This window comes from Vulpes vulpes, chromosome 8 (genome assembly GCF_048418805.1).
Source record: "Vulpes vulpes isolate BD-2025 chromosome 8, VulVul3, whole genome shotgun sequence".
Lineage (NCBI taxonomy): Eukaryota > Metazoa > Chordata > Mammalia > Carnivora > Canidae > Vulpes > Vulpes vulpes.
In genome coordinates this window covers 432,816-504,904 of record NC_132787.1, presented here as the reverse complement: position 1 = coordinate 504,904, position 72,089 = coordinate 432,816, and the positions used below count along the sequence as shown (strand labels likewise).

Genomic DNA, 72,089 nt, shown 5'->3' with positions numbered 1-72,089 from the left:
AGACCCCAGGAATCCAGGAGCCCCATAAAGAAGCCTATAGATGAGCTAGACTTACTAGTGGTGGTTTGAGCAGCAGTGGTCGTGGAGGCAGGAGGAGCTGCAGTGGTGGCAGGAGCTGCAGTGCTGGCAGGAGCTGCAGTGCTGGCAGGAGCTGCAGTGGTGGCATCAGGGGCAGCTGAAATTAGGAGGAAGAGATCCAGCTGAGACACTTGACTCTACCCCCAGCAACCAAATTTGTCCCACACAAGCGTGGAGGCACAGTCCTCCTTCTCAATTCGTCTCTGCAGATGTCAACAACTCGGTCATACCCTTAGCCTGCCTACCCATCCTCCTTTGGACTCATCCTTCCTAGCCCTGCCCATGGTGCGACAGAAAGAATTCCAGGCTTCTCCACAAGGTCTGTGACCCTAAGAGAGGAGACAAGCAGACACTTTCTCCCAGGGGCGAGCACCAAAGACCAAACCCACATGTGCTCCTATTTGCAAGAACCCCGGCTCAGGGCCAACAGGACAGTCCCTAGTGGGCTGTCTCTCTGGTGCCCTCCCATGGGCTAACTTGAGCCCTTTGGTTTCCTCTGCAGCGTGCATGAGTGTGAGTAGTGGAATAACCTGTACAGGAGAAGAGAAGAAACAACAAGTTCATGTGTCTCAGATTCGAGCAATAGAACCTCCTTTCTTTGAAAGAAGCACAATCTCTTCCTCCAGGTTCTGGCCTGAAACAGGATTATATTTGTCCTGCCTGTTCCTCGACTTGGACTCCATCTCTTACAGATGCATCTAGGAGAACCGCATTAGGTGTAACAGGGGACATAATACTCTTGTGGCAATGATACGAGTGAGCAAATGCCCCATCGATCATCCCATGTTCAAAGGATGTGTGGCAAGATTGGTAGCAATTATCACTCTCTATGCCTTACACCAGAGCTCCTGACAGGCAGCCACAGGCAGACCCTACATCTGTGAGGTGCATCTGCCTCAACAAGTGGACAGCTCACTCTCCATGCCCACCCTGGAGCCATGCCGTGTCAGTCCTCCTCCAGAAGACGGGGTGTTTTTTGAATTGTCCCCCATGGAGGTAGGACATATGGTTCAGTGTGTGAGGTCTGATGCAGTCACTGCCCTTACGACCAAAGGTCATAGGTCCCCAACCGTGGAGGACAAAAGGAGAAAGCATCCTCATGTCTGCTTGAGCACAACACATATGGCATTGGACATATAGGATGCTGCGGGAGAAGCCCAAGAAATACTAAGGCTTTGGTCCACAACATTGGTTTCAGGCAAAAATAAATAAATAAATAAATAAATAAATAAATAAATAAATAAATAAATAAATAAAATAACCACACACAGAGAAGCCTGGGAATAAGGCATATATACTGTTAAAAAGAGCAAAGCCTAGGGCCTTCCTTCTACTTCACCTCTACTCTCCACAATCCATATTCCACGCTCCCATGTGCCCCTAATGCCCACATCTCTACATGACCTTCAGTATCTACATTCTCTTCTGTCAAACTGAGACTTATTCAGCCCTCTTTTCACACCGGCCATATATTTGGCGCTTTAAATTTTGGTAACCAAAAGACTTTTCATGCATCTCCCCAGATCACAAATTCAGGCTACAGTCCCTAGCATTTCTGCTGAAGGACAATGAATACTTATTCTACAATTTATATAAACGCATGCTAAAGACTTTGTATCCTCTATTAATAGATAAGAAATCAGAGATTTTCTATGTCCACAATGAACTTTAGAAACAGGGATGTGCTGCCCCCAGGCTTTTGCTTTGGAGTCTCTGTACTCTGTCCCCCATGACTGCCTTGACACGAGGCTGGGGTGGAAGACGGTCGTGACAGGAAGGTGCAAGTAAGACTTACCAGTAGAGCTATCAGATGGAGCACTTGTTGTATCCTCTGAAAGAGAAAAAGAAAAAAATAGAGGTAAGCTGAACAACAGTTTCTGGTGTAGACAAAAGCGACATTATGGACTTACTGGGGTCTTTCACAGCTGAAGAACCCAGGGCTACCTTGCTACACATGTTGAGGACAAAGAGAGGCAAAGATATGAAACTCACAAAAAGGTACCAAAAAACATAATATGTCTATTATTGCTTTCCTGAAATCAACCTCTGATGACCCTCCTAAACAATGTTAAACTAACACTGAAGTTGTGTTCCAAGGTTAAAACTGAGCAAAGACCAGACTGAATTGTCAAAGCTGAGAGCCAGAGTCTACTCTATTTTGAGTGGTCAGTTGAATGGGGTTGGAACAGGATAGTGAAGTGGAGGACACAGGTCAAGCATTCAAGCCCCTCGGAACCACAATCCACAGAGACCTTGTATCATGATGTCCTCTCACTCCAGACCTTATGTTCAGGTAAGCATCATTACTTACGGCCTGAGACCAGGAAGGTGGAGACTGCCACCAGGACCATCAACGCCAGGACCTTCATGCTGGTGAATGGATCAGCAGGGAGCACAGAGAGGAAAGCGTCAGAGCTCAGGAGAAGGTAGGACTCTGACCCCAGCGTTGCACATCCTGACCTTATATAGGCAGAGGGCGCCAATCAGGAGGTGCCAGATCAGAATCCGGGCTAGATGATGTCAGGAAACCTTGGTACTTGGAGAAACCACTGGAGAGTCAACAGCACAGCCAGAGGCCCTTTGGAAAGATCACAATCTCAGTCTCTTGATTATGTCACAGTTTTCAAGTCAAGAGTTTCCTAAATTAAACATTTTCTGGAAAATAAACTTTGCTTCCAGGCTTTCTCTAACCTTGTAGGATAGAGTAGCACCACGATAACCTGTGGTAATCCTGTGGGATTACTCAGGCCTGCGGTGCTCCTTTCGTACACATTAGAAGTTGGATGCCCACATCTTGCTTAGCTCAGGGTTTCCTTAAAACAGAATCATGGGGGTATGGCAGCGAGCTCTCAGAACCATCCACCTGGGGCAGGCTGTACCTTCCTCCCGCGGTGACTTCCCTCCTGTACGTGGAGACACTATCATCTGACACTCATACACAGCGAACCCACACCAATAGGATCTCTTTGAATTTAATACTTCTTTGGAAGAATTCAAAGGTGAAGAGAAAGTAAATAAAATATGAAATGAAAACTTGTTATTAATGCAGCCATTGAACCAATGCACTCATGCAACAAATATTTATTGACTACTCTACACATAAAAAAAACCCCAGAGATGAACAAAGCACATAAAAATTCCATGTGATACATGCAATTGTAGAGCTTCATCTCCTAAAACCTAAGCAACAAGGATGAAAGGGGTGGCAGGAAGGAGAGTAGAAGGAGGAAGGAAACGGTGTGTAGTTTGTAAAGTGGTGAGGCCTAGTAAGTAATAATACAGGAGAGACGGAAGGAGAGTATCATGGAGACAGAAAATGAGGTTCTAATCTTAGATAAGTCAGCAAAAGGGCATTACAGTAAAAGCAATTCTAGAACAAAGCCTTGAAGGTGCTGAGGAATCAATCCTGTTACATCTTGGGAACCTGTGTTCCAAGGAAAGGAAGGAGTAGGAGCAAGTCCCTTATTCCTTCAGGTCTCTCTGCAGGTGTTGAATAAGGCCTGACCCTGCACCAGGACACATCAAACCACAATCCCTTAACTAAGGCAAATCCCAGCTAGATAAATGCAACAACGAAGCAACAACTCCACATTTACATCACAACCAAGTGTGGGACCCATCCAGGTCTCCAACGAAAGGTACTGAACAAGTCTTGGAAAACGCCGGAACGATGCGAAATCACTACATTTTAAATGTCCCTTGGCAATTAAATGACTCTAATACTTCAAAAGTTGTTCTTGTTCATACACGGGATACCTTTCTGTGACAACTCAGTGGGAGAGTCTCTGTCCTATGAAGCAGCACTGAACATCGATCCCCTCTTTTCTTTCAAATATACGTGATATTTAACACTGTGTAAATTTAAGGGGCGCTACGTGTTAATATATGTTCATATACTGTATGTTTGCCATTGGAGCGTTACTTACCATGTCTGTCATGTTCCTAGTGATCATTTCTGTTTAGGAGTTGGAATAATTAAGTTCTACTCTCCTAACAGCCTGGTGATTGTAACAAAATATTTTCTATTCTGTGTCTATCACTATATCATGCATTAGGTCTCCAGGGCTTACAAATCATCAGGGAAATACGAGACAATGGATAAAGAAGCTGTGGTCTGTGTATACAGTGGGATATTCCTCAGCCATTGGAAACGACAAATACCCACCATTTACTTCGACGTGGATGGAACTGGAGGGTACAATGTTGAGTGAAATAAGTCAATCGGAGAAGGACAAACATTATATGGTCTCATTCACTTGGGGAATATAAATAATAGTGAAAAGGAATAAAGGAGAAAGGAGAAAAAATGAGTGGGAAATATCAGAAAGGGAGACAGCACATGAGAGACTCCTAACTCTGGGAAACGAACTAGGGGTGGTGGAAGGGGAGGTGGGTGGGGGGTGGGGGTGACTGGGTGACGGGCACTGAGGTGGGCACTTGACGGGATGAGCATTGGGTGTTATTCTATATGTTGGCAAATTGAACACCAATAAAAAATAAATTTATAAAAATTAAAAAAGAAAAAACAGTGAGATATCACCTCATACTTGTTAGAATCTCATCAACAAGACAAGGGTTAAGACGCGTTGGGAAGCTAGTGGAGAAAGGAGAACCTCAGTACAAAGTGGGAGGTAATGTAAATGGGCGCATCCACTAAAAAAAAATATATGAAGATTTCACAAAAAACAAAATTGATCTACAATGTGTTCCCGCAATCCCTCTTCTCGGGTTATGCCCAAAGGAAATGAAAACACGATCTTGAAGAGGGAGTGGCCTTCCCATGTTTATTCTAGCATTTACTTCGTAGCTAAGATAATAGATATAACTATGTGCCCGTCATGGGCGGAGGGATAAGGAGGATGTCCTGTGGGTGTGTATATATATACACACATATGTACGATATAGAATTTAGCCACGAGGAAGGACAGCTGCCATTGGCAAGAAAGATGGACCTTGAGCACATTATGTTGAGATAAATCAGACAGAGAAACACAAGCGTTTCAAGGTATCACTTTTATGTTGAATCTACAAAAGGCTAACTCATAAAAACAGACGTTAAGGCTGCTGTTACCGGGTTGGGGTGTGAGGGACAGGAGAGATGTGGTTTAAAAGCAGAAACTTACAATGAGGAGAAAAATCACCCCAGACACCTCTTCCTTCTTTCGTGTGAGACTCTGAGGCTCCGGAGCCACTCGGCTTACCAAGGCATGTTGGGGGAGCCTCATCGGGTAGATGGAGAGCGGCAGTGGGAATCCCTTAGAGGGTGCTCTGCTCTCTGAGGCAAGGGGATTTAACACACACACACACAATCTGAAGGGAAAGAAAAAAAAGTGGTTTTTTTTTTTTTAAATGGTGAAAAAGAAAGTCGCCAGAAAGTCAAGGGGCTCTAGGATCACCCCCGGTGTGGAATACACCCCAGCAGCCCACCACCCACTCACGGCCTCTCAACAGAAGCAGACACACCCTGAAGGCCCCCCAGCACGTGGCTCTGTATTGAGCGCCCTCTGTATGCCTCCCACCACGCTGCCAGGGCAGAGGCCAGGAGACTCACCGGGTGCAGTGAAGGGGATGATTGGTTGGCTGACGAAGGAAGACGGCAAATGTGCATCATGTAGGGTCCACTCTGGACTGAGAAACACACAGTGGGTTAACCAGGGGAAGTTAGTACAAGGGAACCTGAGTTCTGGTGCATGAGTGACTCTGTGGAACCCCGACCTGGGCCCCCAGGGCTGAGGGAGGACAACAAGGAAGGACGATGGCGGGAAGAGGCCTTCTCCCTGACACTGTGGTCAGACCGAGGCAACAAGGCTAGTCCCACCCACTGGATGGCAGAGGTGTTCCCTGATTTTTCTAGCCTGAAGCTGGGCCCCAGGGAACAACCCCGCACCCAGAGGGCAGGGAGAGGAGACAGTCAGCACCCCCTGGCCTGAATGTGCAGAGAGATGGGGCTCAGGGTGGAGGTGGGCACGTGGGGCCTGCAGGGAGACATGGGCTCGCGGGACCCCAGGCCACTAGCAGGGCCTGCTGGGGGAGTTGGGACTGTGCAGGAGAGGGGTCCTTGGGATGCAGGCGCCCTGCCGAGAGGGCGCTGGAGACTGTGGTGCCCACCCGGACCGCGTGTGCAATGCCCCCAGGACTGGCCGTGCTGGTTGTGGGGCTGGGGCCGGACTCCTCCACACGGTCCTACACCCCCCACCGACCACCGGGCTGCGGTCACAACCCCGGGAAGCCCCTTCCTCCTGCAATCTCTCTCCAGCGGCCTCTGCTGAGATGGTGGGGGCCGTGCTCACTGTCAAGGGCAGGTGAGCCCGAGTCCTCTGCCCTGTGGCGGAGCCTGTGCTGCGGGGCGGGCCTGGAGGTCGAGGGCACTGAACTGCCCACCGACACAGCAGCACAGGTACAAATGCCAATGACGGGGAGCGTCCGACTCCCAGGGTCAGTGGGAGGACCCCAAGTCCCCACCAAGGGTTCCACCAGCACAGACTGATGTTCCTCTGTTGTCCATATCAGTTTCCACAGTAAATGTACATAAAGAGTTATCAGTGTTTTTCTGACAAGATGGAAATTTCCATGACACTGCCATGCTCCTAACAGTATTCTTTAGCATTATCCTTTTAAGAAGCGTCTACAAACTGAGTTATTATATATGTGAATATTGAAAATATGCTCCCAAATACCAACAAGTTTTTTCATTAAAACAAATGGCATATATATATATACTGGGAATGCTATATCAAAATTAGACTGAGATCATTTCCACACCTTTAATTTTGTGCAATTATGTGACCTCTATTTTACTTTTAATATATTTTGGGGAAATCAAAGTTAGGTGCTCCCGGTTGGTTAAGTTGGTTAAGCATGTAACCCTTGATTTTGGCTCAGATCGGAGTTCCAGAGTCCTGTATCCGAGCCTTGTATCCAGCTCTGTGCTGAGCATGAGATCTGCTTGATGTCCTTTCTTTCCCTCTTTACTGCCCCTCCCCTGCCACTCTCACTCTTAAAAAATAGATGAATAAATAAATAAAATCTTTAAAACCAAACTTCTATGTATATGTATATATATCAGCCAATGTAGCCAATTTCCTTGTGCCTCAGAATATTTATTCTTACTAAGAAAATACAAAGATATATATGTATCTTAGGAAAGTCAAATCCATTGTGCATCCCCAAAACTTAATATTTCTCCCTCTGCCTGTGTCTCTGCCTCTCTCTCTCTATCTCTCATGAATAAATAAAATCTTAAAAATAAAAAGTATAAAAAAGGATAAGATGAAAATAAATGAAATAAAATAAAAATTCATGAATTCATATCGGTAAAAAAAAACTTAATATTTCCATTATAAAAATTAAAATAGAAGTATGTATAAGAAATAAAAGTAAAACTAGGGATCTCTGGGTGGTGCAGCGGTTTAGTGCCTGCCTTTGGCCCAGGGCGCGATCCTGGAGACCCGGGATCGAATCCCACTTCGGGCTCCCGGTGCATGGAGCCTGCTTCTCCCTCTGCCTGTGTCTCTGCCCCCCTCTCTCTCTCTCTGTGACTATCATAAATAAATAAATTTAAAAAAAAAAGAAATAAAAGTAAAACTAACCAGAATTCCTAACACAATGGAATTCCTAACCCTTTATATGAATATGTGAAAACACCCTTCTCCACCACTGGCATCCATACTATCACTGCTCCCACTGTCAAAAAGCAAATATTAAATGAGTTTGCCCACGTGCTCACTCTCATATGCAAATATGTGTCTACACAAATGTATGTCTATACCCGCTTCTGTTTTACAAAATGATATACAAAGAAAGGAAAACATGGTATACCAAAATGGCATTATGTTCTAGACCATTCTTTTTAAAAAAAATGTATATATATTTTTTTATTTTATTAGAGAGAGAGAGAATGCACACTAGGGAGGAGGAGGGGCAGAGGGAGAGGGAGAAGCAAGCTCCTTGCTGAGCTGATGAGGCTCTCTCAATTCCAATGTCCTGGGGTCAAGATCTTTTTTTTTTCTTCCTGGGGTCAAGATCTGAGCTAAAGGCAGACCTTTATACAACTATGCTACCCAGGCGCCTCAGATCATTCTTTGCTGTGCACTCAACTCCACTTAGTAGAAATCCAAGTCAGCCACTGCACGTCTGCAGCATTGTTTTCTCTGGCTTCCCTATATCAGCACTTATTCCACCTGCTGATGGGAATCCAGGTCATTTCTAGTGTTTTGCTGCTACTAATCAGGAAGCCATTGATATGCTTTGTGTTGTAACCTTATGTACAAAGGTTGCTGTATCTACCTATGCTTTAGGTCTCCAGATGGCTTTTAATGAAATCATATACATGTTTTAAATTGATTTTTAAAATTTTTTTTATTGGTGTTCAATTTGCCAACATATAGAATAACACCCAGTGCCCATCCCGTCAAGTGCCCCCCTCAGTGCCCATCACCCAGTCACCCCCACCCCCCGCCCACCTCCCCTTCCACCACCCCTAGTTCGTTTCCCAGAGTTAGGAGTCTTTATGTTCTGTCTCCCTTTCTGATATTTCCCACTCATTTTTTCTCCTTTCCCCTTTATTCCCTTTCACTATTATTTATATTCCCCAAATGAATGAGACCATATAATGTTTGTCCTTCTCCGATTGACTTATTTCACTCAGCATAATAATTGAATAGATATTTTCAAATTCTTTTCCCAGAGGACACTAAAAATTATTATTAACAGAAATGAAATAGAGGAGCATGTTTTCCCAACCCTCTCTGCCACCAGTAACACACTCAGGATTTAACTCTGCATATCTGGTAGGTCAGAAGCAGTATTTGTCATACGTACTTGCATTTCCTGATTACAACACACACGAGCATGGAGATCTATTTGCTGTCCACTCGAATTTTCACTGGATTTGCTCTGTCAGACCTGTTCCTCTATTGTGTCTTCTGTTCTTACCACTTAAGGAGTTACACCGCATGAGAAATATTAAGATTTTCATCTTTCTTAAAATCACAAAGGTCTCCAACCTAACATATATGTATATTTTATTCACAATATACTTTCATGTGTTTTTACTCAAAGACTGATATCACATTTATTATAATTTTTATATTCAAATATATGTAATGGGGTCATCTAAAATTTGTGACACTCGAGCACACACAGATCACAGCTCTCTAACCCCTGATTTTCACAATGATCACGAGGTTGGCCCTGGTCCCCAGTGCACAGTCTATTTTGGAGCATATATAAAAGGGAGATAGTAGGTGTAAAATCAGAGACAAAATCAGAAAAGCAGCCTCACCTAAAGACAGGCCATAGAGAGAAGCATCAAGGATTCAGTCCCAAACCAGACCCCTCTCCTCCCACCATACACCACCTAGAAGGTGGAGGCCTCTGTAGCCATCCTGGGCTGCCACGGGCAGGGACACACAACTGAGTCTCAAAAAAAATAGCTAACAAGATACAGACTGATGGAGGCTAAAGAGAGGTCCTAGGGCAATCGGAGGGCCAGTAGGATGGGGAGTCAGCACCAAAGGTATCATCTTGTCCCTTTCTGGCTTCAGGGAGCTGAGGCACACACAGTGCAGAGTGAATCTCCAGGCTGAGAAATCTGAATGCGCCAGGTGCCAGATACAGACGTAGCATATTTCTACTCTGTTCAGTACTCGTGACCGCTGTCCTATGTTACTGCCTTTCAGTGTCAACCTCAACATTGCCAGTTCCGAGGAATCTCTGGTGGCTTCCAAACTGAAGTACCCCTCAGCTATGGACACATAACTTGATTCTATTCCCATCATGATATTTATCACTACCTGATATTTTCTTGGTTCTTTGTTTCTTTGCTCTTGGTTTGTCTGGTTTTCTGCCTCCCCCTCAATAAATAACACCTAAGGGAACAAAAGGTTACTTCATTTAACTAAATTCATAGGACTCAGAAGGGATCCAAGGACACAGTAAGTTCCAGAGAAATGTGAGTTAGGAACACATAAATGAATGCAATATAAATTCGTGTGATAAGGATCAAACAACGAAAAAGAAGACTTTCCTTTAATGAATAGGGAGGGATATGAATAGTATTTTCATACTTTACTATGAAAAGTAAAGAGAAGTGGAAGTGGATATTTCGGAAAGCAGAAATCAGGCTATGCCTGTGAGTTATGATATACAACAGACAAAGAAGACATAGGCAGGCAGGAATCCCATAAACAAAATTAACTAAGAGTGAGTCAGGTCCAATGGTGTGTAGCTACAACAGCATTTTACTGTCTCAAATCTCTACGGTCAAAGAAATCTGGATATACGGAGAGTTACATAAAAAAGCAACATGCATGTGAGGGGAAAATGCAGGCTCCACACACACAAGGGAAGCACAATCATTACTCAACTGTACCTCAAAACCTCACAAATACTTTGTTAAAAATCCGGGGAGATTCCTTCCTTTTTTTTTTTTTTTTTTTGGAGATTCCTTCCAGACCTTTTTTGTGTCTTCATTCATTATTATCTGAAGCCAGGAAAGATCTCTCCTAAACAAAATTCTCCCCCAAACTGGCTTTTTGTAACCATCAAAAGGAACTTTCAAATCTTTCCCTAATTCTCCTTCATTTCCCAAAGAGAAGTCATCCCACTCACGGCCTCATATCAGTTCTTACCATGACCATATTCATCCCACCAACTGTGAATGACTGCTCCTTCTGGAAAACCTGAGACAACCACAAAATGCTCTCCTGCAAAGCTGAACATTCACAAGAGTGATTGTTCCCAAATTCAGCACTTTATTGTTATCTCTGTCTAGAAATACCTCATTAACATGTTCCTTATTGTTCCTTATTGTATTTTCCTTTCTTTTCTTTTTCTGGAGGTCTTCCTGTTTCTCTCTGCACCCCTCTCTTGTCCAAATGTCTTTGTCCTACTTGATTAAACTATAGCTTCCATCATCCTTTGACCACTTGCAATCTTTGCTAAATAATTACCTTTAATTATTTAAATGTTTCAGGCTGTACAACATTCTCAGGCATCCAAAATGCCCTTCCTGGAAATTTGAAAACAATGACGTTTTGAGGGTGTCCTCCTGGACATCGTAGGGAGACACCATTCTGAACACAGTTTTGGGGGCACCCTGGAACACTTACAGGAGCCTCCTTTCCCCTCCTGTTCACCTCACTGTACTCTCACTCTTATTCCATCAATCTTTAATCATCTCATTACCCTCCTGGACATCTGACAACACTCATACTTCCACAGGTTCCTTCCTGACACCTTAGGGTACTATCATTCCGAATATGGTGCCAAGCAGACCTTGAAATACAATCAAGCTTCCGTCTTCCTACTCCCCTCCTTCTAACCTGACATTTACCTTCTTAGGCTTGAATCATCACACTTGCTGGATGTTGACTTTGCACATTGGCAACTATTTGTTGAAAAACCTGTTCAAGTTTCTTGGACACACTGTGGTAATTTTTATCTGGCATTACTGTCCATCTGTTCAGCACCACTGTCCAAAATTCAACACAAAGACTCACAGCCTTTGATGAGAAGAACAGATTCTGGGGTGATATTAATTTGCACCAAAACCCCAAGAACACATGTTTCAACAGGAAATCTATACTGCATCAAGCCCTGACTCTAGAACAGTTTCATTTTGAGTATAGTCAACAGATAGACGTTAGAAATCCACACAAATTGGCTTCATATGTTTCATCATTTACCTTTCCTGAGACATAATATCCCCTTTGTAGTACTCTGGAGGGGAATGCATAACCCGAATCTACTTTGTGAAAATTTTTAAAAATTCAAAGTGTGAGATTTTTTTTTTTCAAAAATGGCCCTGGGTGTTATTCTGTATGTTGGCAAATTAAACACCAATAAAAAATAAATTTATTATTAAAAAAAACAGTTAAGGGAAATGTATTCTTCAAATTATCAATGTCAGGAAACATTTTTAAAAATTTGAATGCTATTTGCCAACATATAATATAACACCAGTGCTCATCCAGTCCAGTGCCGGCCTCAGTGCCCATCACACAGTTGCCCCAACCCCCCGCCCACCTCCCTTTCCACCACCGCTTGTTTATTTCCCAGAGTTAGGAGTCTCTCATGTTCTGTCATCTACACTATTTTTTCCACTCATTTTCTCTCCTTTCCCCTTTAATCCCTTTCACTATTTCTTATATTCCTCATATGAGTGAAGCCATATGATGATTGTCCTTCTCTGATTGACTTACTTCACTCAGCATCATACCCTACAGTTCCCTCCATGTCGAAGCCAATGGTGGGTATTCGTCTCTTCTAATGGCTGAGGAATACTCCATTGTATACATAGACCACATCTTCTCTATCCATTCAATTGCCGATGGACACCGAGGCTCCGTCCACAGCTTGGCTATTGTGAACGTTGCTGCTGTGAACATTGGGGTGCTATCTTAAAATTTTTCATCAAAGGAGTGAGAAGAATGAATTTGGCATAAAGATTTCGGGAGCTGGGCTGTCATTACACAACTGACCACTCAAGAGAGATGCTTGATAACGTTGGTGGTTGGACAGTGGCCCATAAGGGTGGATTCATTCATAATTACAGAATCCTCTGCTTTTGTCTTCCTCCACCACAGTTGAAGAGTAACCACAGCTCATTGCTAGTTACCTGTTATCAATTGTGTGGGTTAATTTTTTAACAAAATTTTCCTGGTCTCAGAAATCAAACCCTGATCCTCACTGATAGTATTTTTAGCTGACTTAATTCTTTCCACCTACACCCTGACTCTTTAACCACCTACCAGTTTGTGGTTGTGGAAGGCCAGGTAGGGCACAGCTTGTCGGCAATCACAAACACTTTGGATTTTGCTGAAAGATTTTTAAGCCATAGAGGATTGAGATCAGAGGAGCGACATGACACGATTAACATGCTCACATGATTGTTATGGCTAATTTTGTGTGGACGGAATATGCAGAGACGGTATGTGTGCAAAGAAGAGCACAGAGAGCTATTTCAGGCCACCTAGGGTGATGACCGGGTCCAGGAGAACATGGAAGTGATGAGAAGTTGTCTGTGTCTGAATGTATTTTCAGGATGGAGCTTAAGGATACCTGACAGGTTGGATATGGGTTGTGAAAGAAAAGAAGAGTCAGGCGTAGTCTAGAGGTTTGTATGGGAGCGACTGGAACAACAATGGTATCATCAATGAAGGTTGGCTGTCTTCACAGAGCCATATGTAGGTACACATACTCTAGGTGGAAGGTGGGGTAGGCAGTAGAACGGCCTCCAGGACGGCCTCAGGTCCCAATCCCCAGGACTGTCAATATGATAACACCCTGACGAATATGCTGTTCTATGGCAAAAGGGACATTCCAGTAAGGAGGGTTAGTATGGTTGACCTTCAGATAGGGAGAGTCTCCCGGATTATCCGGCTGAGCCCCATGGAATCACGTGAGCCCCTGAAAGCAAAAGAGGAAGGCAGAGGTGGACGCCAGAAATAGGTGAGGCACATGAAAGGTTCCAGTGGCCTTTGCAGCTTTGACAGTGAAGGGGAATCACCTGAGCAGGAAGTGAATTCTTCGAGCCCCTGAAGGAGGTTGCAGGTAGATTGTTCCCCAGAGTCTCCAGAAAGGAGCATAATTGCTCCTGCCTTGGTGTCTGCCGTGTTAGGCCCTAGTCAGAGAATCCACTGAGCCAAGCTGTGTCCCACGTTTGCATGCAGGGAAATTGTGAGATGCGTATTGTTTTCAAATGTTATTTTTGTGGGGGTTTGTGACAGCAGCCGTAGGAAAGGATCACGGGAGGAACAAGCGAGTCTTCCAAACAAGCCTTAGCAACGTGTCCTTCTGGGCTCTGTGGTTTTCCCCAGGCCGTCTTATTGCCTCTTTCGGGCTCTGTTTGCTTCCCACTTCCCACTTACTGCCTACACACCTGGGGAACCTGACCTATTCACAAGGAAGATTATTCTGTTCTGACCGCAGGTAAGTCGTTTTGAAGTTGGTCCAGTCAACCTGTTGGCAGCGTGTCCGTCAGCCCCTTCCCCTGAGCTGACTACTTCACTGTGCCTTCCTCGTGCTGCTCGGGGTCTCCCTTCAGGGCAGGTGACGGTCACGCTCCTGCGTAGTGCTTGATCCTCAGTGTGGTCCGTTTCAGCCTTCCTGTAGGAATCTGTTGGTCCCTTTGGAACATTATTTCTGCCAACCCCTACGATTCAGTCTTTCACCTTAATGCCTGCTCAGAACCAGCGTGTGGGGTTAGACACTGACACACTTCCCTGATCCCTGCAGTGATGTCCCTTGGCCATGTCTTCTCTCGTTGAAGTCCTGCCTTCATGGTTTCAGGCATAGGCACTGACAAAGATGAAAAAGCTCTCTTGGACTCAGTTCTTCGGCTGATGGAATTCTTCTATGGAGTTTTGAGGTGGAGCTATCCAGGCTTTGCCTGAAAACCTCCAGCGTGGCATGACAGCGAAAATGTACTTCACCTTAGGAGGCTTCCTAGTGCGGTGGGCACTTTCTAACACGAGCCCCAATGGCCCATACTCTTGTGTAATCCCGTCCCTTTGAGTGGGCGGCACGTGGGACCTGACTGTAACTAACAGCATGGGAGGGATCATGTGATGTTACTGCCTCGATTGTGCTTTGCTCTTGGATTGAAGGGAGAGATTCTCCTGCTGGCCCAGAGGAAGCAAACACTGATGTCACTTGGTGCTGACGGAGAGAACGTTGAGGCATGGAACTGTAGTTGACCCCTAGGACCTGGTGTGGCCTCCGCCAACCGTCATACAAGCTGCGCCCTCAGTCATACAAACTCAAGGAAGTGAATTCCGTCAACAAACATGTGACGTTGGAATAAGATCCAGAACCTCAGAATAAACAAACCTTGCCTGCCACCTTGTTGGCCACCTTGTGAGACCCTGCGGAGAAGACCCATTTTGTTAGTGCCGGAACCCCTCACTCTGGAACCTGTGAGACAATGAGTGTGTATTGTCTTAAGCCACACGACATTTGTGGTATTTGTTATGCAGCAATGGAGAACTAATAAGACTGATTTTAGACTCCTAGTGTGTTCAGACATAAGGTCACTTGAGTACCTGTGACTAGAGCTTTGCTAGCTTTGGAATAATATTGCCTTTTTCATCTGAGTATGATGAATGTTGCCCACTATCACATTTCTTATTGAATATTGTGCTGAACGTCTAAGCCAGTACAATAAAGCAGGAAAAGAGGAAGAAGCAGCAGCAGGTTTGGAAAGGAAGAATAAAGTTAGTATCATTTATTAAAGAACATATGGTATATAGAGAAAATTGGAGATTATTAGTTGGGATTACTAACAAAATGTAGTAAGATAACTGAGTATGAAGTCAGTGTACTAAAGCATTTTTCTTTGTTGTGTTTTTGCTTTACCAGAAGTAAAGCAATAGAAATTAATTTGAAAAAAAAAGATATTATTACAGATTCAAATGGATGAAATAGCTTGGAACATATCTAATCAAACTTTTGCAAAACTCGCCCCTAAGAAACAGTGAATATTATTGACATAAGTTAAAGAAAAACTTAAATCAGAGGAACATATCATGCCTGTGGACTCATAAATTTGAAGAAGTCAATTATTTTCAAATTGATATATGTTTTGAGAACAACTTAATAAGAAATCCCATTAGATATTTTTATAGAAATTGACAAGTTCATCTTAAAATTTACATGTATAGACAAAGAAATCCTGGAGGAATAAGAAAGTCGCAAAATTTACAAGATTTATGACCAGATATGAAGACCTATTGTCAAGTTTATCAAAAGACAAGACATAATGCTAACTGATTATGTGAAAAAAATATGGGAACCCTCTTATGGCATAAGCAAATGAAAATTGATCAGCCACCATCTAAAACTGTATAGAGTTTTCTCTAATTATTAAAAATAGTACTACCTTAATATCCAGCGAATTCACTTCTGGGTATTTATTAGAGGGGAAAAATCACTCTCTTGAAAAGAGTTTTGTACTGCCACGTTCACTAGAGCGAATAGGTGAGAAATGGAAGCAACCTAAGCGTCCATTGACAAATAAATGGATTTTCAAAAATATTTTTTAAAAGATTTTATTTATTCATGAGAGACACAGAGAGAGGCAGAGACCCAGGCAGAGGGAGAAGCAGGCTCCCTGCGGGGAGCCCGATGTGGGACTCGATCCTGGGACCCCGGGATCATTACCTGAGCCAAAGGCAGATCCTCAATCTCTGAGCCACCCAAGTGTCCCAACAAATAATTGGGTTAAGAAAATGTAATAAATATACAAATATTATTCGGTCATAAAAGAGAAGCAAATCCTGCTATTTTTGGCAACATGTATGGACCTTGACAGAATTATGCTAAATGACATGTCAGACAGAGAAAGATAAATACTGAATGATCTCACTTACATGTGTTATCATAAAAATTGAAATACTGAACCCACAGATACAGAGAATAGGTTCGTGTACACATTATTGGTGTATAGGAATGCAAGAGACCTCTGTGTGTCATTTTGTATCCTGTGAATTTGCTGAATTCCTGTATTAGTTCTAGCAACTTTTGGGAGGAGTCTTATAGGTTTTCTAGATAGAGTATCATGTTGTCTGTGAAGAGTGGAAGCTTCACTTCTTCTTTGCTTATTTGGATACTTTCTATTTTTGTTGCCTGATTGCTGAGGCTAGGACTTCTACTATTATGTTGAACAGCAGTGGTGGCCGTGGACATCCCTGTCGTGTTCCTGACCTTAGGGGTAAAGCTCTCAGATTTCTCCCCTGAGGATGACATGAGCTGTAGGTCATTTGTATGTGACCTTCATGATGTTGAGGTATGTTCCCTCTATCCTTACTTTGTTGAGTGTTTTTATCAAGAAGAGAAGTTGCCTTTTGTCAAATGCTTTTCTGCATCTATCGAGAGTGTCATATGGTTCTTATCATTTCTTTTATTAATGTGGTGTATCACTTTAATTGATTGGAAAATATTGAACCACACTTGCAGCCACACTTGAGAAAAATCCCACTTAGTCATGGTGAATAATCTTTTTAATGTACTGCTGAATCCAATTAGCCAGTGTCTTATTGAGAATTTTTGCATCCGTGTTCATCAGGCATATTGGTCTGTAATTTTCCTTTTCAGTGGTGTCTTAGTCTGGTTTGGGGATCAAAATGATGCTGATATCATAGAATGAGTTTGGAAGGTTTCCTTCTATTTCTATTATTCAGAAAAGTTTTAGGTGAACAGGTATTAGCTGTTCAAGTGTTTGGTAAAATTCCTCCAGTAAGCCATCTGGCTCGGGACTCTTTTTTTTTTTTTTGCTGTTGTTGTTGTTGTTGGAAGAGTTTTGATGACTGATTTAATTTCCTTGCTGTTATGGGTCTGTTCACATTTTCTATTTCTTCCTGTTTCAGTTTTGGGGGTTCATATGTTTCAAGGAATTTGTCCGTATCTTCAAGATTGCCTAATTTGTTGCCATTTCATTGAATATAATTCAATTAATATAATTCATATAATTCAATATAATTCAATATAATTCATTCAATATAATTCATTTCATCATAATATTCCTTTTTTAAAAAAATTTTTAATTGATTTATTAAGTTTTTATTTAAATTCCAGTTAAGATACAGTGCAAATATTAGTTTCAGGTGTAGAATTTTTTTTATTAAGCTTTCAATTTTATTTTATTTTTTTATAAATTTATTTTTTATTGGAGTTCAGTTTGCCAACATGTAGCATAACACCCAGTGCTCATCCCATCGAGTGCCCACCTCAGTGCCCATCACCCAGTCACCCCCACCCCCCGCCCATCTCCCCTTCCACCACCCTTAGTTCGTTTCCCAGAGTTAGGAGTCTCTCATGGTCTCTCTCCCTTTCTGATATTTCCCACTCATTTTTTCTCCTTTCCCCTTTATTCCCTTTCACCATTTTTTATATTCCCCAAATGAACGAGACCATATAATGTTTGTCCTTCTCCGATTGACTTACTTCTCTCAGCATAATCCCCTCCAGTTCCATCCACGTCGAAGCAAATGGTGGGTATTTGTCGCTTCTAATGGCTGAGGAATATTCCATTGGGTACATAGACCACAGCTTCTTTATCCATTCATCTGTCGCTGGACACCGAGGCTCCTTCCACAGTTTGGCTATTGTGGACATTGCTGCTATGAACATCGGGTGCAGGTGTCCCGGCATTTCATTGCATCTGAATCTTTGGGGTAAATCCCCAACAGTGCAATTACTGGGTCATAGGGCAGATCTATTTTTAACTCTTTGAGGAACCTCCACAAAGTTTTCCAGAGTGGCTGCACCCGTTCACATTCCCCACCAACAGCAGCAAAGGAAAAAGTGGTGCAATAATGCAATCCATTTAACTCATAAACATAGAACCCTAAGTAACTATGGCCAGCCATTCATCGGATCCTTGATTGGGTAGTACTGAAATCAGACATGTTCCTGTAGAAAGAATTTTAAGTGAGGCTGTCTATGCAGCTATCAAGAATAAAGAAAAGCGATTGTATCCAACAACGGCAGGGAAAATCCTTCAGCAATTCTAAACCACTTTGGCTTTTCGGCGATATATACATCTAAAGCAATAGCAGACTAGAACTGAATTCTTGTCTACACTGTAAAATAACAATTGTGCAATTACAGGAATTCTGGTGATGATATTAAAAGTGAAATAACCAAAACACACATACAGAAGGCCCCGTTTTATCAACTGGTGTGAGAAGAAATTTTAATAAGAGAGAACCTATAACTTCTTTCTGGAAATGTTTTCCCACCAAATAACGGCTTTCCCCCTATTATTTAAGGAGCCAGATGAATCAGAAGCCGTAGAAAGAGGCAGCTATAGAATTTGATCTTCCAAGTACCCCATTTACCTTTATTGAACTTAATCATAATACTGTCAAATTGCCATGATCTCACTAAAGGATTTCTATTGCTGTCAGTTACAACCCCAAATGCATTTTTATTCTTTCTACTGGGTGCATTGTCTGTTTTCTTTATAAATGCAGTACAATAAACAAATTATTTAATAACCTAAAAAAAAAGGAGTTCCCCTTTCTCCACATCCTCTCCAACATGTGTGGTTTCCTGCCTTGTTAATTTTTCCCATTCTCACTGGTGTGAGGTGGGATCTCATTGTGGTTTTGATTTGTATTTCCCTGATGGCCAGTGATGCGGAGCATGTTCTCATGTGCGTGTTGGCCATGTCTATGTCTTCCTCTGTGAGGTTTCTGTTCACGTCTTTTGCCCATTTCATGATTGGAGTGCTTGTTTCTTTGCTGTAAAAAAAAAGACAACCTACAGAATGGGAGAAGATATTTGCAAATGACGTATCAGATAAAGGGCTAGTTTCCATGATCATAATATTCCCTTAAACTTGTTTGTATTTCTTTGGTGTTTGTAATCTCTCCTCTTTCGCTCATGATTTTATTAATTTGGGTCCTTTCTCTTTTCTTTTTGATAAGGCTAGTCAGGGGCTTAGCAACCATGTTAATTCTTTCAAAGAACCAGTTCCTAAATTTGTTGATTTGTTCACTTTAAAAAAATTTTTATATTATTACTTTCTGTTCTAATCTTTTTATTTTCCTTTTCCTGCTGAATTTAGGCTTTGTTTGCATTTATTCCCAGTCTCTTTAGGTATAAAGGTGAGACTTATCTATATACCAAAGTTTTAAACTGTTGTGATTTCATTTTCATTTGCTTCCATGTATTTTTAAATTCTTCTTTAATTTCTGGTTGATCTATTCATTTTTTAGTAGGATGATATTTAACTTCCTTCCAAAGTGGTCCTTCCAAATTTTTGTGGTCCTTCCAAATTTTTCCTTATGGTTGACTTCAAGTTTCATAGCATTATGGTCTGAAAATATGCCTGGTATAATCTCAGTGTTTTTGTATCAGTTGAGACCTGATTTGTGACTCAGTATGTGATCTGTTCTGGAGAATGTTCCCTGAGCATTTGGAAAGAAGGGGTATTATGCTGCTTGAGGATGAAATGCTCTACATAAAGCTGTGAAGTCCAGCTGGTCCAGGGTGCCATTCAAAGTCCTTATTTCCTTGTTGATCTCCTGCTTAGATGATCTGTCCATTGCTGTGAGTGGGATATTAAAGTCTCCTGTTATTATTGTATTTTTTATCAATGAGTTTCTTTAACTTTTTAATTAATTGACTTATATAATTGGCTGCTCCCAAGTTAGGAGCATAAATATTTACAATTGTTAGATCTTGTTGGATAGATCCTGTTATTGTGATATAGTGTTCTTCTTCATCTCTTATTACAGTCTTTGGTTTAAAAATCTAATTTGTCTGATATAAGGATGACTACTCCAGCTTTCCTTCCCATTAGCATAATAAATGGCTCTCCACCCCTCACTTTCAATCTGGAGGTGTCTTTGGGTCTAAAATGAGTCTCTTGTAAGCAAGAGACATATTGATGGGTATTTTTTTTTATAAAAAAAGGTATCTATTCTGATACCTTATGTCTTTTGATTGAGACATATTGATGGGTATTTTTTTTTTTATAAAAAAAGGTATCTATTCTGATACCTTATGTCTTTTGATTGGGGCATTTAGTCCATTTACATTCAGAATAATTATTGAAAGATGTGAATTTAGTGCCTTTGTATTACCTGTACAGTTGCTGTTCCTGTAGATTATCTGTTCCTTTCTAGTGTTTGTTATTTTTGGTTCCTTTTTCCACAAAAAGGGTCCCCTTTAATATTTCATGCAAGGCTGGTTTAGTGCTTATGAAGGCCTTTAGTTAGTTGTTTTTTGTGTTTTTTGTTTTGTTTTTGTCTTGGAAACTCTATCTCTCCTTCTGTTTTGAATGAAAGCCTTGCTGAATAAAGTGTTGGTTGCATATTTTTCCCATTTAGCATGTTGAATATATCATGCCCATTCTTTCTGGGCTGCCAGGTCTCCGTGAACAGGTTGGTTGATAGTCTTATGTGTCTATCTTTATAGTTTAAGGACATTTTCTCTGGAGTTGCTTTCAGAATTCTCTATCTTTGTAGTTTGCAACTTTCACTATGATATGCCATGGTATTGACCTGTTCTTTTGATTTGGGGTGGGGGGGGGGCAGTTCTCTGTGCCTTTTGGACTGGAATGCCTGGTTCCCCCCCCCCCCATTAGGGAAGTTTTTACCTATAATTTTCTCAAATAGATATTACACTTTTCTCTGTTTTTCTTCTTAGGAACTTCTGATACACATATTATTTTGCTTTATGGAATCGTTGAGTTCCCTAAGTCGTTTTCTTTCCTTCTTTTTTTCAGCTTTATTATTATCCAAAATTTTATCTTCCATATCACCTATGCTCTCTTATGTTTCTTCAATTCCCCTAGTGATTATATCCAGTCTGTTTGCATCTCTGGTTTAGTATTTTTTATTTCAGCCTGACTAGCTTCTAGGTCTTTAACTCTTCAGCAACGGTTTCTCTGGTGTCTTCTATGCTTTTTTCAAGTCCAGCTAGTAATCTTATACAGTTGATCTAAAATTTTGTTCAGGTATATTTCTTATATCTGCTTTGAGCAAGTGCCTGGCTATAATATCTTCCTGACCTTTCTTCAGGGGAGCATTCCTCCATCTTGCCATTTTGGCTGAGTTTCTATCTTTTGTGTGTTATGGAAGCCTATTATGTTTCCTGCACCTCAGAGTAATACTATATTAAAAAGAGGTCATACACTGTCCAGGGCCTGGCACTTCTTGAAGAACTTGAAGAATTTCTGGTGTATTTTCTGTGCACCCCGCTATGACCTTTTGGCTGCTCTTTCCCACTGGCCTGTCTTCAGCAGAGTTCTTCCTTGCTTGCAGTAGGGGGGTGTTTGGACCTTTATCTAGATATGCTTTGATTTGTTTGTTGAAAGTAAGAGAAAGAAAAGAAGGACAAACATTATATGGTCTCATTCATTTGGGGAATATAAAAAATAGTGAAAGGGAATAAAGGAGAAAGGAGAAAAAATAAGTGGGAAATATCAGAAAGGGAGACAGAACATGAAAGACTCCTAACTCCGGGGAATGAACTAGGGGTGCATGGAAGGGGAGGTAGGCGGGGGGTGGTGGTGACTGGGTGGCAGGCACTGAGGGGGGCACTTGATGGGATGAGCACTGGGTGTTATTCTGCATGTTGGCAAATTGAGCACCAATAAAAAATAAATTTATAAAAAAAAGAAAGAAAGAAGAGAGAGAAAGAAAAAGAAAAAAAGTCTGATCCAAAAATAAGAGAAAAGGAAAGAAAACAAACAGATTAAAAAAAGACACACACACACACACACACACACACACACACAAAGAAAAACTATAAGCCTAAAAAAATTAAGAAAGAAAGAAACTATAGGCCTGACTCTAAAGAAAAAGAGAGGGAAAATAATAAACAAAAAGAAAAGACAAAAAGAAGATTGATCCAAAAAAAGAGGAAAGGAAATGGAAAAAAACAAAATAAAAATATATAATTCTGATTCAAAATAAAAAGAAAGAAAGAAAGAAAGAAAGAAAGAAAGAAAGAAAGAAAGAAGGAAGGAAGGAAAGAAGGAAGGAAGGAAGGAAGGAAGGAAGGAAGGAAGGAAGGAAGGAAGGAAAAGAAAGTATAAAAGGAAAAAACCCACAACCACCTGGTCCTATTTCCACCAGAACTGAAGGGGATGCTATGGGACACGCTGAAGGGCCAGTAAACTCGGTGAATAAAGAAGCTTGCCTGTGTTGCTCCTCTGGGGGAGAGGCCTGCTGTGCTGTCTCAGGATCCATCCTGCTGCAGTAATTAAAAAAGAAAAAGAAAGAAAGAAGAAAGAAGCAGTTACCATGCACAAAGGGCAGGGTGCCGGTGTTGCTCTCTGATGTCCAGCAGTGTTCCTAGCCTGCGTCCAATGAGATCTCACTCCCTGGGCAGGGGAATCTCCCACCTCCCCCTGTTCAGGAAGCCCTCTTGGAAGAGGCCCATCAGGGGGTCAGAGCCCGGTCTCCTGCGTTTATCTCTGGTGAGGCTGGGATTCAAAGCTCCAAATCGTAAAGGAGCTGCCACCACTTGGATGCGCTCCCTCCTCAGGATTAGAGGCTCCCTGTACTCTGACTAGTGCTCTTTGTCCCAGAAAACCAGGCCCCTGGCTGGGTAATGTGCAGATTCTATGCTCTGACAACACAAAAAGCAGTGACCCGGTGACCCCTCCTCAGCACACATCTTAGTCCCCCCCTGATGAAAGGCCTTTTTCCTGGCGCCTTCAGGGCCTTTTGTCCTTGTGGAGGATATATACCCTCTTCCAAATGTAATCCGGGAAGGGGATCTCCCAGGGCGACCCCCCGAGACCCTGCACCTCTTTGTGCCCGCTCTCCATGCAGAGCCTTCCTTCTCTCCAGGAGCAAACCATAAAGCTCCGCTTTTCCAGCAGCTCACAGTTTGAGCTACAACGTCTTCAGGAAAAAGAGGAAATAAACAGATTATATAAATAAACCTAGAATGTTAAATAGTATAATTCTGTGGAGAAAAATGATAGCAGGGAAGAGGGCATGGCTCTGGGAGCTTTACTAAGATTACGGTGCCTGCGCCCCCTGCGCCCCCTGCACCTGCCTAACCGCCAACCCGGTACGCTTCCAATCCATTTTTCCTAAAGTGGGCGCCTGCCCTGCCACCCACTCGGTCCTCGCATTCACATGGGAGAGGCGGGAATAGCAGATTGGCCTTGGGACTCTGAGCAATGGTGCTGCTGCGATGGGTCTGGAGCCCTGTCCCATCACGGGGATGCAGGGATGCGGGGATGTGGGGATGCAGGGATGCAGGATGGGGGGATGCGGGGATGTGGGGATGTGAGGATGCAGGGATGCAGGGTTGCAGTAGATGTGGGGATGCAGTGATGTGGGGATGCGGGATGCGGGGATGCAGGGATGCTGAGATGAGGGGATGCGGGGATGCGGGGATGCAGGGATGCGGGATGGGGGGATGCGGGGATGTGGGGATGCTGGGATGCAGGGATGAGGTGATGAGGTGATGCAGGATGCAGGATGTGGGATGCAGGATGAGGGGATGCAGTGATGTGGGGATGCGGGATGCGGGGATGCGGGGATGCGGGGATGCGGGGATGTGGGCTTGGCGCCTGGTACCTGGGTCGGGAGCAGGAGGACTGCAGCGCGGCAGGTGCTGGAGAGAGCCAGGCCGAGAGAGGAGCAGGGGCGCCTCTGTTCCCCAGACCAGTAATGAGTGTTCCCCAAAGGGTTCTGGTTACTGGCCAAGGTCTTGAGAACCCGCTTAGGCAGGGGCCAGCAAGCAAATGCATTATTTTCTTCCCTCCTCAGTGACGGTCCACGTGGATCCAGGAGTCACGGACCCGAGGACGTTGTCCTGCCCGTATCCTGCCCCAGGGGGCGAGCGCACCTCCAGCCACACACACTTTGCACAGGTCTTCAGTTCCCCCGTAAGGAACCTGGCAACGCTGAGCGTGGGGGCTGCCCCTTCCTGCCACGCCAACCCAACTGCTCCATGAGACGGGTTCAGATATATTGTTGCTCAGGCTCTTTCGCATGGAATAATGTCAGATTCGTGTGTTCTCTCTCATGGCCGAGACGGCCTCAACGTTCACCTCAGCTGGACCACGGTTTGCACAGGTTCCCCCCCAACCCCAGCGACGCTAGGCCCCGACCTCTGTTTTCTTACAGCATTTAATTTAAGCAGCATGTACTATAAATCCTTCTTCAGACCCTTTGAGCTACGAATCTTCTCCCAGCCTGATCCCAATTCTACAACCCGGGCAAGCGTTTCTCTGGGAACTGAGAATCATCTCCCTGAAATTTAATCAAAGAACATAGGCCTTTGTCTCCCAAGTTCAGTGGAAGGGAAGGAGCCTACCTTAAGCTGGGCCCTTAGCCCCTAGTCTTACAAAATGGCCAGAAAGTGGGGTTCCTGGGGCAGGGGGGGCTCAGGGGGTGGAGTGTCTGCCTTCAGCCCAGGTCGTGGTCATGGGGTCCTGGGATCCAGCCCTGCCTGCTGGGCTGCCTTACTTTTCCTCTAGATAAGGCCAGTCAGCAAACACGGGGGGTCTAAGGGCTCCCCAGCCCAGCTCCTAAACTCTCTAGTTCCTTGTTCTTCCCAAGCTGGACAACTAGACTTGGTCAACGCTCCAAGCTTTCTCCCCTCCGGTTGGCGATATTATTGGAATAAAATCAAGCTCTGTGCGCTCATCCTATCTGGTAGATGATTTTTTTCTTTGACACTAGTGGTTATGCTTTCCCTCAAATCCCCCTCTTCTGGTCTTTGCTATCTTGCAACTTATTAGGCAGCTGAGTAACACATTACTAGAAGTGTGTGTGCGTGTGAGACCTCTCCTAGTCTACAAAAAACTTAGAACGGGTCTAAGATGCTCTGTACACGTGCTGCCTGGTACAGTATTGTAGGTGCTCAAGGCCTGTTTGTCAACAAAATATTTTCCCTATGACCCAAACCACAACTGCTAATTATTTTAAAACACGCCAACGTTTTTTTGTTTTGTTTTGTTTTGAAGTTTATTTGTATTTTGTTTTCTGCCAGCAGAAAATACTGATTTTTTTGCAATGGCCAAGAGGAGGAACGCTGATCCCCACTCATCTTTTTTTTCTTCTATGAAGATGCAAAATTTGACATCGAGGGAGAAATTTGGGATAAGGGAGAGGCTTCCAGAAAAACAGGACTCTGGTGTTGTGGGAGACTTTCTGGAATTTAATTCGACACGCAGAGGATACGTAGAGGCTCCTGGGAGCCCCAGTGCCAGGTACACCAAGGTTTCAGAGCCTGAAGGTGGGATTTCTCCTTCTTCATTTAGCTTAAGTCCGAGAATATTCCAGTAGCAAATTGTTTCTTGTTCTCCGAAGTTGACCATCGTTAAATCCTCTAACTGCCCTACGCAGTATCAGAGCTTGGGAGAAAATCGTGTCTAGTTCACCACGGTCCATCTTGTGCATGCTAATACCCACATGGTAGGGAAACCAATGCACAGAAGAATGAAGGGACGTGCCTCGGGTCTTTCCCCGGGCATGCGGTTTGCGACAGGCTCAGGGCAGAGATTCCAGGTCTCTCCGGCCGGTCTTTCTTCCCATGCACCTGCTGCCTTTCTCCTACCGTGTTCAGGGGTTTGTGGGGCCGGGGAGCAGGAGCTGGGTCTTGGGGGCAATAGGACGTGGGCATTGGGCTCTTCTCTGAAGCCACTGCTCTCAGAGCACGTATGGTGGCGCGGAAAGCCTGTAATGGGAATAAAAAGAAACATCCATTTTCGAGACAACTCTGGGTACTGGGGTTGGTAGAGGCGTCCCTGCCCCACCTGTTGAAATGTCTCTCGCTAGTGCAAGCCACACTCAGGGGGATTAGCAGCAGCTGGAGCAGCTGGAGCAGCAGCAGGAACAACAGAAACCCGCATGTGACTGTTTCTGTTCTGCCCGCCGTGAAGTGCGGACCCTGGAAGGGTTCACTTCTTATCTTTTTATCCTTAGAAAGCAATACTTCTACCCTTATTCGTTTATGTGGATCACTGACACTGCCGGAGGAAATGATTATTTTTAAACAGATTGTATTTATTTCTTCATTTGAGAGGGAGAGGGAGAGAGGGAGCGAGCACACGCGTGAGCCAGGGAAGGAGCAGAGGGAGAGGGAGAAGCAGGCTCCACGCTGAGCAGGGCCCGACCCGAGGCCCCGAGATCATGACCTGGGCCGAAGGCAGACACTTAACCAACGGAGCCACCCAGGCGCCCCTGGAGAAAATTATTAAATCCCTACAAATCCATATTCTGTGCCTTGAGCTGAGCCCTAATATTATACATTTATTCAACTCTTAATACGCATTTCTATAATAAACATTTCTCATTATTTATTTTTCATAGTAACAACCTCAAGCCTTTACTGTTGTCTTCAAATTCCCTGTCTCGCACTGTTTAGGGGTGACCCCCTTTTTTTTAGCAAAAGAGAGAGACCGATAGGCAGAAACGTCTTTTTTTTTTTTTTTTTTAGGCAGAAATGTCTTGACTTCTCCGGGTGACCAATGTAACTGTGTTCACGCTTGTCCTTTTTCCTTTCCTCTAATCTCAGATAAAGATTTGTATGTATGCTTCACGGCTAAACCCTCCAAAAGCACTTTATGTATATATTTTTTTTCCTTTTTTTTCCTTTTTATTATAACAGCCTTATTGAGTTATAATTTACATACCATCAAATTCACCTTTAAAATCCCTTAAAAAGTGTACAATTGTTTTTAGTAGATTCATGGAATTATGCAGCCATCAACTCCAGAATATTTCTATCACCCCAAAAAGAAACCTCTTACCTATTAGGAGGGCACATGATATAATGAGCCCTGGGTATTATAGAAAACTAATGAATCAGTGACTTTATGTATATTTTTAAATTAAGTTTTTAAAAGTGATTGGATCTCAACTCATTCCAATTTTCCAATGACCTCACAGCATCATTCTCTCTTCCTTCCTGAACCATGACCTCCCCCCCCTATGGATTCCTCCCCTTCAGCAAATATATATGCTTAAACCTTTCCCATCCTAAAAAAACCAGAACACTCTTTAGAGTCTCTTGATTCCTTTATCTACTTTATTTGCATAACTTCTTAGTTTTCACGTTAATATTTTTAATCCCTGTTATATAAATAGAAATATTCTTATTGATATTTCTTTCTTTTTTTATAAATTTATTTTTTTTATTGGTGTTCAATTTGCCAACATATAGAATAACACTGAGGTGGGCACTTGACGGGATGAGCACTGGGTGTTATTCTTATTGATATTTCTAATCATTGTGTAGTTGCAAATCCAGTGATATCCGTGCATTCTCCTTCCTGCTGGATATTTTATGGCGTTTGTTACTGGAGAATATACCCTCCTTCTTGAACCGTATCTCACTTGGCTTCTATTTGAAACTTTCTTTTTCCAACCCCTATAGCTACTCTTTTGTGAACATCTTGTATTTGATTGATTTTTAAATATTGCTCTTTCTAAGGGTTCCTTTTACACTTGAACTTCCGACTCTGCATACTTTCCCTAAGTGAACTGCTATTTCTCATGTCTTCACCTGTTATAAGGAAGCCTTGAATTCCAACAAACTCTATCCTCAAGCTCGTATACCCAGCTGCCTCAGGGACTTCTCTATTTTTAGTATCTCAGAACCGCCTCCAACTCATCATATCTCAATCTTAACTCATCAGATTATTCTAGACTTGAAAATAGACAAACAAGATTACCATATTTTGGTAACTGGGAGCAGTGCGAGAGTTTCTCTTTCCAAGGCTATTTTACAACTTTGTTGGGCAGGGGTCACCTCACAAATTTACGTTGAGTAGAGATGCAAGTACTTTGTTTCTGGTGTAAACGATCATCTCAGAGACGAGAGGCGATGGTGTGGCTGCTTGGTGACTAGTTTTGTAGCTGACTCAGGTGTCTGTTTATAACTAACTTCTCAAATACTCTTTGGACCAGTTCAAATACGTTATTGGAATTCTTTTTTTTTTTTTTTAAGATTTTACTTATTTATTCACAAAAGACACACAGAGAGAGAGAGAGAGGCAGAGACACAGGCAGAGGGAGCAGCAGGCTCCATGCAGGGAGTCCGACGTGGGACTCGATCCCGGGACCCCAGGATCACGCCCTGGGCCTAAGGCAGGCTCCAAACCGCTGAGCCACCCAGGGATCCCCCATTATTGGAATTATTATTAATTGATGAGTTGAATAAAATCTTTGAATATGTTTGTCTTATATTAACACAAGTCATTATTTTGCCTTTTTGAAAATTATACTTTAAAATATTTGCCTTTAACTTGCTATTTCTACTGTATGTTGTTCTTAATAAAATGACTCAATATTCACTTAGTCATTCAAAAAGAAACTTGGAAATTTCCCCATGTTTTTTGTTTCTTTTTCTCCCTTCACCCCTCAAACATAAGTCTGATTGGTCCTCGATTTAGCCATTGGGCATATTAAATATCTCAGGGTGTCACGCTTCCTCTCCATTCCTAGTATGCTCGTCGTATTTCTGGTGGTCACATTTCTCCTTTGTCTTTTGTGGTAAGCTTTTAAATGATTTTTTTCTTTCTACACTGGTTCCTTATTCCATCCATTTCCCATATTTCCGCCAGAATGAGCTTTCTAAAAGATAAATCTAATCATATAACTTCTTTTGTACATTTCTAAGTGGCTCTTTATCTTTCTAGACTAAATCAAAACACTTAAAATAACATTGAAGACTTTTGTTTCATATCTAATTTCTTTTTTTTTAAATTTTACTCCTGTATGCCTTTTTTTATATAAATTTATCTTTTATTGGTGTTAAATTTGCCAACATATAAAATAACACCCAGTGCTCATATCTAATTTCTATTTATCTTTCCTATTCTTAATTTTTATCTCCCACATATCCGCTTTCTCCCAAATGGCACAAGGTGTAGTTTCTGAAGGTTTTATGATATTCCATTTCTCTCTGCCTTTGAACATGCTTATCTCTACCACCTTTAGTATATCAGTGTCTTATTGCTTCTTCTTCTACTTTGCCCCACCACTCGTCCCCTGTTTGACTTTTACTCATGTGTCCAGATTCTTCTGGACATGTCATACTCTGGGAAGTCCATTTTTCTATGTCCCTGTGGCATGTAAGTTCCACTAAGTACCAACAGACAGCTTTGAATTACCTGCTATTTGGGACCATTTAAGACTAGTTCCCTTCTTTATCCTATGCTCTGCACCAGCCTCCCCACATAATCCTGGCTGTCCTCCCCCTGCACTGGCACCAGCAGAGTTGTCCATAAAATCTAACTCCTACCTCTAGAGATGATCACTTTGCAAATAAGATATATGTTAGCCCGTGCCACCTCAGATCTGGCAAAAGAAACAAACAGCATCAAAAAGCAAAGAAACCAACAATCCAATCATGAAATGGGCAGAAGACATGAACAGAAATCTCACAGAGGAAGACACCGACATGGCCAACACGCACATGAGAAAATGCTCCACATCACTGGCCATCAGGGAAATACAAATCCAAACCACAGTGAGATCCCACCTCACGCCAGTGAGAATGGGGAAAATTAACAAGGCAGGAAACAGCAAATGTTGGAGAGGATGCGGAGAAAGGGGAACCCTCCTGCACTGTTGGTGGGAATGTGAACTGGTGCAGCCACTCTGGAAAACTGTGTGGAGGTTCCTCAAAGAGGTAAAAATGCCCTACGACCCAGCAACTGCATTACTGGGGATTTACCCCAAAGATTCAGATGAAATGAAACGCCGGGACACCTGCACCCCGATGTTCATAGCAGCAATGTCCACAACAGCCAAACTGTGGAAGGAGCGTCGGTGTCCATCGAAAGATGATGGATAAAGAAGATGTGGTCTATGTATACAATGGAATATTCCTCAGCCATTAGAAACAACAAATACCCCCCATTTGCTTCGACGTGGAGGGACCTGGAGGGTATTATGCTGAGTGAAATGAGTCAATCGGAGAAGGACAAACAGTGTATGGTCTCATTCATTTGGGGAATATAAATAATAGTGAAAGGGAATAGAAGGGAAGGGAGAAGAAATGGGTAGGAAATATCAGAAAGGGAGACAGAACATGAGAGACTCCTAATTCTGAGAAACGAACAAGGGGTGGTGGAAGGGGAAGACGGCAGGGGTTGGGGTGACTGGGGTGACAGGCACTAAGGGGGGCACTTGATGGGATGAGCACTGGGTGTTGTGCTGTATGTTGGCAAACTGAACTCCAAGAAAAAATAAAAAAAAAAAATAAAACCTTGGCCCTGCCTCTTATAAATTTGATAAAGGTTAAACAGCTTCCATTTCAGCAATGGGACACTGATAGAACAGGCTCTGCATTTGACATTGTTGAGTGTGGTACAAATTATGAGGAATGATGAGGATTTGGGAGGAAGATTAAGACTTCTTCTCTGGCAGAGACTAAATGAGAGGGTGGAAGGGAAGAAAACTGATATCCGGGGAGGAGATCTTCTTTTAACAGAAGGTCCCCTTGGGGTAACTACAGAAAAGCACTTACCTTATGTAAATTAGCTAGAAAGGAAAAGGAACACCCTTTTAGAAGATGAAGACCCTTGAGGTTTTGGGTGATAAGCACAGCAGAGCTGGATTTCAACTCCCTTTGTTTCTGAGTCTCTTTGTGCAATGGTGAGGACTATACAGCTGGACCCCATGGCCGGCTGGGTGCTGCTACCCCTTCCAACCCTTGCTCACACCCCTCTCATGCCTGATGACAGGTAGTAGGTGAACACTTGGGGCTTGATACACAGCTTCTGGGAGATCATTAATCCCTGGAGGTAATTACAGACCCTGGAGGAGGACTTCTCTCTCATTCGAGCTGAGGAACTGCCCCAGCTCACTCTGCCTTTGATGGTAGTGAGTGACTTTCCCCTTTTCCATATTTATCACATAGTCTTTAATCTTGGTAGTCCTCAGGTGCTTTCACAGGGATCCCCCTATTCTGTGATGTCTTAAAGGATGAAACAGGAGTGGATCAAGAGAGATAATTCATAGCTTTGCAAGAAAAGATAATTAACGAAGTGTATGGAAGATTTGGGAGCCACGGTGACCCCCTGCCTGAGTCAAAGACTGTCCATGAAGAAGAGATCTCTTAGTCTTCTGGTGAATCACAGAAGGGAAATCCGCAAAATCATTTCCTCATGAGAGTTACTATGTTTCATCCAATCTGATAAATCATCTTTTGTAAGGCTCAATTATCTTACATTTCACTAAGGAGGGGAAAAAATAGAGACATTGGGTGATATTGCCAATTGTTAGAGATATTAAAATGTGGAAAAGCGCACACCTTAGAAAAAGTGAGGTAGGGGATCCCTGGGTGGCACAACGGTTTGGCGCCTGCCTTTGGCCCAGGGCGCGATCCTGGAGACCCGGGATCGAATCCCACATCAGGCTCCCGGTGCATGGAGCCTGCTTCTCCCTCCGCCTGTGTCTCTGCCTCTCTCTCTCTCTCTGTGACTATCATAAGTGAATAAAAAATTAAAAAAAAAAAAAAAGTGAGGTACAGCATTTCTAACCGCAACGTCTTGTGCTGTAATGAGGCCTCATGACCCTGGCAGAAGGTGGAATCTAGCTCCTTGTCCGAAATGTGTAGCTCCTAGCAATACTTTCTCCCTGGAAATTCAGTTCTAATCTTTCCAGACACTGGAGGACCCAGCTTCCCTTGGGGGACATCTTGGCATTATCTTGTGCGAGGCTGACATCTGCTGGACAAATAACACTCGGGCGACGCTTTGCATTTTAGAGTAAATGAAGTTACTGGCAAAGAAACCTCACTGTGGAGCATATACTCCACATTTTCTATTTTAAATTGATAAGCCTACCAGTTAATTTCCTTTTCATATTCTTATGCCGTGGCTGAGTCTGGATGAGCTGTAGCATGAAAGTTTACCCTTAACGCATCTTTGACATATGAGGGTAAAGCCCTTTGATTGAAGCAGTTATTCTCAACCCTCATGATTCAGTGGAGTCCATGTGATGGACTGTTTATAAGACGGCAGGACAACCTTCCCACTCCACATGCCTTTTTGCAACGGGGCCTTGCCGTGCTTGTTAAAGAGTGGTCTGTTTTCCTTCCCTTGGAGCCTCGGTTGGCCTTGTGATTTGATTTAACCAGGAATGTAGTAGAGGGGACATGGTGAACCTTGCAACACACCCACAAAAAGAAGCGTTGCAATTTCAGTTTTAGCTGAACATCCACATAAGAAAGACAACCCATCAGCTAGCCTGCCAAAGAATGACTCAGCACACGACAGCGTGCCCCCTGACGGTCAACAACAAGGTCCCAGACATGTGGGGAGCCCATTTTTGATCTTTCAGTCCAGGCCAGCCAAATAGCCAAAAACCGCTGCGTAAGTGAGCCCAAGTGAGACAAGCAGAAGAACCTTCTCGTAAACCCACAAAATAGTGACAAAAAAGAAACAACTTTTTCTTTAAACCACTGCATTTTGGAGGGTTTGCTGTGCAGCAATACGAAAGTTTTAAGAGAAGAATAACAAATGATGGGGATCCCTGGGTGGCTCAGCGGTTGAGCGTCTGCCTTGGGCCCAGGGCATGACCACCTTCAGGGTGCAGTCCTGGAGTCTCGGGATCGAGTCCCACGTCAGGCTCCAGGCATGGAGCCTGCTTCTGTCTATCATAAATAAATAAATAAATAAATAAATAAATAAATAAATAAATAAATAAATCTTAAAAAAAAAAAAGCAAATAAATAAATCTTAAAAAAAAAGCAAATAAATAAATCTTAAAAAAAAAAAAAACAAAACAAAAAAACAAATGATGCCCAAGCCCAAACCCTAGAGATTTGCATTTAAATCTATAGGTTGAAGTCTAGGAAATAGCAACTAAAAAAACTTGTAGGATTGAGAATCACTGTTCTAAATGTTTTATGCCCATGATTACCTTTTCTAAAGTCAGCAGCAGCTGCGGCAACATCATTGTTACTATGATGATATGTTGTATTACTCTGACACATTCCCTGTAAGGTGTTAAACTCTACATAAATGCCTAGTCCATATATATATTATACAATTATATAATGATTATATGTATAATATAAATAACCGCTGAGCCACCCGGGCTGCCCGATTCCCATCCTAAACTTTACCAATGTATAAAAGATATTGCTGCCTTCTGATATTTAGCTTTTTTGTAAGTGACTACTGGATACATATAATTTATATACCTGGAGATGAAAGTAATGAGTAAAAGAGAAAGAAGAGGGGGGTCCCTGGGTGGCTCAGCTGTTTAGCACCAGGGTGTGACCCTGGGGTCCCGGGATCGAGTCCCACTTCGGGCTCCCCGTAGGGAGCCTGCTTCTCCCTCTGCCTGTGTCTCTGCCTCTGTGTGTGTGTGTGTGTGTGTGTCTCATGAATAAATAAATAAAATCTTTAAAAAGAACAGAAAGAAGAGTGACTAGGGCCCTAAAATCACCGAGAATGAAGATTAGAAGAGTTAGAAATGTAAAGATCTTTGAGATTCTGGAAAAGCAACACTGCAGCTTTAGAATATTCACCAAAAATAACTATCGGTCCAGGAAGTATGGTAAACTAAGACATTTGAAATTGAGGGAACTCTAAGCAAGACTCATTGACTTGATTCAAGAAGGACATCAATTTCTACTACCTTGGAAAAAGCATTCATTCATTCATTCATTCATTCAATCGTTCATTCACTCCTGATGCCATCTTCTCTGTGGTACTAGGGGATAGGTGACAAAAACTACAGGAGCTGCATTTATGCTTAGTTTAAATAATAAATCTTCAGCCAAAATATCCGAAGGTATAAGGGATACCTCTGATATAATGCACAAAAGTTGTATGGAAAGACATTTTAGCTGCAGTAACCACCTATGTGACATTCACTGTCCTTCCTTAATTAACAAGGGACGGAGAGCGAGGACATCAGACCCTCACTGCAGGAAGAAACTCAGAGCCTAAGGGAACATGGCTGTGAGATACCTGGGGTTTTCCCCACGTGGTGATGTAGGTTGATTAGAATGTCTCTATAAGCAGGAGCTGGGATGAAGCTCCTTACGGTGGTTCTCACCTGTTAAAAAACTATAGCAGTGCTTCTCAAACTTCAACATGCAAATAAATCACCTAAAGGTCTTGATAAAATTGTGATACCTTAATTCTGGTGTGTGGTCTGGGATTCCACATTTCTAACAAAATCCCAAGTGATGCTAATGCTACTGGTCTGCAGGCTACACTCCGAATATTAAGGCAATACAGAATTTACCCTAGAACACTTCTCAGACTGTGATTGCTAGGCCAGCAGCATCAGTATCACTTGGGAACTTGTTAGAAAAGCAAATTCTTGGGCCCTGTGGAGGGTTTCTCCATCAGAAACTGGGATTTGGGGCCCAGACATCTGCATTTTAACAAGCCCTCCGGGTGATGCTAACGTCCGAGAACCACTAATCTAGAGAAGCATCTAACCAGCCATAATAGAAATACCTGAGGGGCTCAAAAACAAAAAAATCAGCTTTCCATGCCATATCAATTAAATCAGAATCACAGGATGAGGGGGCACTTGGTTGTACGTATTTTAAAAAATCTTCCTGGACAAATACAATATGTAGCCAGGTTTGAGAATCACTGCCTGAAGGAGGGTGGGAGGGGGAGAGAAAGAAAGGAGAGAGAGACCTACTTACTTTTTGAGTCTTTGTTAGCAGAAGTCTGGTGCAGGTGGAGGTGTCCGGGAGCATCGGGCCAGCAGCTCTTCCTTCTCACCGTGGCTGTGCACCTGTAACCAAGATCCCAGCAGAACTCAGGGCCAGTGGGGAAAGGCCTCAGAGGGCAGGTGGCTGTAGGGGAAAGAGGCTGAGTGTACTTGGGAGACTCGGCTTCTTCTCTTGCGGCAGGAATGTGTGGTAGTGAGGAAGTCAGGAGCTGAGGTGCAGCTCCATGCCCAGTGGTAGGTGACATGTATGTAAACAATATTATAAATCGTCACAGCTTCTCTTGGTGGCAAGGATCTGAGATCTTTTTGTAAGAGAGCTCAGCACTTGATGGCAGTACTGCAAATAGTCCCAGACCAGAGGAGTCTCAAGAGTCCACAGGATGAAGAGCGGGTGGGCCAACAGAATGGGCACACCTGGACCCTGCACTATCCCTTCTAGAACATGCTCTAGTTACCCAGGATACCCAGATATGCTGCTGAGATGCTTCTAAGTCTGCCTCAGGCAATTGCACTGCTTTTGTTTGGCGTCTTTTGTCTTAAAGGGTTAACCTCTCTCCTAGTGTATGCACCCTCAGGCATGACTGATGACCAGTAGAAGGCTATTTGTGTGGGTAGAGGGTGTGTGGCTTTTGGATATGCAGGCCAGGTGCTCACACACTTATGTGCAAAGTCCTTTATGGCTTAGGGCAGATCTGGGCATGGGAAGAGAAGAGGACAAGCCAGAGCCGGGGAGTGGCTCTGCTCACGCTGCCATGTTCTTGCACAGAAGTCTTAAGAGTCTGAGAATATTAAATTTGAACCTGGGCTTCCATGTATTTATGGTTACATATTTATTAAGGTGGAAGAGACCATATTTCATTCAATAGCATTTTGCATGGTGTATAACCAACCTCTATTCGTACTCTTGTGTGGATCCCATAAATGACAGATCCAGGTGTGATGAGGAACTCCAATGAAGATCAGCTCGGATGAGGAAATGGAAAAGCTCTGAAAAGCTGGATGCTATTAAGAAATCAAGTCTATTTATCTTTCTCCATCTCTACTAACCTGTTCCCAAAGGTTTCTTAATGTAATTCGAGAATTGTTGTATCTGGTGAGGGCAAGGAGCCTGGATTCCCTTTACCCAAAGGCAAAAATCCAGAATCTTTCTCTGCCAGTGTCTCTCTTACCCCCAACCCACTCACCTCCTCCAAGTCACAAGTGTCCTGCAGCTGCGGGGTTAGAGGCCGGTACAGGGCTGGTTGCTCTTCGCTCTGCTGGTTGATGGACAGGTCCAATGACTTAACCGTCCTGCCCATGGGATTCTTTTGAAACAAGCTCTTTCTTGCTCTGCTTTTTCTTTCCCAGAAAGTCTCATCGTTGGCTCTATGGACTTCCTTATTGGTGGCCTGTAGACCCCAAAGCTCTCTCTTTACCTGTGCAGGGTCTGTGCTCCACTGTAGATCTGCTCTGGGCAGAGAATGTGTGCAACAGGTTGCCTCTGGTTTAGGATCCAGAGTCTGTGATAGTGCTTGCATTGTGGACATCCCCTCTTTCCGGCAAAGGGCACACGGACCAGAAGAAGTGGGCAGCTTTGTTTCCCTGACAAAGGGCACAAGATCTTCCTCTGAGCCTGGCCCAAATCCAGGGTCTTGCTGGAAGACCAGCTTCTCTCCTTTCACTCTGTCCATTACTTCCCATACCACTTGGTCCAAACTGTTCCTTTTGGGGATATTATGGAGTGGTGACAGTCGATCTCTGGGGCTTGTATACAGGCACATCTTGGATATGGCTTTCCGGAGGCGCTCTCTGGGTGAGTGAGGTTCAGATTCTGGAGCCAGAATCCTGATAGATGGCACATCGGTTGGGTTGTAATTCCAGAACATGTGGGATGGTGTGAACTTTTGGACAGGTGTCTTAGACACATAGGAGTAGAGACAGAAGAAGGCGTCAGCAGTGACAGCCAGTGTTTGCACTTGCTTAAACCTGCCTGGACACAAAGGTTGAAGATGGTGAATCTGAGGGCCATCGGCAAATTACCTCTTGTATCTCTTCCTTCAATAGCCTTTCTAAGGCTCAAAATTCAGGAAGAAGATGTCATTTTCCCCACCAGTGTTTCTCCCATTTAGGTTCTCACACCCAGGATCCCCTTTCTTGACTCCTTGACTCCCCATCCTGAATAGACATTTTCCTTCAGTCCAAAAATTAATTCCATATGGGATGAGGAACTTTTCTACTTCTTGATTTAACACATCCTTTCTGCTGTCATTATATTCTAAACTATGGCTTCTGCTGCTGTGTGTTTTAGATGATAGACATGACCCCAAAAAGGACAAAACCAACCTCATTTTCTTAGTAACAAAGCTTTAGGATCCTAGAAGACTTCTGAGTAATAACAAATTGAAATAATGTCAATTAATAGCCAATGGACTAGGGTACAGAAATTTTGATGTCACTTTTTTTTTTTAAAGTAAACTCTATGCCCCATGTGGGGCTCACACTCATGACTTTATCATTCTATTAGACCTTGCATCACACAATATCGTCCCTACTCTAAAAACATCGGCACTGCTTGGGAACTTGTTATAAATGTAGAATCTTAGACTGTATCTTGAGCATTTTAACCATATCCTTTGATAATTCACATGCACACCCATGTTTGAAAAGCACTATGATAAGCGCTTTTCATCTCTTAAAAAACTGTGAGCTTCCAAAAGGCAAGAATCATGTTTCTCTTGTCTAGTCTGTTCTTACAGAATTTAACACCTAATTATGTACCTGGCATATAAAATGAATTCAATCAATTACACTCTAATTTTAGTGCGCCTAAGAATCATCTAAGGTCATGGAAATCCTCCAACTCAAAATCTTTGTTACGGCAGGTAGAGCTCAGGGGTGTAGTTTTGCCAAGCTTATTTTAAGTTGAATCTGATGCAAAGAATCTGAAACAAACTATCAGGAACACAATGTTGGGGATGTAGCAGACTATAGTTTGAAATGTATTCTAACATAGAGAATCTTTTATTTCTCATCGAGCTAGAGAAACCCTCTCATATCTTTCCTTAGTATGGAATCAGGACAGCTTAAGTAGTTGTTTGTTGGATGTGGTCTAAGGATTACACATAAGAATCCTGTGTGTGTGTTTAAAATAAATACTTCTGAGCCTTTTCCCTCATGTAAAAAAAGTAGCCTGTGAATATGAATATTGTATAAAGTCTATGGACAATTTAATATATTTAACTTTGAGAACAGCTGCCCTAAAAGGAAATTATTTTAATACAGTGGCTGTAAGTGGGGAACATTCTGTTGTTCCAAATGAGAAATAAAAGCAGGTATAAGATTTAAAGACACTGTTCGAGGGATCCCTGGGTGGCGCAGCGGTTTGGCGCCTGCCTTTGGCCCAGGGCGCGATCCTGGAGGCCCAGGATCGAATCCCACATCAGGCTCCCGGTGCATGGAGCCTGCTTCTTCCTCTGCCTGTGTCTCTGCCTCTCTCTCTCTCTCTGTGACTATCATAAATTAAAAAAAGAAAAAAAAGAAAAAAAAAAGACACTGTTCGCATTTGATTCAACTAAAGGGGAGAAGGCCTAAGAAAGCAATAGTGGTACGAGGTCTCCTGATGATTATTTCTTTAAGAGAGATAAGCAGACATCAAAGTTCTCCATCTTTACTGAAAACAAGATGCCAGGAAATAGACACAGGAGACAAAGTGTAGAGTGAAACTGACCGAGAGAAAGTAGGATCTGGAGCCACCGATCCCTGTTTGTGAATGGCAGAGAAATAGAGATCTATGGGAACACTCACTGGCCAGCATGAGGCAAGGGTCCTCCATCTCAATCCTCCGCACCTGGGCCTTCAGGAAGAGCTGGAAATCAATGCCTTTGGCCTGAGAGGGGGTGGTGAAAAATCGGGCAGGAATCCGCGAAGTGTCCTTGTGGTCCTCTTGGCCAAAGCCCAGACTGAAGAGGACATCCTCTGCGTCTTCTTGCACCTTGTCCAGAATCTCAGAGATGCTGAAAAGATGGAGTTTGATAAATAGGGGCAACTTGGAGTTACAGAGTCATCCAGAGGATTGATTAATTAATTAATTAATCAACTAATTTTAAAGATTTCTTTGTTTATTTATGAGAGAGAGAGAGAGAGAGAGAGAGAGAGAGAGAGAGAGATCATCCAGAGGATTTAATAAAATTGTCCGGAGACTGAACTACCTTTCTGATCTACTTTCCATGCTGACTTGGAGAAAAGCTTTCACTCTGTGAACCCACATTTTCATGTCTGAAACATGGGAATTACGGTCCAGCCCTGGTTTAGAAATTGAATTAGAGTCTATCATACTATTTTAATTTTTATAAAAATTTAGTTTATTTACTTGAGAGAGAGACAGAGAGCGAGCAAGCGAGAGCATAAGCAGGAAGAGAGGTGGAGGGAGAGGGAGAAGCAGACTGTCCCTGAGAAGAGAGCCTCATGCAGGGCTGGATCCCAGGACCCAAGGATCATGACCTGAGCAGAAGGCAGATGCTTACCCGACTGAGCCCTCCAGGCGCCCCTATCGGAATACTTTCCACATCATTACTGATGAATGAAAATTTGCTATGAGAGGGATATAAAAAATCAAAAGCATTCTAGATTTAAAGAAATCTTGTGGTTTTGCTATTAACTTATTGCTTCCCAACTGCACACACTATGGTTTGGCTGGCTTTTGTCCCTGCCTAATGGTTGTGTGGGACAACTAGGTAGGAAATGTGTAAGAAACACAAAACTCTTTATTTTTACCCTGAGGGTAAAAATTAACCAATGTAGGTATGTTCAAAACCTAATTTTGAGGGGATCCCTGGGAGGCTCAGTGGTTTAGCGTCTGCCTTTGGGCCGGGGCTTGGTCCTGGGGTCCCGGGATGGAGTCCCACATCAGGCTCCCTGCATGGAGCCTGCTTCTTGGCCTGTGTCTTTGCCTCTCTCTGTATGTCTCTCATGAATAAATAAATAAAATCTTTAAAAAAAAAAACCCTGATTTTGAGGGTTAGACCCCTTTGTAGCACTGTTTTCAGGACAGCAGCCTTGCACTACAGATCACTCTCTTATATTGCTCTCACATGTACCTACATCCAAATCTGTGTACCACCAAGCCGGGTGACATGAGAGCTCAATAACTACCCACTCCATATAAATAAGTCATATAAATAAGTCATGGGGATGAGAGGTACAGGATAGGAGATACAGTCAGTAATACTGTAACAACATTGTATGGTGACAGATGGTGACTACCCTTATCGCGGTGACCATAGCATAATGTGTACAGTTGTCCAATCACTGTTGTACCCTTGAAAGAAGTGAAACATGGCATGTCAAGTATGCTTCAATGAAAATGCGCAGATATCTGAGCCTCATCTCCAGAGATTCTGACTTAATTGAAGTGGGATGTGGCCAGGGCTGTGGCTCAGTGAGGACAAACCACTATAGATAGCTACATGGCTGATAAATCTGAGAACTAGGTCTCAAATTCACACTTTGACACCAAATTCCAAGTACTTTTTTATTATACTGCCTTAGCTTTCATCACTTTCCACCTTCCTTTAAACTTATTTGTGTGTGCCTTTTGTTCACCCTGATTATTAAACTCCTAGGGGCAAGCACTTTGCTTCATCTTTTCAATTTCCATGTAGTCATTACCTGGCCTGCATTTGGGGACAGAGAATTGCCTGAGTGAATTAGACAATCAATCAATCAATCAATCAATCAAAACATTTATTGTTCGTTTATTGAGTACTTCCCATAAGTCCAGGAACTGTGGTGACACCCATGCTACACCTCCTGGTCACCTCTATGTTTCAGAGCATCCAGCTCGGAGCAGTAAGTCCTTCTGCATCTCCCAGTTCTTGAAGCAAACAGTCATACTTCTCAAGTATGTGAGTGCATAAAACCCCCAGTAAGTTATCCCAGAAAAATTGGGCAATTGTTCTTGGTTCCATTCTCTTCTGCCTCTCATCTTCCCCACCCTTACACCCCTACCAAACCCAGCACCTACCTTGAACTAGTGTTGTTGGTCCCACCAGTCATGCTGCTGGAAGCCAAACTGCAGCCAAGATCGAGTAGCTGGCAGGGCCGGGCTGTCTCCAGGAAGCTCCTGCAGGGATCAGAGTTGATGTCATAGTAAGCTTGTGAGCATTCTGTGCCCGGGATCCAAGACATTGTCTTCTGGGTACCTTCTACCATCTACCGGGAAAACTCAGTCTAGGGCCTCATTCCCAGTTGGAAAATCTCACTTTCCCTTGTGACTCTTGAGCTCTTTATCTTTCATCTCTTTGCCTCTGATGCCTACACCAGTTCAGTAGCTCCTGAAGAAGACACCAGGCAGTCTGTGTCAACCTGACGCTTACCTGGAGAAGACTTTGCCATTGGCGGCCAGTAGGGTGGCTGGACAAGGAAGAGAAAGGCAAAGAGAAAGTTAGAAGGGGAAATGGAAATCATCTCAGCTGCCTCTCTGGTTGTAAAACTCAGCCCCCCTCACTGCAGTCTGCCACCACTACAGGTTAGCTGAACCCCATGAGCTCTCTGCTCTTTGTGGGAGTATCTGCAGTTCACCCAACGTCCGTCTAGAAGGGGCAGGTACAGCAGGGAACAAGAGGCCCTGAGCCTCTGAACTTATAAATTGTGTCAGGTGTTGAGGCGAGAGTTTCTCTGTCCTGAGGAGGAGGACATCATTCAGCCCTCTAGGCTGGAGTTCCCGCCTCACAGCGTAAGCCTCCACAGGTCCCAGGAGACACTGGTCCATTGCTATGTCTCCATCCTGCATTCAAGCTCTTCTCTTCTTGCAGTGTGGTCTCCTGCTTACGCCCAGTGTTCAAGCTGCTTTGGGCTTCCTATACAGACAACAGCTTCAGAGATGTCTGGGCAGCCAATATTGTGGTGATTTTCTTTCTGTCTATCCTTTTTTTTATGACAAAGATTCTTTACTGGAGCATAACCTAGGTGTCAGCTTGGAGATCAAGTTAAATTTTATGTGTGATAAAATCAGTACTCGGATTAAAGTGATTTCAATGGCTGCTTGGTGATGTTTGGATAAGGATCAAAATATTATATGCCACGGGGCCCTGTGGTCAGACAGGAAGCTGAACATTTGCAGCCAGCCTCAGTTGCTTTTATTGTTTAAAAAAATGAATTGGCAACAAAAAAAAAACCCCAAACACAGATTTTATATATATATAATATATATTTTAATATAATTATTTTATATTTTATTTTTATTATATTTTAATATTATTATTATTTATTTTATATAAATAATATACATATATTTTTTAATTGGAGTTGGTGATTTTCTATATTGTCTTCCCAGGGGCCAGATGAGAGTCCTAATGATGGACTGGTGGATGTCATGTCAGGCTGGTGAGGAAGTGTTCCTGGGCTCATGAAGCTTTACGGGCTCTACGTTAGATCATGATGAGGCTGCTCATTCCCTACAGGTAAGGCTGCGGGGAATGGGTTGTTTCTTTCTACGGTTCTTCCCTTCCTTTATTTATTTTATTTTATTTTATTTTATTTTATTTTATTTTATTTTATTTTATTATTTTATTTTATATTTTATATTTTATTTTATTTTATTTTTATTATTATTATTAGTAGAAGTAGTAGTATTAAATTTATTTTTTATTGGTGCTCAATTTGCCAACATACAGAATAACACCCAATGCTCATCCTGTCAAGTGCCCACCTCAGTGCCTGTCACCCAGTCACCCCCACCCCCTGTCCTCCTCCCCTTCCACCACCCCTAGTTCGTTTCCCAGAGTTAGGAGTCTTCCATGTTCTGTCTCCCTTTCTGATATTTCCCACTTATTTTTTTCTCCTTTCCCCTTTATTCCCTTTCACTATTATTTATATTCTCCAAATGAATGAGACCGTACAATGTTTGTCCTTCTCCGATTGACTTATTTCTCTCAGCATCATACCCTCCAGTTCCATCCATGCCGAAGCAAATGGTGGGTATTTGTCGTTTCTAATGGTTATTCCCTTCCATTCTATCCTTAGTCAATCTCAAGCGTAGCCTCGTCCTTGATTCTAACATCAGAGAGCTGGCCACCTACCCTCTGCTCCTAGGGTCAAGTCATCTTCAAAGCTGGTTCCATGGCTGAGGCATCCTGTCAAATAAGGCAAAGCTCACAGAAAATAGGCTTGTATACACACACGCACACACACACATCTGCATATATGCACACCTGCCACCACGATACGTCACATCAGACATCACGATTGCAAACCCTCCCCCCAGCTATACACATGCGACCTCAGAAGCCACATTCGTTATTTTGATTTAGAGAGACGTAAACAGTCACCTGTCATTAACCTGCACCCTGCATCACATAGCCATGTACACAATCCTCTGTCGAATAGTGGGCACGTGGGGGTGTGCACTCCCATACATCTTACAGAGCTGTTTTCCCATAGCACTGGCTGTTGGCTGAGCAATCACTAACAGAAGATAATCTTTGAGTATTAGTCAGCCTGTCAGCTCTGAGCCGACATTTACTCTATCTTTTGGACCTCCCGGACTGCCTTGTGACCAATGGTTATTTTGCAGACAGTTAAAAGGCAGCCCACACTTTTATGCATGCATACGCATGTGCGTGTACATAAACACGCAAGCACTCACACACACACACACACTTACACACACAGAGCCATGTCACTGTCCAGATAGAACAACAGATGAAATAACAGAGCCTGTACTCACCATTGTAGCCTGACTGTCCTGTTTCCTCAAAAAACCCTTCTTCAGAGTATCTGAGGATCAAAAATAATCTTATGGGTTGAAATCACAACATTTTCCAAGGGGCCTTTCCTCAAATATGTTCCACAAGTCCACATGAATTTCCAACGAAATTCAGCAGTGCTTAATTGCTTTTATGTTGAGGAAAACTAAGAGTCGTTATTTGACAAATTCATAGAAGTAGTCAGGGGAAGTGGGCCTGAAGTGCACTGTATCTTGGGCTGCATTGTGCCGTGTCCTGTGTATAACCCGTAGACTGTGCTGCCATCGGACTGACCACACTGTCCGCAGTCAGCGTAGCCAGCACCAAGTCTGCAGCTGCTGCAGTAAAATGGGAAAGAAGGAACATAGAAACAACACCCAGAGAAATACATCTACATAAGCAAGGGCTTGAGTGACGTCACAGATACAGATATTGATATGTTCAATTTTCTGGAGGTCAGCTTAGCTCCCTACACCCGTGTCCTTCTCTCAGCCGTGTACTTGCTGATGGTCACATCTCTCAGGGAGCAGCAGAAACTGCATCTGGGCTAGAGATTTTAACTTTGCATTTGAAGATAGATAGGGTCTTATCAAAATTTTACGATCTCAGGGATCCCTGGGTGGCTCAGTGGTTAAGCGTCTGCTTTTGGCCCAGGACATAGTCCTGGAGTCCCGGGATCAAGTCCCACGTCCGGCTCCCTGCATGGAGCCTGCTTCTCCCTCTGTCTGTGTCTCTCTGCCTCTCTCCCTGTGTCTCTCATGAATAAATAAATAAAATCTTTAAAAAAAATTTACAATCTCCACAAGAGGAACAGACAGAAATCGGCATACACAGCGGTGAGAAACAACTCGGTTTCACAAACAAGGAAGAAGTCTGCGTCTAAAACAGGTGAGCGAAGCAATCTATGGAAAGTGTTGAGCTGGGACCAGAGCTCTTGGCTGACACTCCTGCTTCCTGGCTGCTGTACACAGGGGAACTTGGATCCCTCGCTGGGAGCATTATCCAAGTCTGTTTCAAGGACTAATGCGTTGTGTGGGTTTTATAGAGTTTGTTTTCCTGAAAAATTTTAAAAGGGAAGTTGCACACGATGCTTTGAATCTAATCTCAGTATGTAATCTTTCGATGAAATGTTTAATGATGGCAATGAGTTTACTAATCGAACATCTGTAGGTCAAGCTGTGTTTAAGTTTTACAAAATAAATCACTGCATATGTAGACATCTTTTATTGCTACCTTCCTTTTAATAGTGAAAAATCAACCATGCTTTCCAAACTGAATTTTTATGTCTTTTGTGAAAAAAAAAAATGTGCATCACTGTATTTCACATGATAAAATGTGAAATAATACTCAAGCTAATTGAGAATGGGTAGCTAATAATATAACTAGAACTACAAATATGTGCTTCTTTCCTCTAATGGATAATTACATAAAAGTGTATTTTACTATAATGTCACAAACAAAAATATTAGTCTATATACTATTACAAATATCAGTATAAATTCATATTTTGCTATTTACTACTAAAAATACCATAATTTATATTGTCAACTATGAGAATACTGAGCTTTAGTCTTGCATTTAATGCTTGGGCTGCAGCTACACAGTAATGCGAGCACCAAAGCCTGCTTTTATTATAACTACAACTAAAATACACTATGATTCCGCTGTCTATACTCAATGGAAATGCCTATATGTGTTCACCAAAAGAAATAATATTCATTATAACCCAGAACTGGGAGATATAAAATCTCTATTGTAAAATGGATAAATTGTATGATAAATATACAATTTATGCTTCACAATAATAAAAAAGAATAACTCATTGTGGTATGCAAAAAAAAAAAAAAGGACAAACATCACAAATATGCTGAGTAAAAGAAACAGACATAGAACACTACATATTGGAAAAGGCACCAACCTCCAGTTATGAAATAAGTCACAAGGATGGAAAGTACAGCATCGGAAATATAGTCGATAATATTGTAATGACTTTATATGGTGCCAGATAGTGACCACACTCATCATGGTGAGCATTTCATAACGTATAGAATTGTTGAACCACTATAATCTACACCTGAAACTAATATAATTGTGTATGTCAAGTATACTGCAATAAAAAAATACAATGGTACATATTGTGTAATTATATTTATATCAAGTTTAAAAGGTGCAAAATTTATCTGTGATGCTATAAGTTAGGTTATTGGTTACCCTTGGAAGCAGGGTCGTGAATGGACAGAGACCTTCCAGCAGGAGGCTTCTGGAATGCTGGTAATGTTCTGCTTCAGGTGTCATTGGTGTGTTCTCTTTGAAAGTTTTTTCAAAGGCTATATATTTAATACTTGTTGGCTTTTCAGTAAATATTTTATTTTTCAATATAACTTATATGGCTATTATTTCAACAGCTCTGTTGAGGTATAACCAACATACAAAGAACTGTACATCGTTAGTATATACCATTTAAAGAGTTTGGACATACGCAAAGTCCCACGGTACCATCACCGATTATGGTAACAGACATATCCAACATCTCCCAGGATATCCTTACTTCCCTTTGACTTTTTCTTTCCGGAAGTAAGAACGTTTAACACGAGCTACCATCAACGAATTTTGAAGTGCGCGGTACTGCATTGCTAACCATAGGCACTGTGTTGCACAGGTCTCTAAAACGTATTCATCCGGCGTAACCGAAACTAATGCCCGTTGAGTCGCACTACGGTTATATTAAAAAGAAAAATGCTACAACAGGTGTGCTATAATTCCATAAAATTTACATTAAAAAATACAACTGATGGGGCACCTGGGTGGCTCAGTAGGTTTAGTGTCTGCTTCTTGGTTTCGGCTCAGGTCATGATCTCGGGGTTGTGGGATAGAGCCCCACGTCCAACACCATGCTCAGTGGGTAGCCTGCTTGAGATTCTCCGCTTCCCTCTCCCTTTGCCCCTCCTGCTCATTCTTCCTCTTTCTAGCTCTCTAAAGTAAACAGATAAATCTTAAAAAAAAAAAAATAAAGGAGTCTTTATGTTCTGTCTCCCTTTCTGATATTTCCCACACATTTCTTCTCCCGTCCCTTCTATTCCCTTTCACTATTATTTATATTCCCCAAATGAATGAGAACATACACTGTTTGTCCTTCTCTGATTGACTTACTTCATAAAGGAAAGGTTCCTTTTGAAATTTAAAAAGAAAATAGCTCTGATAAAATTTCTGGTTCGTCTGAGCAGACTCAGTGCTCTTCAGTCGATACAAGTTTGTGTTGGATGCTCATCCTACACTTCTCTTCTCTAGTTGTGCCCTGGCAGGCGTGTGCATATTCTCTATATGAGGACGAGCCCAGGATGAGCTGTGTGCATGTGGAATATACCACGGAAGCAGGGACATGCACCTGGATCTACTGATTGAATTGAAGTTGATTTAAAATTCCATGCCATCACCCAAGTCCCAGGCCTTTCATGGGTTATTACTTAGGACATAAAATCGATGACTAGGGACTAGATCTACAGCTGCTCCTCTCCCTCCGTCTTCCACTGAGATGTACCTTAGCATCATTTCAAGTCTGAAACAGAAGACCGGAGGCACCACTCCTCCTGTATACCCGATTCATAAACAAAAGTGGGAAAGAGGATCAGATTGGGAGACAGATGTGACTATTTTTAACTTCTTCCAGCAATTTCCATAGACTTTGCCTACAGAGATTTAAGCTTAAGCCCACACAGATAACCTCTGGGCTCCTAACCCCTATCTCCAATGATTCACAAGCAACACATTCATGTCCTAGAAAACCCGAGAGCCTTGGGAGGAGGAAAAAAAGAACAGGCATGGTTTGTAAAGATCTACATGATCTGGACCTGCCACAGACAGGTCCGCCGCTGGATTCAATACACTGAGAGACACTAACGCTCTATTACTCAGGAAGTTGGTGGGCTTTCTTGGAGAGCTCAGCAGAAAACCAAACTGTCTTGCTACTGGAGGTGCTTGTCTGGCCTGGAAAGAAGATGGAAACTATATAGTCTTAGAGTAAAATTTGAAAAGTGCCTCCCAGGCACCTGCCCACAGAGTGGACAGATGTCCAGTGAACGCAGGGTCCCTGTTTATCCTCTTTCCTCTGCGGCCTTGACAGCCTAAGAATTGAACACCCTGAGGACTCACAATGGCATAGCTGGAATGCCATTTCCTCCTTTTTTTTTTTCCACTATTATCACAATCGAGTGTTCTCTCATTACCATCAACAATCATCATCCTTTAATTTTTCTAATTTCCCCGTATAACTAAAAAGTATTGCGTATATATTAGGGAGGATTAGAAAATAGAAAAAAAATTGGAGATATTTTATGAATCTAATAATTTCCCCTGCAGACTCAAATGTGTGTTAAGAGACTTTCCTGTGGGCTTTCCAAAGTGTAAATACTAAAATTTTTTCAACCCTTAGAAAGGTCGAGAAAATATGACAAATACTCTAGTACTTGCTGCCTTATTTCCACACATGTAAGCATTTTGTCATATTCATTTCTGATCTCTGTTAATTAAAATATAAATATAATATTAAAAATATAACTAAAATTTTAAATTTCTATAACTATATTTTTAAAATATAACTAAATTTTTAAATTTCTATAACTGCATTTTTAAAATATAACTAAATTTTTAAATTTTTAAATTTTCTCATTTTTATGCCCATTGCTTCTTACTTTTTCCCTTCCCAGAGGTAACCACTATCCAAGAGTTGGTGCGTATCACTTCTGGACATACTTTTCTGAGAAATAATGAAGTGTAGACAGACAGATGCTAAGTATATAGGCAGACCTAATTTGTGAAATTTTAAAGTAGCACAAAGCCCGTCCTTTATAAACCTCACTGCTCACATTTTACTACAGAGCCCAAAGCGCTTGTGCATATATTATATCATTTAAGTCTCATAAGAAAACTTGAGACTTTATTGTTCTGAGACTCCACTTTATAGGGGAGGAGCCTGAGACAGAAGGAGTTTTGGTTGTTTTCTTACAGTTGGTGGCACAGATGGTTAACACAAGCGTAGGCTCAACTCTCTGAGCCTTCGGATTCACCAGACTACATTTCCAGCACATGCTTTGGTTTAGAGTTTGTCTTTGTAGAAGATAGGTGAGGAAAGGTAATTTATAGGGTTTACAATCTTATATTACTGTATTCTTTTTAGCTGGAATGTAGTATGTTTGAAGTCAAGAGGCATATTTTACATGACGTGGCCCTCTTGTCAGTCATTTAGACAATTAGACATCAGCAAATGCACCGTCAACAATTATTGATGTAAACGGACTCAAGAGTCGTTAATGACATAAAGACATTAACTGAGTTGGCTGGTTCTGCAGATACCAGGTGAGTCATTCCAAATCCTGGGGCAGTTGTGACATGCCAAGATGTGCAAACATTCTTATTACTGCTGTCCCTTCACTTCTCGAGCTGTGAGGGGCCCTTCATGGACTTTGAGTTCAATAAATTGTGAACTATGTTAAGGCAATAAGGACAGTAGGCTTTGTAAACCCACAAAAACACAAAATAAATCCTTCCCAGCATTACCTTCTGGAGCAGAGTTGAAATAAACAACCTTAGATGATTCAGTGCTATTTATTTCCTACCAAATAATCAAGGATGGGTTTATTGCACATCCATGGGTGAGCTCAGATTAAAGGCTATGTAAAGTCTGAAACATTCCTGGAGAGGAAAGAAGGTGCAGGCAGGAGTTACAGATTCTCAGAATTATCACACGAATGATCAGGCTTCGCCAGGGCGCTGATCTCAGAAGCTTTCCCTCTGTGTCTGGGTAGAATGAGCCTAAAATGTGCCTTGAAGAACCTGCTCCAGGTCACTGCTTTGAATGACTGGGGTGAACCCTAGCCCATCATCCTGTGTTGTGTAGTAGAAACAAACATAGTGATGACTTCCTGGGATCACAAGGACAACTAGATTTCTAACTCCTCTTTCCTTACACAGTGCAAGACTCTAGTCTGAAGGAGAAGCAATGGAGTAGGGATCTGAAACAGCCCAGGCAGGCACCAGAACTGCAGATTTCCATCATTCTGGGCTTTAGATCATACTCAGCCTGGATTTCCAGATACTCTTGGACTTCATCTCCGCCCAGAGTTGTACTTCATTCGTAGCCCAGTCCCCACACTCACCCCAAACCCTTAGAATCCTGCCCACCCAGACCATCTCAACGTCACCTTGAATCATTAGGCCCAACTCAACCCGGTTTCCCTGTTTCTGAGTTCTCAAGAGTCAGAGCCCGCAAGCACATCCAGATGTCCACCTCCTTCGCTGCCATGGCCTCTTCGGCACTTACCCGCAATCCTGCAGCCAATCTTCAATCTTATTGATTGGATTCCCTGGAAATGTCAGAGGTCAGATCATCATGAGAGCTGAAGGTGGTCCCTTCCTCCCTGCAACTCACCTCGTTCTGCAAGTTCATCATCATGTGAGCCATGTCATGACCCTTTCCCCGCATAAAAATTTTCTTTAAGACATGAGAGGAATATACCCGTGTATAAAAATAGTGGATGCTTCTTCTCTCTCTGTCTAACCCCCTCTTGCTCCCAGAACCTGGAAAGTGCCCTGGATAACAGGTTCACTACTCCCTTTTCCCCAAGGTTTGGGTACAGGGGTGGGTTCTTCTCCTTAAAATATAATAAAAAATATTCACTCATATTCACTCCTGTTGAGGATCCTTGAATATGGGGTCAAAGATGAAGAGAAATTGGAAAAAAAAAAAACCAACTTTCCTTTATCCTCATAAACTTAGCTATGTCTTCAGATCTTTTTGCAGGTATTATTGCTTCAGTCATTGCTATGCAGAAGAATGATTCAACAAGGAGAATCCTGTTGACTAGGACAGAGTGGAAATGACTGAATAAAGTTTATATTTCACTTCAAAAAATATATATATATATATAATAAAAAATAAATAAAAAGAAAAAAACCCCAAAACTCACAATCTTGTGTTTGTGCTTCTGTTTTTTTGCCAGATAAGCAAGAATTTATTTACATATTTATATGAGGTTTATTTATTTATGTGAGGTTTTCTTTTTTCTAACTCTTATGTTTGTAGTCTCATTTGAACCTCAAAGAAGCTCTGAAAGACATGTAGGAAAAGTACGACTACTACTCCAGGTACCACCACTTCAACTAGACCAATATGTCTGAGAGGTAAGTGATTTGCCAAAAGTCACGCGGCTTGCTAGCAGCAGGTTTGCAGCCAGAGTCCAGGCATCCAAATCGAGCATCACTTTGTTGCACAGACCAAATAAAAACACCCAAAGCATTCAAGACAACCCTGACCTCAGGCCCTTACCATTTCTTGGGATGATGCAAAAATGTCCTTTCTTTTCCCTGATTGTGTGCCTCTCTCTCTCTCTCCCATAATTCATATTTTGTATTAAATTATTCTTCTTCCTTTAAATTCATTAAACCCATCAACATGAGCCTCCCTGAAGTCCTAACCCCAACAAGGGACCTCCGCCCACACTCTGCAGACCTGTGCCTGCTGGCACGTCTCCCCGGGCCCAGGGCGATGTGGAAGTCTGTCTGTTGTCTAACTGCCTCTTACCTTCCTGGAAAACATCATCCAGGCTGGAAGGCTCAGGATCAGAGACATCTTGCAGGGCGGCTGCAGCCTCCTCTTCCAGGACCTGGGTCTGCCAGTGGCGGCTCTGCCGCAGCCAGGCCCGCCGTTTCTCCCAGGACGTGGGGCTCAGCACAGAGCTCTCCATGGCTCCAGTTCAGACTTCAGGGCCTTCTGCCCCAAAAATGTTGTTCTGAGCACTGAAACACAGGGACAACTCCCTCATCCTCAGTTCAGGAACCACCCCAGGGGTGCCCTCACATCTTCCCAGCTCTGCATGAAGGAGCATGAAGCGTGATCCCTGTGCCTGTTCAGGAAGGGGGACCAGCTGTCCAGCCCTTCCTCTGTCTGCCCCCCACCTCCCACCTCCACCCCCCAAAATGCTCTGAAATATATCAGGGCTACGTCTTTCAAATTAGCAAATCTTGGAACTTCAAACATGTTATGATTTAAGGGACACTAAGAAAGTTCTTCTAACTTAAAGAATTCCTACTTCTTACGGTAGCTGGCATATGGTCATCCAGACTCTTCCACTAAAATTAGAGTATCTTTACACCTGCAATTGATAAAATTCACTGTATTTGGTCTTCATGTAGATGTATGAAGAATTTCCAGATCTCAAAGGTCAAACCACTTTTCTAAGGTGCAATAGCCAGGATGTCACTCCAACTACAGTCATTCTGAGTTCGTTGTTTGTTTCGTTCCGTTTCCTGTTTTATATATGGGGGATCCACATAAGATTTCTCTTGGAAAAGAAAAATCCCATAATACAAACAGCAGAGAGATGTTGCCTTACGCAATTAGCAGTCATGACCTTCAGATCATTCCTTTCTAATTTGTCAACTTGGGTTGAGCAACTTGGGTTTCCCCACAGCTAGGAGTTAACGCCTCAGTTCATCGAGGCATTTGTGTCTCATGTGACGCTGCCCACTCAACATCTCTGTGTTCTTCCAAAAGATACATCCTGGTGGCCACTTACTCCAAGAGGAAGAAAGAGGGGAGGAATCACTCAGGTGTCTGAATAGAGCTTGAAAACCCTTGAGGCTAATGTACATTCGTTGACTTATGCTCTGTCCTCCGGCCTCTTCCCTGCTTGCCCCCCTCAACCCACTACAGTGAACAAGTAGATGCTGGATGAGTAACTCCTCACGATCTTATCCCTCGACTCCCTGGAGCTCCCAGAAACAGCTCCATCTTTATAGCTGTGCTTCTAATTGTTGGAGTATGGGGAAAAAAAGAGGAAAAAAAAAAAAAAACAAGAACTGCAGTTTCTGGAGACTTCCATTCTCCAAAGACTTAAACACAAAACCATTAGAGAGGCGTTCAACATTATAGGCCCTTAAAAGAGCTATTTTTGAAAAGAGCATCCTGAACATAAAGTGCATTCCTAGGGAAATCGCATTGTTTTGGATGCCTCTGCTTGCTATATATAGACAAAACATATCCAGAGAACAGTATTACATGGTAACTGTTGTCAGATCTAGTCTTTCGCTTTAGGTCCAGCCCACCTCTATTCTTCTCCAAGGAGAGACCGCAGTTGGTACTTGGAGGAGACGTTGTTAACCCTGAGCACTTGGCTCTCTGTCCACTGCCTGGGTCTTTGGGGGGAAATTAAATGAATAAATTAAGCTTGTGACACAAGGAAACCACAAAGAGGGGGCGCAGAGAAAACTCATCCTTTAGTCAGAGGTCTTGTGAGGTGATAAAGACAGGATGGAACTGCCACTAGAACGAACTTAAGAAAAGAGTCTAAAAAGCCTTGATCAGGGTTTATTTCCCTGTTCTGCACCTTCCAGATATGGAGTAGGTTGGCGTCAGTTGGCCCAGAGAAGAAAACGTCAAAAGCTGAGTCGCCTTGTGTTTCGTTCCCAGAGTAAGTGGCCCTCACCTAAATCACAAGAACTCTTGAGCTTACAAATAACTATTTTTTGGCAAATGAGGGGAATTTAAAAGGCAGTCAATCCCTTTCTCTGGTTTCAGTTCCTCAACTGGGACATTATGCCCTAAAATTGGATGCTTCTGGTACTATAAGCTCCTGGGTGTGCCATTTCATAGCTGAACGCCCACAGTGCCCAGCGCAGGTGCCGGAATCTCGCTTGTTGAGATTGTAGATAGAGTCTCAACATCCTCTGTGATACAAATCTATTCTACATTCCTCCCACATCTTTGAAAATATAGTAAGTGCTTGTAGGCTAATTTCCCCTTTGCCCCTTGAAAATGCTTATCTCTTTTTAAACCCTAAGCTTTTCTCATGTTCTTTTTCCTCTCAATCTTCTTGTCTCTCTGCCTTTGACACACTTTACTTGCAAAACTCAGCTTTTTTTTTTTTTTTTCCAAAGCCAAGTTTTTTTTTCCAAACTTCTTCATGAAGTCGGGCCTGGCTTCTACAGCTGACGTGGCCACTTTCACCAACCGCCTTCTCTGCCTGATTTTTTTTTCTTCTTAGTCCTTATCACTGATATACTTTGTATTTTAATGATTAATCTAATTTATTGTTCGCTCTTCTAATTGGAATAACAGCTCCACCAGGACAGAAGTTTTATCTGCATTGTTTGCTGAGGTATCCCTAATGCCTAAAACGGAAACAAACTCATTGTGGTTGCTTAGTAAATACAGATTCTCCAAACAAATGAATATTCAGGAGATGACTACTCCACAAAGGAGCCCATTGCCTTGTAGGAGCTCAGATGCGTCATAGACACATGTAGGGAGATCAACTGTCAAGACTGTTAACAATCTGTGTGTGTTACTAAGCATGTAACAGTGTTTTGGGCCGTGAGTTAGTGAGAAGAGATGAATCTGATGGTTATTCTAAGATTTATTTCTGATCTAGGTGTTCCTATATTGATGACCAGATGTTGTATTTTCTTAATTATTCCCATTTGCTGTTCTGTCCTAGGCACAAAGGTTTTACTCAATGTAAATACCTAAAGGAAAAAGGCTATGGAAAAAGAGGCCTCAGTGCTTAAAGAGTTCCAAAGAAGGGCTTATAAATAAATGGCTGTGATGGTTCTGGCGACACAAAGGTTGGCCAAGTTAAGGTCTCTATTGCTCGCTGAGAATGGCAGCCATTGGGGTGAGAATGGAATAATTTCTTCCTTTGGGAACGCAACATGGTTTCAAGTCTGAAAGAAAATATGCAGGGCACATCTAAGCTAATCTCAACTGCAGCAGACTGGACATGGGCCCAGGGAATTGAACAAGGTCATTTCCCCCCAATCTCTGCCACAGGGACCTTTCATGGGTGTTCTACGGGAATAAAATAAGCGCAGTGATATTAGGAGGGTGGGAAGAATAGAACTGTCTGGTTAGAGGTCGCAAGAGGAAGCTGTGCTGCTGAGAGATAAGAAAGTAGGTATTCTTTGTAGGAATCTGGAGGAAGCGGCAAATGATATCAGACAAGCACATCAATGATGACAGCATTAGGAAGAATTGAAGGATGGGTGCAGGCAGCTGTCCAGGCGGCAACTTTGAAGGTCTTGGGGCTCCTTGTAATAGAGGAAAGGGCCTGTCATACGCAGACATACACTTAATATGTACAATGAAGTTGGGAGCAGTGAAAAGAGGAGGAATCAGAGTAGATGTGGGCATTCTTTCAACCTTTTGGTCCAACTCATTGACTTCTGGCGAGTCAGTTAGGTTTTCTCCTTGGGTAGCAGTTTCATCCTCTTGATAGTGAATTGGTGGGAGTCAGTGTGGTACACATTTGCCTCTAATACCAACGTACCTGAAGGTATTCTAGTTGAGTTTGAAATAGCTGTATGGATGATACCCTTAAAAGGAAATGCATTTGTATGGTTTTTCCCATAAGCATTAGGAGATGGTGCTATGGCCTCTTGTGTTAGTTCCCATTTGGCAGCTTCCCTTTCACAGCGACACTGATTTATGAGGTGCCTGTACTTCTAAATTCCACAGACTCAGGAAAGCGGTGAGTCTTGAAGGGGGCGGTGAGAAGGAGCCCAAATGAGTGTGATTCTGGTAAGCATTGCTCACTGGCCTCCAGCACTTTTTGAACTTTTCCTCTACTTGTTCTTTAGCTTATGCAGTTTTATCCACCTCCCTTTCTATCCAGACACATGCTATCTACACTTTGAAGGCCTATTCAAGTCATCTCTTCTCACCCCCACCTCTAGCGACAAGTACATGTGCCCATACCACATGCAGCAAGGGGGAAGTAGTCGCTCAGCATCATACCCCATATTGTTCCTGCTGCATCATACCCCACTTCTTGTGACCCCCTCCCCCAGGCCCCGTCTCAGGACCCAGAAGGGTACCTGCAGGAGAAGGGGCCCAGCAAATTCTGTGCCTGCACAGGAGCAAGAAAAACTATCTTCATTCAGTACGTGCCATGGGACAGGGGCTCCCGACTTTCAATAAAGTCTCAAATTTTAATGTATATATTTGTTTTTTATATATTTTTATTGGAGTTCGATTTGCCAACATATAGCATAACACCCAGTGCTCATCCCATCAAGTGCCCCCCTTCAGTGCCCGTCACCCAGTCACCCCAACCCCCCGCCCACCTCCCCTTCCACCACCCCCTGTTTGTTTCCCAGAGTTAGGGGTCTCTCATGTTTGTCTCCCTTTCTGATATATATTTGTTTACACCTTGTAGTAAAGAGGAAAGAGGCTTGGGGCATAGTCACACTGTCTCTTATTGACAGAACACAGGGGTCCAACAAGTCTGACCAAATCTTATAAAACTCAAACTATCAAATTCTTCTATATTTAAAAAATATTTTTCCAGAATTTCCATTTTTCTATATTTAAAGAATATTCTTCCATTCTGAGTTTCCATTCCTTGGTCAGAAGTTCCTTCTAGAATCTGATTACCCTCTTTTGTGATGCTGGCTTATTGTATTTGATCTATTGTATTTAATATTGTATTTAATCTACCTCCTGTGAAGAAGGAAGTCCTAGTCTGCCGGTATTTTTTTTTCTGATGTTCCTTCTAACTGCACACCCCCACAGCCCAAAAAAAACTCCACATTTATTCTATTGCTATTTGCCTGAATCACTCTTTAAAAGCCTTATTTTCCCCCCTTCTGCTCTCATTTCCAGCCCTTTGTCCTTTCCTCTTCCCTACATTTCTCTAGAGGTTCACTCCCCAAATATTTCTCTACAATCTGTTCAATGTTTTGGAATCTGACTACAACAAATAGAGCAGGAGGGAATTCTCTTTGTTTTGAGGATATTATAGTTAAAAGCAGAAATTTCAGCTTACAGGATCAAAGTAGACAAAAGAAGTTTCAGGAATCAAGAGATTTGAAAGGAGTATCTTCTAACAAAAACCATCAGCACAAGCAGCAAGTGTAGTAGCAAGAGAAAAACCTTTATGGGCCTGTCATTATTACTGCATTGAGTACCCCATGTACCTCCAGGGTGTTTTCTAAGAGATGGAGTTAGGGATTCCCCATATATTAATATGGGCCAAAGTAATAGGTGCTAATAACTGGGATATACACAGCACCTTCTATTTATCCATAAAACCTTCCTATAAACCATCTCACTTAATCCTGTCAATCACCTTTGAGCTAACTATTGTTATGTGAAGCTCAGGGACATATGCGACCCATCCGGGGTCATATATTTAGGATATTGTAATGTTGAGAATTAAACTCAGGTTGATCTGACTCAAGTTGTATGATTTTTCCATTAATTATGGAACAAGAAAATGACCTAATATCTCCACCCAAGGATCAGTGGTACATGTAATCTAGGATGAAAGAAAGAAGAAACTATTTCAGTAAATTCTCCATTTCACATGCTATGCAAACTCTCCACCTTATAGTCTTCTATCAAAGAGGCAGCATAAACCAAAAGTAATTTATCCTTGGCTTTGTGACAATCTGTGAAGGAAGTGTTGCTTTCTTTGGTTATTAGCATAGTTTTCCTTCCTAACTCCAACTAGGTTATGAAGCAGTTTTGCCTTTGTCAGGCTTACAGAATGGCTTAGCAGCAAGGGTCCAATTAGGTTCTGGTCAAGAGGAAAAAGTCAGTCTGCCTAGAATCGCATAGATTGTTGTGATTCAGATCACAGAACATTTGGTTGTGTTCTATGCCATTGTGCCATTCAGAATGATGGTTCTAGGGCAGCACAGACAAATCAGAGTTGACGCCAGTGATAGCCCTGTAGCCAGGTTCTACAAGTATATGGCATTGGGTAGTTGGGTTGGTCATGGGCACTCAGTGGGCTTGGGGCAATTGATATTTACCATAATTTGGTATGGAAATATTTTAATAAATCATTATGGGTCTACCAATTTGTACCTGCCAAATATCAGCTCTGCTTATAGGTATCTCATGGGGATCTTTTCAAGAGGCCCAGAAAGGATGGCCAACTCTTGAAAAGGAAAACTATAAAAAGAACAAGGGCCTGGAATCAGAGTTAGCCTTGTTTGGAATCACAGTTCTATATACTTTCTGCTTATGTGTCCTTGGTAAAATCACCTGTCCCTTCTAAACCTAAGTTTCTCCATATCTAAAACACGTAACATGCAATTTGTTGGGCTATTAGGGCTAATATCAGGTGATGTGTGTTAAGTCCCTGATATATAAAGGAAGTGCTTGATAAATGATAGCAATTATTATTATTAATCCTCCCTCAGTCTAAACCATTCACTAAAATCAGAAAATTTTTAGGAATAAGAGGGAAGAAGGAGTGAGATGCAGGATGTGGCAGCTGGTGTAAAATCCAGATGGGAAAGAGAGATGGTGTTGAGCAGAGATGAAACACAGTTAAGTTGCTCCTTCCTTCGTACTTCATGTCTAAAGGGACCCGAGAGAGCATCTAATCCCAGTCATTCATTTCAAAAAAGAGAAGGGGTGGGGATGGGAGAGAGAGATAGAGAGACAGAGAGAGAGGTTGGGAGGGAGAGGGAGAGGGAGAGGGGAGGTAAGAAGGAGGCTTATCTGAAATCACATGGAACATTAAGGTTATAAGTGGGACTGAAACTCACAAGTTCTAAGCCCCAGGTCCGTGCTTCTTCCTTTACATCACACGACCTTCCTCATGGCGCCCTGGTTTCCACTCGGGAACAGGTATCAGACAGGCCTCTCTTCTTTTCTGTCCTTATTGTGCCTACACCCAAGCAGAGCCTATAAACTGGGACTAAGAGTGAAAACAAGCGTGGGAGGAGAGAAGAAGGGCACAGAGTTTCCATGATGGGGCCCACGAGACGTGCATCTTATCCTCATTTACAGCCAAGATAGACACACAGCACCACTATTGCAAAGGGCTGTGGGAAATCCCAGGACAGCCATTCTGCTCTAAATAGGACAAATCACCTCAACCCAGGTTGGCTGCACCCCCTTCCGCATGCCCCCGACCTGTAATATGCTCTCACGTTCCTCCATAGATAGGAAATACATTCCTAATTTCTAGTTCTCTTCCATGTCTCTGCAGTTGGGAAGACCTTCAGAGCAAAAATTCCCCCCACTGTAGCATTTGAATATTCTGAGACGTCTATGGTCTAAACCAGCAGCTCAATCTATTTCAGGGAAATATAATATTTTTTGGTAAATAATACGAAAAAAATTCCAAGGAATGAATAGAACTATTTTTACCCTCTTTCTCCCCCAGATAATTTCAGCTGAACAAATACTGGAAGAAGACAGTCTAAAACCTCTTCCTCTCTCTTTCCCTTTCTTCCTTATGCCCATCTCCATGGTGTGAATGAGTTTTATGGAAGGCTCATAAAGTGCCATGGGAGACTTTCAAGTTATATATTTGGAAAAGGGTAATCCTGTGCTCTCAGTGCTGAAAGAAACTAAATTTTTCACCTGGATGAGCTATAAAGGCAGCTGCTGGACTAAGAAACATCCATCCATCTGTGTCCTGGTTTGCAGATGGCTTGGGCTGGAGATACGAGTGAGGGTGAGGGAGTTCTCAGTTCTGTGAATCCATGTCTTCCATTTTTCAGTCCTTTTTCCATGGTAATATGGCACTTTCCCTTATGTGCTCATTTTAATTTTTCTCCCCCCCACCCCCCAGTTATCTACACTCTCTTTTTTCAGAATCTGTGTTTAAGTCCTTTCCGCATTGAGCTTGGGTATGGGCAGGGCTCAAAGCGTACAGAACACTTGTCAATGATCAAGTAGCATTAAGTGTCTGATCTTTTTCCATTGCTGTAGCCCATAGTGGACCCATGATTCATGATCTAAGCTGGGACCAAACTTCCTCTCCATTCTCTATTAGAATACAAGTCATAAACCCTAACTAAAAAGAAGGACTAAAAAGGACTGTGTTGATTCCCACAGCCACTACGTAATGCTTAACCCCAGGGCTCCGTCCTCGTTTCAGGGGACTGGGAGACTTATGAGAAGGGGCTACTAGTAGGGCTGTCAAGAGTTTCTAAACTCCCTGGGATGCCTGTGAATAAGAAATACTTTGTTAGATCTGTTTCTGTCCCTCTTGTTATATCTTCCGCCTGTTCTCTCTGATAATATTCTAGTAGCGAGAGATAATAAACCTGGCTTCCCCTCCTCCTAGTAATGCTTCCTGTTCTGGGAGAATCACACCAGATCTTCAGCTCCAATCACTCAAGCCCAACAACTGTTAAGTCTGCAGCTTAGACACACAGGCTGAAGGCCTCCAGCCTCCAACTTCCAACCTCCCATCCTCAGCACTGCTACATACTGCCTGTCTGGGCAGCCATTTGTGACCGAGTCACTAGTACCTATAAGTCCTCATGATCTTATCAAACCATTTCTGTGGGGCTCTTTTATCTTGTCATTGTTCTGCGTAGGCACCTGCCTCCTCTCCACCCACTGGAAAGCTCTGTAGCACAGCAGGGGCCTGGGAAAACCCCAGTGTAGAGGATCTTTCCACTCCTCCACCTTCTCCAAAAGTCATGTAGGTGGTAACAAGCTCAGCCTGGCTACCGCTAAGTCAAGGGATGTTGGAGGAGCACAGACCCACCCCACGTGAGTCGATACAAGTCATTAAGTGGTCGACATATCCGTGTATCCACCTCTGAGATGCCCAGCCTGAAAAACAACCCCGACAGCTGGTTACCTCTCTTGAGCTGTGCAGTTAAGCAGGCCTGGCATTGTCCAACGTGTGACCTCCCCCTCACATCTACTCCCAATATATCTGGCTGTAGCTCATCTCCTCCCCAGCCTTCTTCTGCAGCTTTGGAGAAAAGTAGTCACACTCACACAAAGCAGCATTGATTTAGGCGAGGTAATTTCCACTAGTTCACAGTTAGGAGCACTAGAATGGGACCCGCAGTGACGTGAGAAATGTATCTCCTTGAGGACCTTTCGAAGTTGGAATCAGATTGAGATTCCAACACAAGGGAGTACAACAAGATGCGGAGAGGAGCTTCCCACGTGAGAAAGGTGAAAAGTTCCTAGATATTAATTCAGGCCATGAAAAGAACCCATGTTTTGTGGCCCTATATAAAATATCTGTCCAGTAAATGGGAAGAAATAAAATAATAATAATAATAATAATAAAAATTTAAAAAGATAAAGGCACCTTTTTGTTCTGAGAAGCACGGTGATGAATTTTTTAAGATCGGAGTCAGGGATGTGGGAGATTTTCTCCTGATTTTTCCCTTTTGCTCCCAGCTCCACCCAAATCGGTATAGTCTTAAAATGGAGGTGGAAATCGTATACTTACCTGCCCGCAGGTAGAGAGCAGAGTTTGAGGGTAAGCTGAGGTCAGCAAAGCCGGGCCAAGCCCTTCCCAGGTATCGGGATCTGAGTGAGGACAGTGACAAAGTATCATATTGCATGTTGTACCTTTCTCTCTGTCCTCATTCAACTGCTGTTGCCTGCTCAGAAAGGGGAAGCGGAAATGAGAAAACACACACACACACACACACACACACACACACACACAGTCGTAGTCCCGCCTCCCACCCCAGCCACATCCTCTGCTCTAGCTCCGGAGACAGAAGAACAAAAGATCTGAAGTCACTGAGCTCACCACCAAGGAGCCCTTCCTGCCAGAGGCCTGCCTGGGTCTTTATCAAACAAGAGATCGTTTCCTATTAAGGGAAGGGCACAGCCCGTCTGACGATGCGTGATGCGTGTGTAGGAGTCTTCCTACCCTGTTACTGGAATCTCGCCGCTCTGAGAAAGCTTTCTGTCCCCAGGAGGAGGAGGGGTGTCGACAAGTCATCTCACATTTATCTCAGAGAAAGTGCTTGTGGCTCTAGCACACACTTGAGGCAGCTCTAAGCCAAAATGGACCAGTTTGCATAACTCTTTCACACTCTGGTAAATTCTCTACAAGCCTGTTCTCAAATCCTGCTGTGCCACTGTGGGCGACCTCTTTCGGGGTTGGCTTATCAGCCCTTGTTTTAATGTTCAAACCACTTTGGAGTTTTTCTAAATAAATAAATAGATGGATAGATCATTGCTTTCCCGAGGAATTTTTAAAGCTGAATTTATTTTACTTTTTTTATTTTTATAAATTTATTTTTTATTGGTGTTCAATTTGCCAACACACAGAATCACACCCAGTGCTCATCCCGCCAAGTGCCCCCCTCAGTGCCCGTCACCCAGTCATCCCCACCCCCTGCCCTCCTCCCCTTCCACCACCCCTAGTTCGTTTCCCAGAGTTAGGAGTCTTCATGTCCTGTCTCCCTTTCTGATATTTCCCACTCATTTTTTCTCCCTTCCCTTCTATTCCCTTTCACTATTATTTATATTCCCCAAATGAATGAGACCGTATAATGTCTGTCCTTCTCCCATTGACTTATTTCACTCAGCATAATACCCTCCAGTTCCATCCACGTCAAAGCAAATGGTGGGTATTTGTCGTTTCTAATATTCCATTGTACACATAGGCTGCATCTTTTTTATCCATCATCTATCAATGGACACCGAGGCTCCTTCCACAGTTTGGCTACTGTGGACATTGCTGCTAAAAACCTCGGGGTGCAGGTGTCCCAGCGTTTCCCTGCATCTGCATCTTTGGGGTAAATCCCCAGCAGTGCAATTGCTGGGTCTTAGGGCAGGTCTATTTTTAACTTAAAGCTGAATTTTTAAGACTGTCACAGCCTGGAGATGTCTCCCATTTATTGACTTTCAGTTCCAAGACGCTTTCTTAAACTCTGAAAGCTTGTCCCCCTCCCCCCGGCCCAGTCCTCCCCTGTCCCCCGGCCAGCGTTCAGCATCCATGGCCAGCTGTTTCCCATTCCTCCCGCATCCGCCAGGACGGCTTCCTCTCTTTCCGTCTGAGGTCTGCCACTGCAGCTGTCTCCCGGACCTCTCTGTCAGTCCTACTCTGTTTCCTTCCTTGTAGGAATATTTGTATTTGCAAATATTTATCACAATATTTGCGTACAGGGCACACCTCTAATGTGCTGACCGAGACTGATTCCCGCACACCCGTTCTTTTCTTTCTAATTTTATGGCTGTAACTACAGTTGGGCCCCTTTTTTATCATGTTCCCAAATTCCGTCTCCGGTTGACAATGGGACGACTTCGTTGGCGACCCACGGCATGGCTATGGTTTGCGGGAAAGCTGCCCAAGTGAAATTCCTGCTTCGCAAAACAAGTGCTCTCACCATTGTTTTCTTCAAGGACAATGAGAGTAATAATTCCCTTTGTTTCTCTTTCAAATATGGACTCGCACACACCGTTTATTTACACGTAGGGATGATCATGTCTAGCATGTTTCCCAGGACATAATAGGTGCTTTTTTTGAGAATTCCTTCAATGTCAACAAGTAAAAAAAAAAACAAACCAAAACTCAGCATTCTCTTGATCTCTTGATCAGTATTCTTTTTCTGTACAAATTCACTATAAAAACTAAACTAGTAGGGGCACCTAGTGGCTCCGTTGGTTAAGCTTCTGACTCTTGATTCAGGCTCAGGTCATGATCTCTGGATCCCGTGTTGGGCCCCCCACTGAGCATAGAGCCTGCTTAAGATCCTTTCTCTCCTTCTGTCCCCTCCTACTCCCTGACGCCCTCTTTCTCTCTCTCTTTCTCTCTCAAAACAAACAACACAAAACAACAACAAAACAACAAACCCAATGGAGCTCTAAAAATTCTTCTTAGCCCCAAGCTTCTGAAATGCAGTATTTTCCTTAACAGTTGAGGTATGGAGAGTACGACCTCTACAGGCAGTTTGTAAATGCGGAAGGACATCTTAATTTTCAGAGTGACAGTCAGGCTGCTCCTGGTATTTAGTGCCTGAGGGTCAAAGACGCTACATGTCTTTGAAGGGTACAGGACTTTTCATAGGAATGATTGATTGTCTTGGACAAAGTGCCAGCCACCATGTTGATAAAGAGTAGGCCTTGACATCAGACTCTACCCTAGGTGGCTGTGTAGTCCTGTGCACAGGACGTAAGATCTCCGCGCCTCAACTTCCTTGTCTGCACAATGGGGACAATGTCCCTAAAGGAGAGGCTGCAAAGCTATAGGAATAAAGGGATGTAAAGTATTTACTCGCCACAAATGCTCAACAAATTGCAGCTACTTTTTATGGCTCCTTCATACTGTTCTCAACTTATCCAGCATGCTACGTATCTGTATACACCAGAGTCACTTCGGTCTTTAAGTTAGTCCTTTCTCAAGCAAATTTCTGGAGATTTTTTTTTTTGTTGCTAATTAAAAAAAGAAAATTGCTCTTTGGGTGAGATTTTTTTTTTAAAGATTTTATGTATTTATTCATGATAGACAGAAAGAGAGAGAGGCAGAGACACAGGCAGAGGGAGAAGCAGGCTCCATGCAGGGAGCCCGATGTGGGACTCAATCCCGGGACCCCAGGGTCACACTCTGGGCTGAAGGTGGCGCTGAACCACTGAGCCACCCGGGCTGACCTTTGGGTGAGATTTTTAAAAATGTTTTCTTCTTTACCAGCAGTGGCAGGAAGACATGAATGAAGCCCTACAAGCTTCCTAGGAGGAGAAGGAAATGTGCATATTCTGGATTGGTCGTCTTTCTCCGTTGTTGAGTTATTTCCCTGCCCCACAATCTGTCTCTTTCTCTGTCTCTTTACCTCTCTCTCTCTCTCTCTCTCTCTCTCTCTTGCAATCTCTCTCATCTACTCTTCCTAATGTTTGAAACCACTAAGTGCCTCTATATCCCTGACACTGTAAAGTGCTCTGATCATATGTCACACATGCATCCTGAAAACCAGTTGCCCTTTTGGTGCTAGATGTAGTCCAGGATTTCAGATTTTTTTTTTTAATTTTATTTATTTATGATAGTCACACAGAGAGAAAGAGAGAGAGGCAGAGACACAGGCAGAGGGAGAAGCAGGCTCCATGCACCGAGAGCCCGACGTGGGATTCGATCCCGGGTCTCCAGGATCGCGCCCTGGGCCAAAGGCAGGCGCTAAACCGCTGCGCCACCCAGGGATCCCAGGATTTCAGATTTTTTTAATGAAATTTTGCTCCTTTCCCCCCACCCCCATGGGTTAAAAACAAAGACCCTTATACTAAATGAGGCAACGAGTTAGGTGCCCACTGCCTCTGTGGCTCAGCAGTGTGGTGCCTCGTGTCATGGCCAGGTTGTCCCTCTGGGCATCCTCCCTTGGGCATTAAGGAATCTCAGCGCAAATGCTGAACTGGGGGTAGAAGGGACCCTCCACCTTAACGCTAACTGTATGGCCATTACTTAATTTCAAGGACACCGGTTTCCTCTTCTGAAACATAGAAACATTTTCTAAGATTGTCTCGCCTCTAGGAATTTACGATCTCTACATGTACTGTTGTGCGTTTCTCTCATGTGAGTGCATGTGGAAAATGGAACTGTTAAGCGGCAGACCTTTGGTGAGAAACCATCATACAGGTAATAGAGAATGCACTAGAAAACACCTCTTGTCCATGGCAAAGCCAAGTGAAAACTACTCGAGAATCCTCCAGACAGGTAGCCTGATGGCTGGTAGGTCAGAGCGCCCATGCATCCCTCCAAGAGCTGAGCTGGAGTTGGGCGTGGGCTCTGGAGCCGCAGGACGGGGCGCTCGGCTGGCAGCCTGCCCAGACAGATGGGGGCCGAAGCCAGAACAGCTGCTCCGAGAGGCCGTCCTGTGGCAGAGACGCTGCGGCTCCCAGCCCTGCTCAGCGCCCCTCCGCCCAGGCCCGGATGCAAGTGATGTGCTCTCATGTCAGTTCTCAGCTTTTCTCCTTTTTCAGAGGCGAGGCTTTGCAAACACCCGCTCTTCCCCGTGTCCAGCTCCTTCACCTTGCTGGGAGCTCGGGCGAGCGTGTCTCCTGCCCATACCAAAGGCTCAAGAGTAGGGAGCACAGGTAGAGTCTTGGGGACAAGGCTGTGGTTCAACCAATGGAGGATTTTCTAGACTTTTTCCAGACAGAAAAGAGTCCACCAAGGTCATCTTTTCCTCCTCTTTGCTTCTATGTTCTGGAATCTCAGGACATGATCGGATTTGCTCACTTTTCTAAGACAACCACTGAGTCGCTCAACTCAATCATGGGAAAGTCCTTTTTATCCGTCTTGATCTGGCTTCTCTGTTTGCAAGTCCTGCCGTCTGGGGGAGAAATCCGTCACAGGCCTCCGCAGAGGGTATTCCTTCAGAGATCTGGAGTTAGAATTCTATTCAAACTGTATTTTATTGGGTAGTGCTAGAAAGAAGCCAGACCCAAGGGGATGTGAAGAAAGATAATATAAAAAGATGCTTTAGGGATCCCTGGGTGGCGCAGCGGTTTGGCGCCTGCCTTTGGCCCAGGGCGCGATCCTGGAGACCCGGGATCGGGTCCCGCATCGGGCTCCCGGTGCATGGAGCCTGCTTCTCCCTCTGCCTGTGTCTCTGCCTCTCTCTCTCTCTCTGTGACTATCATAAATAAATAAAAAAAAAAATTTAAAAAAAAAAAAGATGCTTTAGTCTTGTATTAAAAACCTCCTAGAGGGCTTACTTTCCAGTCTGATTAGACAATTTAAGGAAACATGATCAATAAAAGATGAACCTGATTCTAAGGCACAACTTCTCGAAGTTCTTAATAAGCTGATGGGAATGCAACACTCCTAGAAGGAGAGAGTTTGTGGTTCCCAAACACAGTAGTCTATTTTTATTTTTATTTTTAATTTTTTTTTATTTTTATTTTTTGAGGATCATTCCAAGGAAATTACTTCTGGGAAAGTTGTCCTCCACTAAAGCCACTATAGTTGTGTCTTCTCTAGATTAAATAATGACGCTCGTGTCTTCCATCATATTCAGATGGTTTGAGCATAAGACGGTTTGACTGTCGTGTGAGTTATGTTCTTTCTTCTGATCAATTTGTTTAATTTGGGAGCACGGGGCCTCCCTGGGGTCTCAGGTGTGACTCACATCGTGATTGCTTAGGGCTTGACCAGCCCATTGAGGAGGACAGAGCCTGGGGCCCATAGGATGGAGCATAAGTGCAGTGGAGGAGGAAGCAGCTGGGGATGTAGGCGGATGAGAGTCAGAGATCTTCTGCGGCTAGATCAGCCCCCTGGACTTGAGGAACAGGAGATGTAGAATAATTTTCATCTTGGTCTCCTTGTCTAGAAGAAAAGAGGGCTTCTAGTAGGGTTCGTCTTTCTGTCAGGTAAAAGGTACAAAGTTAACACTCAAGACAATGCCATCACTGGTGGCAGGAAAAGAGAGAGGGGATAAGAGCAAGCAATCTAATTTTTTTTTAGTTAAAAAGCATTTAAGGGGGATTCCTGGGTGGCTCAATGGTTTGGCACCTGCCTTTGGCCCAGGGTGTGATCCCTGAGTCCCGGGATCGAGTCCCACGTCGGGCTCCCAGCTTGGAGCCTGCTTCTCCCTCTGCCTGTGTCTCTGCCTCTCTCTCTCTCTCTCTGTGTCTATCATAAATAAATAAATAAAATCTTTAAAAAAAAAAAAGCATTTAAGGGAGCACCTGCATGGCTCAGTCAGTTGAGCATCCAACTCTTGACTTCAGCTCAGGTCCTGGTCATAATCTTGGGATTGTGAGTTCCATGCCAGGCTCTGCACTGAATATGGAGCCTACTTCAGATTCTCTCCCTCCTTCTCCCTCTGCCCCTCTGCTCTCTCTCTAAATAATAAGTAAATAAAGTTGCCCCACCCAAAAAGCATTTAAAAGAGGGTTAAATCTTAGAGGAATTATGGCATACGGGCCAGGAGGTTAGTGACCTTGAGGATTTGAGGAATTTTTAAAAGTTTTGGGGTCCAGAACTCTATTATCTTTGAAGGGATAGGCATTAAGGGACATAACAGCAGGTAGAAATTGGGGGCTGCTGTAGGTTTGGTGTAAGGGAAAAAATGTAGGGTGAGTATGGAGTCAAGTGTCAAGGTAGAGCATGAACACTTGGGTTACAGTGAGATGGGGCAGGGGGTTAATAGATTGGAGGGAGAGTGGCTCTTTTCTAGGCCCAGGGAAGCCCTGAGACTCTGAGGTCATCCCACCAAAGTCAGACTGTTCCCACTCACAGTGGACTAGAACCTGGTGGGCAGGGCGGGGGTTGTGGAGCGGTGGTCTCCAGTGACAGACTGGAGAAGGACAGACCAGGATTTATGGGAAAATGTTGTAATGCTGCATGAGTGTTGTATCAGTTAATCAGAGGAAGTGGGATAACCGTCATCTGCCCTCCAGAGGGGGAGCTGCAGGAGGGGAAATGTGTGGGTGTGGAGCCTTGGAGCCAAGGAGACATCTCTTCATGAGGGTGAGAGAAGAGGAGGAAGGGTGGGGAAGAAGAAGGAAGAGGCGCTGCACCAGACGGAAGCGCAGACAGAGCGTCTGAAAGCAAGAGATTCACACACAAGAGAGAGTGAAGCATGACCACCCCCGCGCTCCGGTCCCCTCATCGGAGGAGGATGGCACGCTCCCCAAGGGGCAGCCCCTGCCACCGCCGTCCTTGGCCTCCCTGCTGCTCTGGGGTCTCCACCTGCCCTTATCCCCAGGGAGCTCGCAGCCTGCAGCCTGCCTGATGCTAGAAGGAAATGAGAGGATCCGTGTGAAAAAGTCAGACCACTCACGCGTCCCGGGATCACCTAGCGTAGCTTCTGCCACACTCATAAGGACTTGTTTCTTCTGACCTACATTTGCTAACGGAGTGAGGGGTCAAAAATTCCATCTTCTAGGCTTTGCTCTGCACCTGTCCTGGATTTCACATTCCCTAACTATTGGGTGATAAAATGGAAATGAGTGGTCTGTAGGATTCCGTGTACTAGTCTATGTCCCTGATTAGGATAGCCACCGTTTAGAGGGCGGATACTCTGTGAAAAACAATGAATAGATCTTAGCCGTAGAGTTACGGAACTCTACAGTTCCGTACAGTTCTGTGGATCGGAACGATCCACAAAGTGGATTTTTATGACCCACAGATGGAGTGAATGAGACTGCAAGCCGAATCTGCGTCCTGGCTTCCCTGTTCTGCAGACTGGCGCCCAGACCGACTCTTCGGCGAGTATGTTGCTAACGACCACCAGGTGGTGGCCTAGACCCAGCCTCTGAATTCGGTGTGTGGTTTCCTGGGTGGAATCTGAGACCAGCCCGCTCTGCTCAGGAGGTTGACCTCAGCAGGCTTAGGAGGAGACCCAGCAGACGGCGGCGTGGATTCAGGGGCTAACGAGGGCTTCTTCCTTAATGCTGGATAATTTTTATTAAGGATGCCCCGTGTTGAAAAGGATTTCAAAGGTTCATAGAAAGAAGTCTGTGCTCGCAGAGACCCGAGTGAGCCTGAATACCAAGGTGGGAAATACAGGGTTTGTCTGGGAAAAATCAAGCAGCTCCATGTGGCTAACTGTGAGTTATAAGGCGAAGCATGAGGGGAACATAAGGCTGTTCAGATAGTTTGAGGTTAGATCTAAGAAATCCTTGAATGTTGCATTTCAGGGTTTGAATTTTGTTTGGTTTTTGTGAATTTCTCTTTTGAAATCATCTCAGACTTAAACAGGACCCGTCCCTTGGATTGACAAGTGTTAATCTTTTGCTTTATGGCGCGGCCTTTTCTCCCTGCGCCTTTTGAGGGTAATTTGCAGATGCTACGACCCTGTACTCCTACCTAAAAGCCATGATTTTCACGACCACGGTGCAAAGATCCAGACAAGGAAATTGAAGATCGATACAATACCATTATCCAATCTACAGACTTAATAATTCTGATGTCGTTTTTCCCAGTCACGTGTGGGATCACAAAGTACACACCGTTTGCTATGTCTCTTGTCTCCAGGCTGGAACCGTTGTTGCGGGTTCCTTCCTCTTCCTCGGCGTTGACCTTTAAAGACTCCAGCCCTTCTATTTTGTGGGCTGTCTCTCACTTTGGTTTGCCTGCAGTTTCCTGTGACTAAATCTGGGTTAGATGATTTTGTCAGGATTCTGCATGTGCTTCTGTACCCCGGGTGCCTCCCTTCAGGGAGCACGTCGTATCAGTTTTCCCTTTATTTGTGTTGTTGTTGTTGTAAAATTGTGGTTCTTAAGACTTACGGGGTACTTCTGAAGATCGTAGGCCTGTGTAAATACCCTAATCCTTATCGAGCTTTCAACTCTCACGTGCTCGCTTTAGCATTTCATTCTCTTAGTGGTGGAGAGTGAAAAACAAATCAAAACTAGATCAAGTGGGGCAGGATGTAATCAGAGGCACGCCGAGAAATCTCATTCTGGAAGCTATGTGCACGTGTGTTTGTGCGTGTGTGTGTGTCATTTCACGGTCTGTAACTCCCGAGCACCGTGTCCTCCTTCGGCCTGGAGCTCTGGTCATGGAGGCCCAACCAGCTTTCAGGAAACTTTTCACACTTGATGGGTCCTGTCCTACACATAACAATCTTGGTAGATTGTTTTTTTTAAGATTTTATTTATTTATTTATTTATGAGAGACACACAGAAAGAGAGAGAGAGAGGCAGAGACCCAGGCAGAGGGAGAAGCAGGCTCCATGCAGGGAGCCCGACGTGGGACTTGATCCCAGGACCCCGGGGTCACACCCTGAGCCAAGGGCAGGCACTCAACCCCTGAGCTACCCAGGTGCCCCACAATCTTGGTAGATTAAGGGCAAAACAGACACCTTTCTTCCAGGCCAATGCAACCGGGCTCAGAGTTGTGTCTTGGTTGTATTTGCTCCCTCGGGGGGGAACTTTATTTAGGATCCAGCCAGCACAGCCACAGTGCAGGGGCCTGCAGCCCTGGGTTGGCTTTGGGACACACTTTCACCAGCCACATCTTCTAGGTGCTTCACTCTCCATCCCTGCCCTGAATCTCCCGGCAGTCCTTCAAGGCAGGTGATCTTCTCCCCAACGTACAGGCGGAAACGAGCTCCAGCCATCTCACAGGAGGCCAGGATGCCATGACTGGTCTGTGCGACTCTGAAACCTGTGTCCTTGCTTCTGCTTTCCGGCCCCAGTCACTGTGGTGCTCTTACTAAGAGCAACCCTCCTCATTGCCTCAGTAACTGGCATGATCAGTTCTTCAGACGTTTTCCGCTCATTCTCACCAGTTTGTGGGAAACACAGAACAGATGCCATTTGTCTCATTTGGTAGATGAAGACAGTGCCCACACAGCCACGGGCAAACCCAAGTATTTTGAGGTTCAGCCAAAAGCTCTTTCCAATTATAGGATGCACCCTCTTCAGAGCAGGCCGGGGAAGATCTTGGAGAGTGCCGAGAGGACATCGGGAATAAAAGCTATGTGAGTGGAGGGTGTCGGGGGGTAGGGAGACCCAGGAAGTCAGGAGGCTTCTCCTGCTTTCCTAGATGTGGAGTGTGGAGCTGCCCAACGGCGCCCGCAGGCTTCGGGATGCAGGACACACCTGCGCCCTTTCTGGCTCCTTTTGCCAGAGCCCCGGAGATTGGCAGGGACCCTAGAGAAGCCCGACTCCTGGGTATAGGGCAGATGCTGAGCAGCTGAGCAAGCAGAACAAGCGGCAGGAGGGGCCATCCCCTCTAGCTACCTCCGTTATCCTGAGGCCAGCACAGCCTCCCTCCTTTCGTCCTTTGGGAGGAGGAAGCTGGCTTCTCTCCCTTCTTACTCTCAGGGGCTCTCCTGGCCCCAGACAGAGGTGTTTCAGCCCGGGAAACAGTGAGCTGAAAGGGTGGTGGATTGTGTCTGTGTCTTTATAAGACAAGAGGACCCCAGGATGGTTTTGCAGGTCCTTGGAGGTGAGAGGAAAAGGCCAAAAGCCACAAGAAAAGTTAACTCTGAGATAAAGAGCAAGATGCCTCATCAGCTGTGTCCTCCCAGGCCATCAGATGACAGGCTGCAACGTGACCCGTACTGGCTGAGGCTTGACACTAAGGAGGGTTTCTGTGGATCCTTGAATTTTCACGTTACTCCACGGAGTGGGTAAACCTCAAGGCTCTGTGACTGTGACGGGCACAGAGGGAAGGGGCCAATGACACCTGATGGAGAGTGTGGCTCGCAGGGAGACGGCGATGAAGAGGGTGGGCCATCTGCACTTGAACCCCTGCTCTGCTGTGAGCCAGACGTTTGCACTGGGAAGTGGTATAACCTGCAAGACTTTGTCTTCTCACGTGGAGTGGGGTGGTGGTAAGAGTGCCTCCCTCCGGGTGCCGTAGGGGTGAAGCAGGCGGGCCTGTCACCCAGACACACTAAGCGAGCAGAGAACTGTGCGGTTGTTACCAAGCTTCCTAGTTCCAGAGAGAAAAGCATTGGGTTGAGGGTGAAGAAAACTGGC

General features: G+C 43.6%; 1 protein-coding gene across 2 annotated transcripts; it reads right to left on the bottom strand.

Moving 5' to 3' along the window:
• Positions 1 to 25,496: 25,496 nt before the first annotated feature.
• On the bottom strand, positions 25,497 to 61,406 carry TESPA1 (thymocyte expressed, positive selection associated 1). 2 transcript variants are annotated; one of them, XM_072765117.1, is made up of 12 exons: positions 61,156 to 61,315; positions 58,490 to 58,641; positions 51,516 to 51,730; positions 50,256 to 50,298; positions 43,921 to 43,970; positions 43,274 to 43,327; positions 41,570 to 41,606; positions 41,218 to 41,316; positions 39,000 to 39,208; positions 36,401 to 37,185; positions 35,188 to 35,279; positions 25,497 to 26,235 (listed from the first exon to the last, which is right to left on the bottom strand). In XM_072765117.1, the coding sequence occupies exons 3-11, from the start codon at positions 51,676 to 51,678 to the stop codon at positions 35,202 to 35,204; spliced, it is 1,518 nt and encodes a 505-aa protein (XP_072621218.1). In that variant the 5' UTR covers positions 51,679 to 51,730; positions 58,490 to 58,641; positions 61,156 to 61,315; the 3' UTR covers positions 25,497 to 26,235; positions 35,188 to 35,201. The 2 variants fall into 2 exon arrangements, with proteins under 2 accessions (XP_072621218.1, XP_025843546.1); XM_025987761.2 differs by lacking the exon at positions 58,490 to 58,641 and having other exon boundaries at positions 61,156 to 61,406.
• Between the last annotated feature and the right edge of the window lie 10,683 nt (positions 61,407 to 72,089).

What these genes read in the sequence shown, in the direction of transcription:
- TESPA1 (XM_025987761.2), bottom strand. Translation starts at nt 51,678, where the DNA reads ATGGAGAGCTCTGTGCTGAGCCCCACGTCCTGGGAGAAACGGCGGGCC. An exon ending in ACCAACAACACTAGTTCAAG is followed by an intron (nt 39,209 to 41,217) that starts GTAGGTGCTGGG and finishes CCATCTTTTCAG; the next exon opens with CATCTCTGAGATTCTGGACA. An exon ending in ACACTTGTGACTTGGAGGAG is followed by an intron (nt 35,280 to 36,400) that starts GTGAGTGGGTTG and finishes TCTTGGTTACAG; the next exon opens with GTGCACAGCCACGGTGAGAA.